This window comes from Cheilinus undulatus, linkage group 1, assembly GCF_018320785.1.
Source record: "Cheilinus undulatus linkage group 1, ASM1832078v1, whole genome shotgun sequence".
Lineage (NCBI taxonomy): Eukaryota > Metazoa > Chordata > Actinopteri > Labriformes > Labridae > Cheilinus > Cheilinus undulatus.
Window position 1 is genome coordinate 44,793,302 of NC_054865.1, and position 68,631 is coordinate 44,861,932.

The 68,631-nt window shown below is 39.0% G+C and overlaps 2 protein-coding genes across 2 annotated transcripts; one reads left to right on the forward strand and one right to left on the reverse strand.

Moving 5' to 3' along the window:
* Positions 1–1,279: 1,279 nt before the first annotated feature.
* Positions 1,280–32,914, reverse strand: rbms1a (RNA binding motif, single stranded interacting protein 1a). Its single transcript, XM_041789624.1, has 14 exons — positions 32,525–32,914; positions 27,402–27,544; positions 24,301–24,359; positions 20,208–20,299; positions 17,403–17,560; positions 15,734–15,813; positions 15,545–15,645; positions 13,251–13,300; positions 13,089–13,179; positions 6,611–6,661; positions 5,654–5,755; positions 4,243–4,311; positions 3,954–4,028; positions 1,280–3,336 (listed from the first exon to the last, which is right to left on the reverse strand). Exons 1-13 carry the CDS (start codon positions 32,573–32,575, stop codon positions 3,960–3,962), a joined length of 1,116 nt encoding a protein of 371 aa, XP_041645558.1. The 5' UTR covers positions 32,576–32,914; the 3' UTR covers positions 1,280–3,336; positions 3,954–3,959.
* A 7,605-nt stretch (positions 32,915–40,519) lies between these two features.
* Positions 40,520–45,054, forward strand: psmd14 (proteasome 26S subunit, non-ATPase 14). Its single transcript, XM_041788492.1, has 11 exons — positions 40,520–40,648; positions 41,338–41,393; positions 42,113–42,184; positions 42,316–42,435; positions 42,668–42,738; positions 43,010–43,160; positions 43,278–43,385; positions 43,503–43,577; positions 43,666–43,791; positions 44,548–44,610; positions 44,888–45,054. The coding sequence occupies exons 2-11, from the start codon at positions 41,346–41,348 to the stop codon at positions 44,984–44,986; spliced, it is 933 nt and encodes a 310-aa protein (XP_041644426.1). The 5' UTR covers positions 40,520–40,648; positions 41,338–41,345; the 3' UTR covers positions 44,987–45,054.
* The last annotated feature ends 23,577 nt before the right edge of the window (positions 45,055–68,631 follow it).

Consider the following 68,631-nt stretch of genomic DNA (forward strand, 5'->3'; position numbering starts at 1 on the left):
TTAATTTTGACTTACCACAAAAATCTTCCTTTTGAGTCCTGAAGGGTTCAGTCTGAGATGATGATTAGTGTTTTATCTTAAAAGTAGCAGATTGTTAATTCGAGGCAGTGGCACCTAATCTCACTCAACCACAGAGCCAAATGGTTGAAAAAATACCTTTGCAAGAGCCACAATCTAACCTGGGGGGTAAATATATAAATATGTATCTTGCATGTTCTCACTTGTGCACATCTGATGGAAATATACAGACAAAAAATAAGGTTAACAATTAAATATGTCTATTCAAGCCTACTGTATAAGTGTGGGAAACACTGGTTGATGTGACTTGGAATGGATCATTCATTCATTAGAATGTCCCTTTGTTAAGGTTTTCTGAGGTGTTCTGTTTCCAAGTAAGACTAAAAAAAGCTACAAGTTGTCACAAGAGAGCCACATGATTCAAAAAAGCTACACATTAAATATCGCTGATTTGAGGCATTTTAGTTAACAATCAGAAGAAGCAATGTGGTGTTTTCATATGATTCCCCCCCAAAAAAACATGGCAAACAAGAATAAATCTGGCCTGCAGAACTGAAAGCTAGTGCAGCCAATAGATTTTCAAAACATCTGCTTAATTGCAGGTTTTGCAACTAATTGCAGTTAATTGCATTTATTGCTAATATGAGAATGATTGCATCATAGATTGATTTAATAACAACAGTTATGAAAAAACTGTAAAATTCTTGCTTCTGGGTGTTTAAGAAATGTTTACAAGCTTTTTAAACAGCAACATAGATTTATCCATCCATCCACCCATTATTTACATCCTTTATCCCATCCAGGGTCATGAGGCTGGAGCTGATCCCAGCTGTCACTAGACAAAAGGTGGAGTACCCCCTGGACTGGTCACCAGTCAGTTACAGAGCTGACATGTGGAAGCAAACAAGCAGCCATCCTCACACTTACGGTGAATTTAGAGTCACCAATTGAGTGTTTTTGGACTGTGGATGGAAACCTACAGAAAAGACGTGTGATGTAGGGCAGATGTACAAGTCGATTTTAGGATGGATAAAAAAGAAGAAAACTAAGAGAACAGAAAAAATTTGTCATATGTTTTTATTACATTACATTTACATTAGGCTTATGTGGACTTTTGTGAGATAAGATTTTTTAGATTATTAATTAATCAGACTTACTTGAAATTTTTGAAAGCACCATTGAAAACACAGTGCTGCAAATGTGCAAGAGATGAAAAAATGTTGGAACCGACAAAGTCAATTAAAGAGACAGGAGTCTGATGTGAGAAAGAAGAGCCTTTTATTCAGCGCTGTTTTTTATTCCAATGTTTTCAAAGGAGAGAGAGCAAGGAGAAGATTGTTTGAGAATCAGTTGAAGGTGAAAGGGGAAGCAATGAGGATAACATGTACAAGAGTTTTTCTTTTTTTTTATAATCTTTCCCCCCCCCCGGCAGAATATGTTCAGAATGTGAAAGTACACCCAGTAAAAACATGATTACTGGTGCTTCTTGTATTTTCCTGTATTAAGCATTTACTGCAACAGTACTTTAAACTGGGAAAAGCACTGTGACCATACAGCTTTGACCATTTCTGTTGTCTCACATATTCAGTCGTTACATTTGAAATTGTCAAATTAAAGATAAAATTGCAAATCAAACAATAGAACTCACTTATTTTTCACTTTTGGCCCTGAAGGTTTATAATATACAAATCTTACTCTGGACTGCCAACTCCTGAAGCACATGCTGAGAGACTTGTGACTTCAACTTTCCAGAATCTTTCCAAATCTGATGAAATACTGCAGTTACTGAAGTACTTCATTCATGATTGTTGTATTTATATTGCAGGAGTTACTATAAAGTCTAAATTTTCCACTCATCTCACCATAAAGCCACTTTACAACCACATAACCAACTTTTTGCATTGCTTTTGGAGAGATTTACAGTAGCATTGTAACCCAACATAGTGACTTTTAGTCTTTTTTTAATAGAAAAAAAAAGAAATGGGTAGGAAAAGTGTTGTCATCTACAATCTGTCTAAAGGGCAAAGGCAGAAGAATGCACCAAATAAACACATGTAGCCTGTAATTATTTGTTTATAAACCAACTATTTCAAGGAGAAGCTAATAGTCAGAATGTCTAAAATTGATCCTATAAACTGAACAACACTCATCATGTGGAGAAAAAGAAACACCGGAACATAATGACAAATAAAGGTAAAGCAGAGTACAATGTGTCTTTGCAGATCAGGAAGAGAGACGCTGCATGTTGGAGACAAACGGCAGAAGTCCTATTTAGCCAGCTCCTGAGCTTGGCTTTTTTTTTGTTCTACTTCGTCCACTGTGGTGAAAAAAAAGGGGCTTTACCTGCAAACCCCACAACAAACACCAGTAGACTCCAGCAGAACCATGAGGTAGATCACTGGTCACACCGACCACAAGAGAAAAAAACCCTCCTAAAAGATGTACATTGGGTGTAAAACTTGTAATTTCATAAAAGTACGGCTCTATTTTCAATTTCACACCTTGAAGTTTAAAAAAGGAAAGAGAGAAAATAAGGATTTACCTTGCTTTGAGTTTGTCGCCGTTCTTTTTTCTCAGTATTGCCGTGGGACTCTCATTGTCTTTATTGCTACCAGAAGACTTGGATAGCCAAACACCCGATGGAAATCTCATGATTTCACTCACGCATTTGATCAGCCAGATAGAAATATGACTCCTGATCAAGTTCAATGAAAACATGTTGCAGAATGTTTTATGTGACGTAAGGAAGGCACCGTTTTCCAATGATAAATTCATTAATCCTAATGAAATGGTCATGTGTCATCTGTAGAGTGCAGTTGTACATGAATTAATTTTTTAAGCTATTGTACGGCAACTTTGAAAACCAAAAATGAAGTTTTCTGAATCTTTAAACCTCAGTGCAAACAAGGTTTTGCAAGGTTTTTCATACATCACAAATAAAGGAACTACAAAATCAAAGAAACTGTAAGGGGAGAGGGGGTCCTCATGCATTTTAATATCACATCATACTGGGGGCGTGGGGTTTGGGAGGTGAAGGGTGGGGGTGTCCTCTGGCTTTTTGTTTGAGAATCCTTGAAAAAGGAGAAAAAAAAGAGCATGTGGTTTCTTATCAAAATAAATCTTGTTTTTCTTTTGTTTTTCTGTGATCAGCCAACTGCTTGAGTCCATTTACACTGTCCACATTTTCCACCACAAATGTCAGGGCTGTGCAAAAAAAGTTCATAGATCTGGTCCAATCAGAAAAGGCGGTGACTGTCATCATGATGATGTCATCAGCAACTTCACACCTGCCCTCAGGCTTACGAAGCAGTAAAAAGCCTAAAATAAAAGACACAGACCGTAGAAGCGTTGATACAAAAACTTTACAAAAAATAAATCATTAATAGTGTAGTGCTAGTTCCCCTAAGTGTCAAAACATGTTGAACCTCAATGTTCAACCTTCACTGTACAGTATTAACTGTGTTTCAAGGTAGACAGTATAACATTTTCACATTTAATTGATGAAGAAGTTTCTTTAAGCGCATGCTAATTCTGGGTTTTCCAATGATCGCCAAAGAGATTGAATGTTAAGGCAACTGATTTTTAATTTTGCTGTCGGATTTGGCTCATAGAGCCACTACTTTATGACTTCTTTGGTTTTCCAACGATTTGGGTTTCATTTTTAAAAAACTGGACAAAGAGTTAGATCAATAAAAACAGCTGTTACTACATGCTTATTATATTCTTCCAACTCTTGGTTTCTCACTGATCAATAAAACCTAAAAGAAACAGAAATAGATTCAATAATCCACAAACCCCCAAAATTACAGCCTATTCCCTTGGAGCTTAATCAGAACATGGTACCATAATGATTTCAATGTTGCTGTATTCCTACTGAAATGAAGACTTTTCTGGTGCATAAATAACACAGTTAACAGTGAGAAACTGAAGCATACCTGTGATTACTTGCTGAGCTGACTGTAAGGAGACGAGTTGTTGGATGAATCCACTTGCTGCGGCGTGCCATTTTCCTGAAAAGCAGAGCAGCATCTCGCATTTAGAGGGAGATAATCACTATGTTCACCGTGTTTGCACTGCTAAGATAATTGATAGTTTCAGAGGTCCAATGCTTCAAAAACAACTGCAGGCTTTATGAATGAAAGTTGATTGAACTAAGTAAAAACAGATACTATAGACATATCACATTTAAAGGATCGATGAGTGTGCTCATGCTATGAAACTTACAGGTGGTGCCTGCATGGGAGGATACTGAGGCATGTACGCTCCCTGGACAGCGGGGTTGGCTGAAATATACTGCAATGGAAGAAAATACACATCTAAATCATACACTGTTACATTTTTCTTACCATGTACTTTTCTATTGATATGGTGCTTAATACACAAGTGATCTGATCCAAAGTACTTTAGAGGGAAATCTACAACATTATACATGCTTATGACATGAAAAGGAAAACAAGGAATAAGGAAGAGAATTTTCAAGTTAAAGGGCATCTATGGAGTAAAACCATGTCACCATGATAATTAATTAGGTCAAACAAACAGAACCATGCATATGTTTTAGGCATTGTTGGGACAAAAATTGAAGCTGCAGTAAGGCCTAGATGTGGTGAGTAAGCTGCCTGAAGGTGCCATCAGGCAGGAAGGAGGATCAATACAACCCAGGTAATGCTCTGGATTTCATATTACCAGGGGCACTGGAAAAGGTTTGTTGAAAAAATTACCAGGTTTACACCTTTAGAGTAGAGTAAGGGATGGATGTGGCAAGTAAGCACAGCCTAGGGTGCCATCCGGGTGTGTAGTTAGGGTTTCCACAAGCCCCTGGTTGTGATGTTGACGTCCCAAGGGCCTAAAACCACTGGCGGTCTACAGTCATATTAGCAGGTATGAAAAGGCTCGGATACAAGAGATGCCAGCGAGCTTGACTCTGGCTACCCTCCCTCTCCTCTCCAGTCCTACTTTGTGGCACAATGGGTCCATGATGATTCCTTAAAACCCTACATGCCTAAAACTTAGGCACATGACTGTATATAAGAGCTCAGTCCACTTTCACCTTTGAGGCATCTAGCATTGCTTTCAAATTTAAAAACCTGATCTGCATTATAAAAAACTCAAATACAAATGCACAATGCCCTTTCAAATCATTTTTATGAAACAAATTATTAGAAAGGGAGGATTTTATTTAGATATGGAGACCTTGAAATCATTAGTTAAAATGCAGTAAAACAGAAAAAACAACAGACATGTCTGTCGCTGTTGCTAATTCAGATCAATTTAACTGTAACTGTGACCAAAGAGACCTTGACTTTTTGCCAAATATGCTTCATATCAGATTGTTTAATGATGTTTGCATCACATGATCTAAATTTAGGTGTGTACCAAAACTCAGCAGACCAAAAGAAATTGATGCCTAGCAAGACTGAAGTAAATCAAATCTGATTGGGAAACAATTACTACTAATCCAGAGACATCAGTTCAGATGTTCCAAATTGAAGTCGTTCCGGTTCATATTATCAAATTCATTTTTCAATATCATGACACTACATGTATAACATTTGTGATTAATGTTTATTTAAACAAACTCTAATTTGAACATGCGTTATATGTGTGATGCAGGGTATCCCAGAATCCCACTCACCGCTCCACTGTTTCCCAGAGACAGCTGACCCATCTGCTGAGTAATCATGGCTGTAGGGTGCAGTGACATGGAGGGATCCACAGAGGGAGACATCACAGCCGCCTGGAATACAAGGCAGATGGGTTTATTTCACCATATGTCACATGATTATAACACAACAGCATATACAATATAAAATACCACATAGAAAATAACTCATAAAGGCTGCAAAAGCCCTGCCTAGGAGAATTGAGAATAAATATCGTGTGGTTTATTGGTTAAAATTGATGTATCGTTTTAAATCTGAGCAATCAGTTTATTAAAAAAGGCTAATTTGAAGTTTTGAGGTTTTAATATTTTTTTTACTGACACTTCTTTAGCATGTATTTGGCATTAATTCATAACTTTAAAGTATACACAAATTATTATTAGCCTCTGGGTTATATTAATGGGATTAAAATATGTGGAAGGTGTGACGTTGCCAGCTCTTTGCAGTTTTCAGGCCAGGCATATTCCTTTAAACATGACGCCTTCAGGGAATAAACCATTTCCTAGTAAAAAGTGGGGGAGGGGGCAGATCAGCAGAGACACTTGTTCCACTGGAAACCATCTGTTGGAAGAGTCAAAGAGTCACAAGACTGTCTCTGCTTCAGGCATTTCCTGCTGGATCCACAGAGAGGGAGGGAGGGGGCAGTGACTGAAAGTCTTTTAGTTGTTCCATTTCTCTTTCAAACACACACACACACGCACACACACTTACAAGATGTAAATACACAGAACCTTTTCCCAGAAGTCGCCTCAGCTCTGGGCCTCGTCGACATTTGGGGAAGTTTTTTTGGTTTGATTGTGTCAGCAGAGAGCCACACTAAGAGTTACTGTGAGCTCAAAGCTTTAGCTGCGCCACACACCCATTTCCTGTACCAGGAGGTGGTGAATCAGCATACAAAAAAAAAAAAGAAAATACTGTTGTTCTCTTACCGGGTGCTGCATGATATATGGTTGATGTGCCACCCAAGAATGACTCTGGACCTGAAAAGAGAGGCAGATCAAGGAGAAAGTTATTGTCATGTCCTGAATTATTATCTCTATTTCAAGTTAAACTTAGTAGTGCAGAAAGTAATGTTTTTAATACAGATGTGAAGTCAAGGTGTAAAAATAACAATCTTTATTTCCACTGCGTAACAGCAATAAAACAGTAAAGCATCTCCCTGAGAGACGTGATCAAAAAAACTGTGTTATGGCAGGAACACCTCAGTCTATGAAACAAACAAGCCGACAGACTGGCAACAATGCAAGTGTGATCCCGACTAATCATCAAATGTTTTCTTTGTGACATTATCTGCTGTCACAACTGTCCCCAAGTTTGTGTTTTGATGGGGAGGCAGGTCAAGACAGCTACAATAGAAGCGCACTGTAGCACAAAATCCCATCCCCCCTTTCCTCGCTTCCCTCCACTGGCTTCCTGTCACTTGTAGAATTGATTTTAATCACTTTTAAAGCTCTTGTAGGTCTTGCCGTGGATTATATCTCTGAGATGCTGACCCCATATGAGCCATCACACAGTATTAGATCCTCGGGCCAGGGGTTCCTGGTCGTTCCAAAGTCGATACTCAAATCTAAAGGAGACCAGGCGTTTGCTGTTAGAGCCCCTCAACTTTGGAACGACCTGCCACTCTTTTATTCATTTAGCTGCACTTACTCTATCTGCGTTTTTTTCCCCATGTTGCCTCTAAACACTCTGTTTTAACTTGCTCACTTGCTCTATCTCTCCTTTTTTTTCTCTTTTTAATCCTCCTATCCTTGTTTTATCTCTAATGATGTGATGTTGTCTTTTTATGCGTCTTTTCATGTGTTTCATGAGTTTTTAATGTAGTCATGTATTAGGCGTGGAAATCACTAAGGGCCCCACGATAAGATATTATCACAATACTTAGGTCACGATTCAATATTATTGTGATTTTAAACATTTTGCGATACCATATATTGCGATATATTGCAACCTATACCATTTTTTCAACTGTTTCGCTGTTTAACATTAGTCTTGCCCTCATGTTTGTTGTATTTCTGCAGTATTTTATTTTCATGTAGCAGTTCAAGCAAACCTCATTTGTCATGTCCATCTCATTCGTGCCCTGCTTGCATTCCTAATGTTCTTCCTCTGGTGCTACCACGTTTGTTCTACTAACTTTCTCCTGCTCTATGACTGTCACCTCTGCTAACCTCACCGGAAAAACAGTTGTACAAACAATTGCTTTTATTTTTCCATTATCATAGACATAGATAGCTTCATTTTAGCAATTAATTTGAAAAAAAAAAAAAAAAAAAATCGATACTTGGTGGATGAGAAAATACCATATATAACCAGACAAAATATTGCCATACTATGCTAGATCAGTTTTTTTCTCCCACCCTTATCATATATCATATCTTACTGTGTTAACTTTTTTGCTCGGGTTTGTTCAGATTATTTGCTTTACTTTCAAGACCTTCTCTATTTGGTTTAATTTTTACTGTATTTTATTAATAATCCCTGAGTTCATGCCTCTGCTTTGTCTGTTAAAGCACTTTGTAAACATCTTTTTCTAAAGGTGCTATATAAACAAAGTTATTACTGTTAATATTAAAAATTGTTATTTTTATAATTTGAAAAGAAGAACACTACAAAGAAAGGATTGTAGGCTCATCCTTATCGAGGAGAGGACAGTATGGGACAGGCTATCCTTCAAATAGAACTTAAGGTATGAATGTTAAAATTGTATGTCATGAAATTTATTCCAGTTAGCTTTGCTGTATGTACAGAAGGTCGTTCAGGGAAAATTAAAGGATTGGGTGTGGGGAACTGTACATTCTAACTTTGGTAAATGATAATTCAAAGAAATCTTGAATGGTGTTGTTTAGAGAGAAAATGTTAGCCTGTTTGTCAGCATCGGGTCATGGTGGGACACCAGACAGAAGCCGCAAGAAAATCTGACATGCCTGTCTTGTTGACTCAAGGGTCTGGGACATCCTGAACATACCTAGGTTATGAAACACTTGAGGATTTGTCATTCCCAATGTTCATGTTTGAGCCAAAAAGTTAATAACGGGCTGCAACAGTGCAGTCAGGCCACAATGTGTGTAGTCTGGTCTGGCCTTGAAATCATTGAGAAAGCAATAGTAAGGGCTAAACTATATATTGTTTTATAACCACAGTGGCAAAATGGGCATGGGCAACAGTCACATGCAGGACCTGCAATGTTTGTCACTTAACTTGAAGCATGTCATGTTGCCACATGTGTGCTGCTTGATAAGAGCCAAAACTATGTTTTCTTGTTTTTGTGACTAAAGTCTGTCTGATATCACCGCCAGCAGTCAGAGAACTAAGCATCACACATGCAGAGTCTGTTTGTTTGACGCTGTCGCTGTGGCAGTTACACCGGCATGATGCTCTAAGCAGATGCTCAGTTATTCAAGGCAGATCTTAAGTGAGTGTTTTGCCGCTGTTAGTAGCACCTCATCCTGGTACACACAGGTATACAGATTGTTCATGCCAAATAGGAAAAAGTGTAGTTGTTTCATCTAAAATGCAATTAATGTGCCTAAAATGCCACTGCATTTATCAGGTCTAATTTCCTTTTATATATGTAAAATAAATCAAAATATACTGCAGAAAGAAAAGATAATGGCGTTTTTTTTCCCACAATATCTTTCAGCCCTAGTATTAATGGATAAATAAAAAGAAGACAAACAATTCACTGGAGTAGAATAAAAATGTAAAGATTATATTAAAGATATAGTTGGCTGCAAACACACATTTAAAACACATCCATCCACACATTCATTTACTGGTTTAATGCCTCTTATCCTGCTCAAGGACCTCAGCCAACCATGCAAGCCAAAAAATATCTGCAGCCTTCATCTTTTTAGCTTTACCCCTCTATTGACATGGCACTAAGAAGCTTTTAAACCACCCCAGTATCATAAGCCATTAACATCAAATCTATGGGTTTCTGTCTAATTAGGCGCTAGTGAAATAAGCCCAAACCTCTCTACAACCTCAGCTGTGATGTTAGTTTTCCATAAAAACCTGTGCACACTGCTGTGCTAACTTAAACACTGCAAAAATGTAAGTGCTCAATGAGAAATACACAGATTTAACATTTAAAGATTCAAGGGTTTTACTGCCATTGAGAAATAAACAACAATTTAACATCTCCCGAGCCTTGTTGTGCAAATAGATTTAAAAACACTGGTGAAAAAGACAAAGGAAAAACTGCACCGAAATAGAATTAAAACAGAAAATGTACATGTTTGATCTTATATTTGGCTACATCTACACACATTAGGACTGTGTCCATTCATCCACTGCTGTCTTTAAGGCACTTGTACTGCCCAAGGACATTGGCTGACCATGACAGGCAAAAATATGTATTCACATCTCTGTCTTTTTTGCTTCCGCCCTCTGTTGCATAACACGAGAGAGCTTTACACTACCCCATTATCCCCACCCATTAACATCAACTCTAAGCTCTTAAAACCTCACAGTTCAGTCTCTTGTTTCTTATGCATCTCTGTCTAATTTGGAGTTAAACAATTTGAATCTAATTTCTGTACAATTTCATAATCCATAGGCTATTTATGTCACATCTGTTGTTGAGCTGTCAGAGGTTAGCCATTTACCAACACATCCCATATTTGGGATAATTTCAATGGGTGCAAAGTTTTTGGCTTCATCAGCTGAGCAAAACAACTCTAAAGCTTCTCTTTCTAGTTGTAAAGCTCTCATTTCTAATCATTTCAAACAGAAAGCTCTTTGCAAACCTGTGAACCACAGATTTTTGAAGGCACTTTCAACAAACCCTTAAAGCAAAAGGAATCATCTTTTGACAACTAAATGTCTAAGCAAGCTGAAAATGGCTGCAAAATTTGACATTAGAATGAGTAACAGAGGCATGAACAGAAAGTCCAGAAACCAACATTACATGGGTAGACTTCCCTTTAAGAGACAACAAATTCTGTAGAACTAAACATTCCCTTTTCTCCCACTTTCACTCACTAGTCAAACTCTCACTTCCTCCTAGCAGATGTCAAGTTGGATGTGCCTTTTGTATGGGTTTGTGTTACTAAATTATAGATGAAGTGGGTCTTTGAGAAAGCATCCACTACTCCACAATCTTCCTTAGACACTTGAGTGTTCAGATTGGTAATGAACAGGTCATCTGGAGGGGAGGACTTGAGAGGCACTGCCTCCTTCTTCAAATCAAATAATAATCCTAAATTGGATGTTTTAATTATATATGAACAAACAATATATTAAACATGGACATAGTCTGTGACGTCACTTATTCAATTCTGAAAAGGCATTATAAAGCCCAACCTTGCACAGCAGATGGAGTGGCAAGATTTGGTCTCTGTCATCAGGTGGCTCCATCTTGCAAAGCTTAAAGCTGAAACACTTGGCCACAGATGACCAGACCAATCAATGTCATTTGAGGTGAAAGAAGCTGTAGCTATGGGTGTGGTTTAGCTGTACAGAAAGTCTGTGTGTGGCAACTCCACAGAAACAGCAACTTTTTTTTTTTTTTGTAGAAATGTGAAGAGTTCACTGGACAGGAGTAATGTTATGGCGGCAGTGTTCCTTGATCTGAGGAAGGTGTTTGACACTGTCGACCACAACATCCTCTTATCAAAGCGGTCAGAATTTTAACTCTCCAAACAAGCTTTTGATTTGATGGCTTCTTCTTTGCAGTCATGAGAGCAATGTGTGAAGATTGACTCAAAAAGTCTGCTCTTGGACAGATAAAATGACTTTTACGTTTCTATTAATAGTCTGCCTGAAAGTTGTCAAAGGGCTGGATGTCAGCTCTATGCTGATGATACAGTCTTTTACATTTGGCAACTGTGAGATTATCATCATATATGAATGGGGTACATAAGCGGCTTAATCAAAACAGGCTCATTTTTAACATGAAAAAGTCAATCTCTGTGTGCTTTTCCATCAAAAAGCCCAATACAATAAGCAAAACACAGAGTAACAGGGGAGAAGAAATTGAGCTGGTCAATAAACTTTTAGGTCTTGTTCTGGACTCCACACTTAAATTTTACAAACATGTCAAAAAGATAAAAAAAAAAAACAGTAAGAAGAAATCTAAACTGCTACAAATTGATAAGGCACCATATACCAATCAAAGTGCCACAGCAGTGATTCTTTCACATCTTTAATCCACAGACAGGCTCAAGTGAAAGCGACAAATTGTGACGTTAGCTACATGTCCAGCTCCGTTAGGCACACCCTCTGCATTGTATGTTCTCTTGCTCTGACTGGCCCAGAGCCAATGTGAAAGACAGAATGTATGTCCAATATCAAAGGGGTTCTAACCCTGTTCAAATTGCAGTAGGATATACTGCAATTAAATCTAAATTTCAATACATTTCCCATCCTTAGTTCATGAATTCAATGGCAACAATGCTATCTCAATCTGACATTCAGTCAATCTAGAAAAAGGTAAAAAGATAAAGCAGAGGCAGAGCTTAAGCCAGCAGAACACCTTATTATGCAAATTCAGGCAAAACACTAGCCTCAATATAATACAAATGGATAAGTTATGAAAATATTTCACACCTGTGCAGTGTGACCCAGTAAATAAATGAGCTACTGGTACCAAATTCAGGGTTGTAAACATGTTAATTCCTGCTGTAGAAATGGCCATTATAATATTTCTGGGCTTTATCTTGCAGCCTGAAGGAATTGCAGTACTTTGCACTTCCACATTGGCCTCATTCTTCCACACCAAAGGTTGCCATTTGGTTATGAATTGTTAACAAGGAAGCTCATACTAAGTATTCAAAGCACCAGAGTTTTAATGCACCAGGCTGATTACTGACCTCCCCATATGACCTGATTGTTTACTTGACATGGCTGTATGAGCTAATGTGGGTTCATCTGAAGTACATCTAGAAAAGGAGGATATTCAATACCTCCTTTGTGTGATGCAATCCTGCACAACAAGACCCCTCTGATTCATCCACATATTTAAATTTATTTCATATGACTGATCTTGCAAGTGGTCGGAAGTTTTTTTGGTGCACAGAGTGTTATGAATTAAAATATCTGAGGAAATTATCAAGAAGCAGTGAGCAAAACCCCAATTCAGAGAAAGCATTACTCAGAGAAGATGACTGAGTCTGGCCTGCTTTACTTGTATGAACCACTAAGTTCACTTTCGTGTTATGTGGCTTCAGGGTGACCACAGTCTTTGAGCATTAAAACGAATTTAAAGATTTCACTGCCACATTGAGGAGCTGAAGTGTGAGGTGTCTGCAGGCTGTTTTAACTACTGTTCATGTAGCTATAGCACCTGTACAACCCACACACAAGCAGAAAACCACCGATAACCTCAAATGCAGCACTGAAAAAGAGGTGAGAAAACATTCAGTTATAGATGTTGGTTTTGGTTTGCATTATAATTTGCAGTACCTGGTAAGCAGATACTGGAGACATGTAGGGAGACATGGCTGGCTGTACGGTCATTATCCTATTGGTTACTGGATATGGAGAAGGATAGTACCTAGAAAAAAAGGACAGTACATTAAGATAAAGCTTAAGAGATTTGACAGCAGTCCAAATTTGTAAACTTACCCATTCTGTATAGCTGCTGAGGAGGGGTCATAGGTAAGAGTCATTGCTCCCTAAGATGAGGAATAGACAATAATGTGGAGTTATACATTTGCATCCTTGAACAGTTTCATAACAACAAGTTAAAAAATAATATGACCTTCAGTTAATATTCAAAATAACCACTGTTAGAGCTACCCTTCTCCATACAAAGAATACACACTTTTATTCTCTGCTTTTGGATAGAGCACTGACAACTGGAGAAAAGAGAGGAGATACCTGGCTCAGTATATTTACATGCAGTTAAAATAATGCCAATTTATTGTGTGTTGGCCTGACTAAAACTGGACTTTTAAATGCATGTTAACATCTAAGTCTGAAATCTTCCAAATTTAACTTCTCACCTAGACACACCTAGATAACACAGCTGAAGATTGATTTACTCTGGCATGTATACACCCCAGTCAGACCAGACTGCACAAGTTTTGACCTGGGAGTTGATAAGCATGAACACCAGCCATAGCAGAAGTTGCGTTTTTGTCTGCCCTCAGATATCAATGTAAGGTGAAGGGATAGGGTGTATTACATGTGTCCCAAAATAAAGCATAGAGCAGTATGAAATGTATGGAGCTGTAAAATTTGTCCTTGCTTTTGTAAATTAACATTCAAACAGCTTTCCACTTGCTATCTTGCAAGCTACTTGATGTTAACTTGTTAGCAAGGTTGACAGGAAAAGATCCATAGTAACTAACTGAAGGGATCACATCACTATCCACTGCAGAGGAGGTGGAAAACTCCTGTCAGTAATTCCCTCACTAACCAAATAAAAGAGGACAAGGACAGTACTCCATTTAATTTGCTTAATTTGTAAGCCATACCTGTGGCTCGACTTAACTGTGCATGTAAATGTACTGACTTTTAATTAGCAATCACTTTGTCAATCATCAAATTGTCTCATTTAAAATGTCATCACTACAGGGCAAGGTTACATTTCTTGACACAAACGCAAGTCTAGATGCTACCAATATTTCATTTAGTTTCAGGTTTACAGTGCATTCAGAAAGTATTCAGACCCCTTCACTTTCTAATTTTTATTATGTTGCTGCCTGATGCTACAGTCAAAAAAACATTTTTATTCTCATTAATTTACACCCAGTACCCAATCATGAGAAGGTGAACACAGAATTTTACAAATACACTTGGAATTTAGCTCAGGTGCCTTCTATTTCTCTCAGTCTTTGGCTGAGATGTTTCTAATCTTGGTTGGAGTCACCTGTGGTAAAATAAATTAATTGGACATGCTTTGGAAAGGCAATGCATATCAGAGGGCAAAGTTCCAGAAGGAACAAATATCTGCAGCACTCCAAAATACAGGAAAGCCTGCTTGGATTTGCAAATACCTCCATGTGAAAGCCAAGCTTCACAATCCAAGATCCTGTATTAATCCTTTGACCTCCTGGCCTTCTATGGAGGGATATGTGTCTTTCCAAATCATGTCCAGTCAATTAATTTTACCATGTGGATGCCAATAAAGGTGTAGAAACATGTCAGCAGAGATCCAGAGACATTGGAGACACCAGAGCTATAATTCAAAGTGTTTTTGCAAACGGGTCTGAATGTTTATGTCAATGTGGTATTTCTGTTTGTTTTTTTAATTAATTTGCAAAAAATCCTAAAATTCAGTTTTCACTTTATCGACCAGATCCTGAATTTAGATTAATCAGAAAAAATGTATTTTTTTCCAACTGTAGCATCAGGCTGCAGCATGAAAAAAAAAAAGTGATGGGGTCTGAATACTCTCTGAATGCACTGTAGCTTACTATTTTAGGAAAACATCTTTCATATTTACTTTACTCTGGTCAGAATCTCAAAGTAAGTTACATGTTGTCCTTAAAGTTTAAATGATGTTTGTTATTCACTGATGTGTGCACACAGTTTAGCAGACGTACTCTTACATGGAAATAATAATTACACTTATGAAATTAAGGGAAAAGATCATCATTTCTTTTACATTTCTTTTGTATTTTAACAAAAATTCTAAGGGTGAGCTCATTTTTATTAAAAATACTTTTGATGAATTTAAGTTGACATTTAAGTTAGCATTTACACTTTTTTTTTCCGAGCACTTTTTTTAGGAAAGTATGTAATTTTTAAAAATGCACACCCTGGAATCTGATTCTGGCTTAAATGAATGTATAATGTCAGGATAAAGGTGTTTTTATGAAATGATAATAACTTAGTCCAGTCATTCTCCTGACTTAGGGAGACATAGGGAGTAAAACATTACATCACATGTAGGATGATAGACAGACACGTACTAGTCTGAGATCTCCTGTCTGTCCATTGGGAATGAACCCGCTGTGAGCATGTTTCTTCCTCTGACTGTCTGCAAACTTACACAGCAAAGGCTGAGAGGGAGCTGGGGGCAAAACAGAAAAACGTTTATAAGTCACTCAACAATGAAACACTGGAGGGAAAATGTACAAAAAGATACACCTCTTTCTTACCCAGAGTTCCAGAAGCTATCTTAATAAACTTTCCATTAAAGTGAGAGATGACAGCATTGCACTGCTCCGTTGTGTCCATCCTGAGAAAAAGAGCCAACAACAGCGATGACTCAGCATTTTACCACACAGAGATACAGTAGCATTTCCTTAAACACAGAGTGGTGCCGTTAGTTATGACACATGTTGGGAATTCTGAACTCCTCTCCTCGTTTTAACTTTAGTTTCATGTGAGTAAAATAACAATTCAAATAACTTTATGAAAAATAAGAGATATGAGCTATACTTCAATGATACTTCAAGAGGAAGTTCAATTTTTCCAATCTGTTATTGGACATAATGCACAAATGCACAGGATCCCACGGCATGCTCTAATACAGAGATATCAGACTGAGGGGCTGCTGCAGCAAAGGCCAGAGCAGCTGGGGGTTCAGAGCCTTGTTAAAGGCAGCCTCAGCAGTATTCAGGAAGTCACCTGGCAGCTCTAAAGCTACCAGGCCAATTTCTAGACTTGGCCGCACCAGGACAAGTCTGGAAATTGGTCCGGCATAATGTGTGGGGTTAAGTATGAGTGGCAGCAGGAACTCATAAATAGATTTTCTATTTGTTTATTTTGGTTTCCCTTCAAAACAATAAGGGCTGTACAACAATTTCAGATTCAATGTGAAAAACACTTCAAAGATCATGGGCGGATCTCAAAAGTCAAAGAAAAGACTAAACACAAACACAACCTCCATTTTTCTTATGATTCACTGTCTGATACTACAAACAGACTGACAGCAGTGCACACAGAGGCAGGTCTTGAACAAACACAGGGCACATCTGAAATAACTTGAGTCTAGCTTAAGACACAAGTTCGACTGACGCTGTAGTTTCATGAAATTGCATTTAACGTGCAGTCATTTTATTTTATCATTTAAAGAAATAAATGAATAAAATTTTACCATGTAGCTTAGGTAGTGTAGGGGGTAATGAATACAAAGTAATCCATGAGAGTACTCAGATTACTTTTTTGTTGTAACAAGTAACTAACGTAATGGTTTTGCAATTAAAGTAATTCATTATTCAATCCTTTCTTTCATAAAAGTAATCTGTTACTGGTTAAGAGGAAAAAACTCCTATTTTCCTTTCTCTGCCACAAAACACCTCACTGAAGCCTCTGCACTGTTTCTGTTTCTCTCCTATGAGTTAACATGTTGATACATAGCTACGTGTCGTGGCTTCTAACATATTAAGTGAGTGAGACAGCAGAGCTCTGCACTGGAAAATTATCTCCCTAATGTTCAGTGTTTGGATGAAAGGGACAAGAATAACATCATGGTGAAATGTGATTTGATGCTTGTGTTTTCATTGAATCAGCTGTGCTGCCGTTCCAATGAGGGAAACAGTAGCCTTTTATGCACAGTCTTTGCATGATACTGTATTCTTCTGCCCAGTTACTTTTAAGACTGTGAGCATATTAAAGAGCTGTAAATGTTTTTACTTCTGTACTAACAGAAGTAAAAACATTTACAGCTCTTTAATGCAGAGAGACAGGCAACAGACTCTAAACTAGATAGACTGTTGAATGTTGAGAGTCGACACATTTAAAGGCAGACATACAGTCGGCTACAGGTGGAACAGACATACAGAAAGAGAAGTTTTGAGTTTTTATGTATCTTCTCTGACTGACCTAGCAAAGCCAACTCCTCGGCTGTTTCCACTGTAGTCTCTGAGGATCCGCGTGGAGACAACCTGGCCGAAGGGCTGCAGCATGTTCTCCAGCTCCTTCTCGTCCACAGACAGAGGCAGGTTAGAGATGTACAGATTTGTGGGGTCTTGTTCCTGTTGCTGCTCACATTAGAAAAGACAGAGAAGATACAGTGTAACGAATGCCATGTGATCATTAGTATTTTTGTATTTGAGTTTGGAGAGAGAGAAGAGCAATCATGCAAAATCTGCTAAGTGTTATATTTATCTGAATTTGTCACAACTGAATCATTATATTGCATTAGGCACATTGTTTAGTTTTAATCTTTAATCGTGACACATTCAGTATGTAGTCTTTATCATGTGAACATTTGCTGAATAAATTCAACAGCTCTCATTATTTTCTAATTTCAAAGTCATACATTTAACATATTTATTGATGAATTTTATTCTTTGACATTAAACTTTTGTAACTTTTTCTTTTTTAACTACTTTGATCATCATACATCAATAAATAAGGACTAATTCCCTGTACTTAAAGTAAATGAAGTAAATTTAAGAAGTGTTCAACCTGATACCTATCATTTTTTTCATTGCCATTACTGTTGTTAATGCTAGTATTGGTATGATCAGTTTACATGGTTGCTTCTGCAAATACCAAAATATTTTAACTGTTATTATAGACATCAATGGACTGCTGTTTTGAACTCACCCAGCTACAATTGCTTCAACTACCAACATCATCCTTAGACCTGTTAGCATTAAGAGAAATGTCAAAGGGAGTCTAAGAGCAGCTGTACTATAACGATTAGAATTACCATTATCAGTCTTCTCCTTTTAATTGTCACTTTAGCTGCCAAAAGTAATATAAGAGTGTGACTCTACTGCCCCTCTATCAAATATGGTTATTACTGCTAATTCTTCACGTTACCAGGGATGAGCAATTAACCATAATCAGGATTAAATCACAATAAGTCCTACTGCAATTCTCACATTTCAGAAGGCCCAATATTTCTTGAGCCTATAATGTGTCAAAATACCACTTTTATACTTTTTTTGAGGCAGAGACTTTGAGCTACAAGTTATGCAAATATTCAAGTGTCAATTTTTTCTAGAAGTGTGCAAAAATTCCCATTTTCCTCATTTTTGCATATTTTTGTCTTATTAAAAATGAGAAAGACTTAAAATCATTTCTTTCTAAACAACAGTGCATATTGAATTTGCAATATGAGTGAAATAATCACAGATATTTTTCAGAGTTTTCAGCCTTAGTTTAATCTACAGAATATTGCTTTTGTTAACACATAGGATGGTTTATTGGTTATTTTTGTGAGATAAATAAGACAAGGAACCTTAAAAAAATAATCACATATTAAACATGGAAGATGTTTATAGATGGATTATATTGGCTAGAACAGCCATACATTTCTTATTCATTGTTGCTGCTCTTTTTATTTTCTCACTTTCTGTTCTCCCTCTTCTCTTTTTCTTCACCTCGTTCTTCTATCTTTCTGCATCTTCTGCTTCTTTTTGTCTTTTACTCCCCTTTCTGTCTTCCTTTACTTGCCTCTGTCTTTCTTCATTTTCCTTTTCTTTCTGCTTTTTCCTCCATTCCTTCTTAAACCTCAGCACAGCTTCTTTAGATTGCTATCTAACATGAGCCTAGTTCTGTTAGACGTGCCACATTTACTTCACTATATGTTGATTAGTGGTAGATTAACGTTAGGTATTTTTTTAAAAATACAAAAAAAGGTAACAAAGATAACAAAATAAGCATACAATATGCAATTTGGCAGTAAAGATGACTTTGAATTTAATTGAACAATACATACAGTATAGGTAGCTCTTTATAATTTATTTACCCACAAAAAAAGATTGACAAAAATAATGACTGTCTGAATGAGGACTTGTCTGTGTGGATTAAAGCTCTTCTTAAATATGGTTTAGGGTCAGAGGAAAGTGTTTGGTTAGACAATCATTAATAAGCTCTCATACACACACATGGACCCACACTGTTCATTTGTGCTGTGCAGCAGCTTAGCGCCTCTCCAGTCTTCCCTGGAAACAGCAGGAGAGTAGCGTAGCCTAGCTACCACAACACATAAACTGTTTGTTCCAAACAGAGCAGCTACACCAAGTCTCAGGAGAGCAGCGCTTCATCACTGAACTCTCACCGTGGATTTAAGCTCAGAAACACATATATACACCAGACGGGGGGAAAGGAAGGCAGTGAAATAAATGAAATGATCCAGACAATTTCCTCTGCCCACTGCAGGACGAATCACAGACAAAATGCTGTGTTTGTCATCTAAAAATATGTCTGAAAAATGAAAACGGGTGTGCTTCCGTTTGAATTAGTCACAGAGGATCAAGAATGGCTCAAAGCAGCAGTTCAGTTGCTGTAGTGCTTCAGAGCATTGCAGCTCAGCCTCCATCAGTATGCATGAATGATAATTGTTAATACTCAGTGACATAGTAATAATTCTGGTAAAAATCTGCTCCGTCCACACAGTCCAACCTCAGCAGCATGGTGTGTGAGGGAGTGTGTGGGCTGGTGGTCCAGTGTTCAACGTGTCACGCTGACTGACAGGTTCTTTGGCAGACAGAGACGTGACATCTGGTTTCTACAGTGAAAGTAAATGGGGTCACGGGAAGAACAGCTTGTCAGCTGAGGTCATGTGACCAGTCTAATGTCATTCTCCAACACACACCAGAGACAGGCACACATACATGTTCCTAACACAGTCAAATATGCACACGCACATTCACAAACACACATCAAACTTACCTTGGCCATCTGGGCCTGTATGCCGCTGGTTTTCAGAGCATGAACTGCCTTCAAAGCAGCTGCAGGACTGTCAAAATCCACAAAGCCGTAACCTGGAGTGGGAAGGATACTGTTGTTTATTTAGAAAAAAACCTTTTTTGTAAATGTTATATTACTACCCTTGGAGTGACTGTTTATTTGTTTGCTATTACATTTCACAACATTTCAGTATATATATATGTATATATATATATATACATATATATATATATACACATATATATATGTATATATATATATATATATATGTATATATATATATATATATGTATATATATATATACACACACACACACACACACACACTGATATACTTTTGGAAATTTCTTTTACGAAAGTGTTAGAAGTGAGTAGTTCCCTTTATGTATGTCATTTATACCTCTAAAAACCCCTATACTCACAGCTTATACTCTAATTAAAGACATTCCAATAATTATGATGCCAGATGTGTTTTATGGAGCGCTTCATATAACCTCTGCCAATGCTTTAAAGAGGCCTGTCACATATAGGGCTATGTAAAAATGGATCAAATGCTGCTACATTTGACCCAGATTCCTAATAAGATGAGTTTAAAAAAGAGATTAAGGAAGCAATTATTAAAAATGAATTCAGTCTGGTCTACATGTGCCATTTTGTACATGCATGCAAATGATATTCAATTAACCTGGGGAAAGAAGCAAAGCTAATTAAACCTTTAGGTAAAGCACTGTAATGACCATTTTTTTTAATATCTGTATATAAATAAGTTCTTAGATTGCTTTAATTGTGTTTTTCTGTCTCTATCACTGCCGATGTTGCATATTGTTTCATCTTGGATGTTTTGTAGTGTTTTCTTTGTGAAACCCAGGAAGAGTAGTTTTTACCTCAGAAATAACTAGTGGGCAAGGCTGTTCATAAGGGGGGATAAAGGGGAGAGTTTTCTAGGGCCCAGCCAAATGGGGGGCCTATGGAGGTCTGTGAAATAATGGTCCACAGTACAGTTAATCTGTGATAACCATATCTTATATTAACCTGAATGATAGTTGGGTTTTGTTTTTTTTTGGTTTGTTTGTTTATTTTGCTATTGCAACAAAGTGTATGGGCACACTGACTAAACCATTTGGAAAGTAATGTCAGACTTCATAGCTAAGCCATGATCTGTACAAACATCATGGTGCCAGTGAATAAAGTAGGAGGAACTGTAATTACTTTAAGGGAGAAATAGCGATAAAATAGCGAAAAGAAAAAAGGCAAAATTGGGTTAAAAGAGGCAGAACTTAAGTAAAAGCTGAAAAAAGGGAAAAGGCAACAAAGGGCCAAAAATGGATGGGAAAATGGTGAAAAGTAGTTAAAAAGTGGCAAATTGGGTTAAATGTGGCAAACATGTATTAAATGTTGGTTAAACATTTGGCTAAAAGAGGCAAAAATGGGTTTAAAATGGAAAAAAATGGCAAATATTGGTCAAAGCAGTGATGAAAATAGATAAAAATGGCATGAATAAGTAATTTGAACATCAGAACCCAGAAATAGGTTGATACACTTTTCAGCTTCAAAATGTAGTAACTGTTAGCCAGGATGCTAGCACTAATGCTACTGATCCAACATACATGCATTGACATGATCAATAAATCACAGCTTGGGAGGGACTATTCACTGGGGTTTCAGGGGCCAAGCCAATTCTGTGAGCAGACCTAATGCATGCTGATGTAAATAAATAAATAAATCTTTCATGTCTGTGGGGTAAATATTTAGCTGAAACCGGTATATTAGCTAGTTTAGCTTAGCATAATCAGTGGAAACAGTAAAGAAGGAAGCTGCAAGCTTGGAACTCACAAGTGTACAAATATGAAAGCCTGCACTTTGAAGCTCTCATTCTAAGACAGTAAACCTATTAGTTCATCAGACATAAACAAAGGGTATCAATTATATTATGCATTTATTCACAGTGTACACACTAACCAATCACTTTTAGGACCTTTTCATCTTGTCAAATATGCAAATATCCAATCAGCCAGTGAATATGGCAGCAACCGATGCATGCAGGCATGCTGATATGGTCAAGATCCATATCAACCATACCATGGTCCGGATCCATGGTTGGGGTTGCAGGAGATTTTTTTTAGGATCGCCAAGTGAGTTTTTAAATTTTTTTTTCTTGAGCATTAAATGTGATATTTATGTCTGCAGTACGCATTAAATCCACATGGCAGGCTCCACCCTATAATATTCAATCTCTCCACGATAATAAAACACAAACTCTGCCAGCTACTGGATGGCAAAAGAGCTACAATCATAGTATTAAAGCTTGGCTGATAATAAAAGAAACAAGAAGAAAGCCTATGTGATGGAGGTGAAGTGGCTTCTTCCTAGCTTGTAAAACAGAAGGCACCAGGTCAGAACCAGAGTGGGTCTAGAATTAACATTGCCCAAGCTAGCAGCAGCCATTAGCTCAACCAACCAGTTGAGGACAGCACAGGAGGCAGACTGGATAAGTAATAATGCATGAAAAATGAAGTTGTTAGGTTGGAATGGCTTGTACCTTGTAAAAAGTGGGTCACCAGTGAAAAAGTTTGGGAAACACTGGCAAGATGATCTGCTGAAGTTTAAACCAAGCATTTGGGTGGGGGAGAAAGGTGACTTAAATGACTTTTAGTATAAAGAGGTTGTTGGTGCTACACAGGTTGATCTGAGTATTTTACTGTGATTTTAATGCACAAACACCTCTGGGATTAAATAGAAAAGTCCAAAGCAGAGAAAATCCAGAGAGCATTAGTCCTCTCGGGCAGCGGTTTTCACACTCTTTTTACCCAAGGCACACCTAAAATCAGGCCAAAATCTCAAGGCATACAATGTTCTTATCCATGCAAGATAGTCTCTAAAACACACATTACAGTATCTTTAGTTGATGTATTGTTTTAGTATGAAATGTGGTTGTAGAAATTCCCATGGCACACCTAAAATTGCCCCAAGGCACACCAGTGTACCTTGCCCCATCATTTGAGAACCATTGCTCTAGGGCATAATGCCTTGTTAATGGCAGAGGTCAGAGGAATGACCAGGCTGGTTGGAGCTTAAAGAAAGGCAACAATAACTCCACTCATTATGAGTGAGGACGATCATCTCTGAATGCACATTGCCTTGAAGCAGATAGGTTACAGCTGGGTGCCACTCCTGTCAGCTAAGAACGGGAAACTGAGGCTTTTATTCAAACAGGCACCGGAACTGGACAAAAAAAGATAGGAAGAACACTGTCTGGTCTGATGAGTCTAGATTTTCTTTTGAATGGTGGGGTCAGAATGTAGTGTAAACAACATGAAAGCCTGCCAGACCACAAACAACCATGACACGTTCAAAGTCACTTAAACCACCTCTCTTGCTCATCCCAGTGCTCTGTTTGTACTTCGGCAGATAGTGTTGACCATGTCTACATGCCTGAATGAATCAAGTGCTGCCATGTGATTGGCTGATTAGATATTTGCATTAATCCAAGTATGAACAGGTGTATCCATGATGTGTTGAGTGTATTTACCCCTTTGACTTCAGTGATTCTCTGGACTCTTCATCTCAAAGGTCTTAAAATGTCTAACTATCCCTTCGAGGACCAGGCTGATGTTTATGTCTGTCTGAACACAAAGACTTCACGTACCTGTTCACCATTTTTCAGAACAAATCATCATGTTTGATGTTTTCCTTTCTTCTAGTCACTCACTGGTTTCCATTCATTTCCATTTTTTTAAGAAACTCTACACCAGTCTGATGCAGTATATCATACTCTGCATTTGTTTTGTCAAACTTGTGTTTCCATTGTACAGTAAAGTACTGCAGACAAATTTGATGTCACACATTTATAGTTATGGTTTACCAAACCCAAGCAAAAGAAGTGGAAAATTCATTTTTCAAAGTTTTACTCATAAGCACATCAGCTGAAAAAGTGACTTTGATCCCCCCATAAAACTGTTTTCAAACTACATACTCAAATTGCCTATGCATTACCTTAATACCAAAAACCTCAATACACTTGTTTATCCTAAATCATAAAGCCTTAATGGGTGATTGGCTAAATATCCTTACTGACCTTTACATTTGTTGGTCGTCTTGTCCAGGATTGCCTTTGCTGACTGAATCTTGCCATACCTGTGCACAAAAACATGTGAATTACAGTCAAATGTCTCACAAAAAAGGGCACACAAGTAACAGAATCTTATTGAAATGTGTCCCAACAGTACACTCATTGTTACACTACATATTATGAAGCCTTAGTCAATGTAGTATGCATGAATTTGAATAAGATTGTAAAGAGGATGTTTTCACTGGTTTTTAGGGTGTCACAATACCCCAAACTTAAGTTTAATATGTAGAAAAATCTAATTATGTCAAAGCCAGTGCTTTAACACATTTGCAGTGTTTCAGTATGGAAACATTACCATTGTATTTTATGTATTGTTAAAAGAGTGTTTCACACTTTGATCTCCCTACTTGTTATATTTTGATGTTTGATTAATTTTGGTTGTACACCTTTCCAAAGAAGTTTTTAGAAACAGTTTTACTCCTGATTGTTAAGTGAGACAACACATGCATACATAAGAACAAGTTATGACAATATTAAAAACCTGTGTAATTAAGTTGTGTTACTAAAGTGACACCTGTGATTTCAGGGTTACAAACTGCATATTATCACTCTGCTTTTTCACTCTGTTTCCAAACATTTGAATCCAATTCAAATGCTTTGCGCTTTGTTTTATTGCTGACTTTAAGTTGAACTGCGGCACAAGCTGCTATCTGAGAGCACACACCAAACGCACTGAATGCCGAGCTTACATCTCCATTCAGACCTTGTTGCTATGAAAAGCGCTTTCATTTCTGCTTTGTGCTGGCAAACACCATTGGGAACATGAACAAAACACAAGCAAACAGGACACAAACAGCTGCTGCTGCTGCTGCTTACATGGGTGAATGCCTCTCTCCATATGCTTGTGATTCAGAGGGAAAGAGAGGAGACAAAACTCCGCTAATTATGGTATCCACCACTAACCGCTCGGCCTGATGCCCATAGTATCAAGTATCCTACATGTTCACTTGGCTGGTTCGCATGACTGTTTCATTTCTTTTTTAGAAAACAATCACTTTTACCAGCCTGCTGCACATACCACAGTTGAGCTACAGTATGACTTTTCCATGTGTCTGTTTATAGAGGTTGGAGCTTTTTATGCATGCGTGTACACTATGGTTAAACCAGTGCACACTTTAAAGTACCAGTGTTTATGTTTTTGCCTAAAAACTGAATTTTTTGCACATATTTTTTTATTTTTTTTAATTAAAACCATATAAATATCTAATATCCTTTTATAACACGAAATAATGAAAATTCTTATAAATGAAAAATAATAACACCACAATATGTTGAGTTGCTCCAGCAAATATAATGAAAGATTTGACATTAACAAATGCCCAAACAACTGTTTTGGGAAATACCCTTTCATGTTTTCTTGCCAAAGGTGAGATATGAAGACTGATACTACTTTCATATCTATAGGGTAAATACGAAGTTAACCACAGCAGCTATTAGCTGAGCACAAAGACATGAAAGAGTTGGAGATTGCTGGCACCACTCAGTTGAATGTTAACCAAGTAGGTTACCAGTTTCACCTCTAAAAAAGACAAAAGCAGATGAGGAAAATGGCATGTAGACGCTCTACATGTTTCCCAATTTCCAGTCTTTATGTTAAAGGCTATAGCGAGCAATGCCCTGGCTTCATTTAGCCTACGGGCACAAAAAACAAAAAAATTAATCCTGTCCTTGTAAAGAGAACAAATAAGGGGATATCCCAAAATGCACAAGTCAACCAAACAGTCAGCACACAGAAATGTCTTTATAGCGGTGACAAAAAGCTACAGGCTGAAACACGTTTGTTGTGTTTTGTACGCTGCCACTGCCTTGAATTAAAGACACTAAATGGACATTTCTGTGTGCTGACTGTTCAGTTTCTTTTCTATTCTGTATTTTTTATTTCATTTGGAATCACATATAATAGACATTAATACAGTGACCACTGAAATGGCTTCCAGCATGATCTTTTAAATTTTAACATCAGTTTGAATCATATCTTTAAAATTTGAAGTAATTTCAAGAAACAATTTTAAATGAAAAAAGGAAAATATACACAAAAAGAAGGAAAAAAAGTTAAAATTAACAGAAGAGTCTGAGGTGCCTCACTTATTGTATAACAGAGGAAAATGTTTTATACAATCGTCCATAATGTATATATGGTAGCGGAGGATGCAGATTTTCAGTTTTTCCCATAATTGTTGAAATAAGCTTGAAACGCATTGAACTCAATTGTTACATCGTTCCCAGCTCCAACATTTGACTTCTGAGGTAAATGGAGTACAGCAGAAGTCCCTGAATGATGACTCAGAGCCACATGTTGGGATTTCATAGAAAATCTGTAAATTGCTGATTTTATGGCACCAGTTTCGAACCAGTAAACCCTAAGAAGTCTTTTGAAAGTTATGAACGACTATTAGGGGAACAAGCTAGGCAGACAGACAGACAGGCAGGGCACCAGTTATAGAAGTAAGATTTGTTCTTCTGATGTCGCAATGGAAAGGTGATTCATTCTGTTACATAGATTTCATAATTCACGTCAGACCAGTCTTCTATAGTTGGAGCTGTTGGCTTAAGTCAGGCTGGAAAAGTTCTCAGTATTGTTGACAGGAACTCAGTTTCCTTATTTATAGATGCCAATAAGATTTCAACAAAGAGCAGTTCCAAGTTAGAAGTAAAGTTTGTCCTGAACATATTTGTTAATTCTTTGTGGATATCACACCAGAACCTGCTGACTTTAGGACAGATGGTAGTGATTGGCTTCTTGGGAACCACAGTTCCTCCAACAGCTGGAAAAGCCAGAATAATGAACTTTCCAAAAAGGTGTGATAAAATATCTAAGAGTCTTCAATATTTTTGAGATGCAAAAATATGAAATGAATTATATCATTCAGATATTCTGAAAACGTACTTAAACATAGAAGGTGTCATAGAACAAACTGATACATGGCATGAACTGCTCTTTTTTTCCACATTTTTTATCCCAAAATGCCAAATATATTCCATGTGTTTATTTACATAAACGGTACAATTTCTTTAAAGCCCATAAATGTATTTAAGTGCATACTCACTGGTGACAGAGTTTGACCAGGTCCAGGTCTGTAGTCGCGGGAGGCAGGCCACGAATATACAGGTTGGTTTTACTGAGCTGCTCCAGGCCTGTGCTGCTGCTGTTGCTGCTGCTGCTGGGACTGGACGGAGTCATGGGGTACGACTGCAGACAGGAAAGCCACTGTTAGGAAGTTTATGGAAGCTAGATAATCTAATTTAAACTCAGGTCAACAGAGATCACAAGAGAGCCTCTTCCATGTGAAATGAAACCCCAGACAAACACAGAGCGCACAGTCTGGCTTTATTATTTCATGTACATGCTACTTTAAGAGTCATTAGGGCTTTTCCTAAGATGATAAACTCTGCTCATCACTGAGCCACAAAGACGTCTGAACGGTGAAAAGTCCAAATGCTACAAGGCTTCAGTGTTTGAAGTACTGATGTTATCTACACTAGCGCAGTTTTGCTGAAGTTGTTTTATGAGTATTTGAATCATCTGTAGCTTTAAATCCATTAATTTAAATGCTAATGATAGCTTTACAGGTTAAAATCTGAAATAAATAGGAAGATAAGAAATAATAAGCGTCTGTGCTGGTAGCCTAGTGGTTATATGCCGTTAAACCCCATGCACAGAGGCTGTAGTCCTTCAAGCAGTTGACTAGGGTTCATATCTAACCTGTAGCTCTTTACAATTCATCGCCCATTTTTGCTTTCCCCAATGCTATCCATATCCACCAACCTACCTCTACAATATAAAGAAAGAGAAGCTTAAAAATAAGTCCTAAAAATAATTATAATAAGTGATGCACTCCTTTGACTCTCTCAGCCCTCTGCATATCTAGGCTGTGGTATCAGCCAGCTCCAACAGCAAACTGATACCACGAATGTATGCCAAGTATGTGGAAGAATCCAAGGTCATTTTTAAGTGTTGATTCCTTAACTTTGTGAGAAAAAACTAACACATTACAGATCTTGCAAGAAGCTGGTGAACTTGTAGGCGTTAAAGTGTGAAACAATTGACTTTGCATGCGTTCCAATCTGGCTGTTCAGGCTGAAATTAAGTCTGAAAGATATGACATGTACCTGATTAAGGACGACATATGGAAGTGGTCCAAATTTGATTAGGAAAGATTGAATTCAAAGTGACCTATGCTGTTGAAACGTCATAAAAACACATATCTGAGTCATATATCAGCAAAAGAACCAGATTCTGGTCTCTCTTCCTGTAGACTGAATGCAGCCTTTATCTTCTGATAGGTGGGTGGGGTATTTCTCTCTTTTTTCCTGAGATCATAATGGTCACTCAGCCACACGCTGACATGCCATAATATCTTTAGGTAGACATTAAGCATAAAATTGATTTATTCAGATCAGCCCATCTGAGACCAATCACAATCTGAGTCAGTATCAGTCTGATAGCCAACATCAAGATTGGTTAAGTGCATCACTGTACATCATTAAGTGCTTCAATAATGGATTACCCAGGAACACGCCTGAAATTTGCAAGCAAATAGCAAATACATCAAACAGATCTACAGTAACTGTATCCATTAATGTCAATCATCAACTATGTAATAATGGTGTCCCTGCTTCATGAAAACTTTGGGGTTTTTTTGTTGATAATGCTTGTATGTTAAAAAATGTTGTAATATTGAATGTTAATCTGCAAATAATTTGACACTAAATATTAGATCAAGAAAGCTGAGGTGATTCATCTAGTTTACAATCTTATACTTTGCAGCAGAAGTCTTTCTTGTATAATAGCTGTTGAAATAAACTATAAGAGTTCTTTCACACAAAGTCTTACCAAAGTAAAACTTTCAAGATTCAGTAACAGGCTTCAGTTGTTGTATTTAGGAATCACATGAAAGTGTGAAAAGTTTCAATCACAGGGTTAAGAAATAGGATTTAAAAATATATGCTGATAACTAGCACTCTAATGGCATCACACAACCAGATAAAGTAGCTTTTTATAATTTAAGGGATAAAATCCATATTTTACAGATTACACCACCCTAGAGAGACTAGCAAGTGGACAGTCTGTCCTTGGTCTCCTTTTCTCCTGTTTCAAAAGCTATGACAAAGTTTTGATGCCATTCAGAAACATGTCCTATCTGATTTTTTTGTTACTACTATTATTAAATCTACCAGTAATGCAATCCCTCTCAAATTACCAACATGTGCAATTAATTGTGAATAATTAATTGACAGTACTACATGTAAGGCATCTGCTGGAAATACAATTTATGGAACAAAGACAAAGGTTCACTTCTTTAACCGATGTCAGTGCCTGGATTAAGGCTGTCATAATACCTGAATGTTCTTCTTTGTATGATTCTAGTAAAAACCAAACAATATCTATTTCTTTTTGATTCCACAGAAGCAACACTCAGAGTTTGGTGGAGGCTACCACCGCCTATTACCTTACCCCCACCAGCAGCCCTCATCAGAGATGAACTTGTTATTATGGAGAATATCATCTTCTAAGGGCAGCAGATGAATCTGACATTTCTAACTGCAGTAATCCATGTGAGGTGGCGGCACATTCGATTAAAACGTCACAAGATGTTCCCTTAGGCCTGAGGAAGACATTGTTGATTTTAACATTGCCTTTTGTAAAACAAAGTTGGTCATGTACGCTTTTTTACAGTTGGTGATTTTCTTGTCCTGCATCAGTATACATTTTTTTACTAGATGTGGGAATTAGGGGTTGACTGTTGATTGGCTACTACTTATGTGACATCAAATCAATCACATTGTATTGTATACTGGCCTATACTTTGTTGAGACTGTGGACAGTGAAAATAAAGCCAGAGGGGAAGACACACTTTGCAGTGAAATCACATCAGCAGACTTTTTGATTAATTAACTTAAGTGATTATCTGCGAAATAAAATGCTGATACAGATAATCAGCCAAATGCTAAATTTCAGCCTCAATAACCAGTCTACCCCTAGTATTCACTACAGACTAGCAGTCTTCTCTCAGTTACACAATTATTACAATCCTAAAAGCACTTTCTGAAGTATTTCATTGAGCCATATAGCACATACACGGTACCACCAAGATTTCCTCCACTGAAACATAGCAAAAATGTTACTGGAATTTAGTGAAAGTAAACTGATTATTGAGGCTGGTGTTTGACATTTTGCCAATTACCTGTATCTGCATTTATTTACAATATTTAATTTATCAGTACTCAACTGCTTTGGCTCCACTCCAAGGTGTGTCTTCTTCTCTGGCTCGTTTTTTAAAATCTCTCCACAGTTTCACCAAAATGTCCAAATCTTATTGGCTAGTTGTCAAATTAGTAGCAGCCGATCAACACTGTAGCCTGGGTGCCAATGGCACATTAAGCGTATGGAATCACTTCCTGTTTTCCTGCTTCCTGTTGCTTGGTGCAGTTTGTCATGCTGACAAAGCAAGGGCTCAATTGTTTATTTTCCTTCATTTTTTGATCATTTTGCTTTGCCAAATTAAGTACATTTTGTATATCATAATAAATACATACCGGTTCAAAAAATTGGTTATCGGTCTCATGAATTACTAATACTCAGTATATGAAAACCTAATATTGGTCAGACTGCTGGAGTTTGCTTACATATTTAATGGACTTATTTCTCTCTGATGTGCCAAAACGCTGCAATTTTTTATGCTCCCTTGATATTATCAGTTTAAAATAATCAAAATTATACAATTTCAAAACACTTGGTATCAAAAAGTGTAAGAAATTCTAACAATCCTACTCTGAGTGACCAATTATGTTGCAAAAGAGCATTTTTATCCCATGACTGTATCAACTGTTTTGTTAAATATACCTATGTTTGTATGTGGGCCTTGAAATCCATGTCCTACATCCTGCCGTAGTGTTTATCAGAAAACTGTTTTCTTCATACTTGTGAGCCAAACCACCCCGCATTACTGCCCTGCAAAGCATTTCCTTCCCCTTACTCATTCATTAAAATAGCTCCCAGCCACCCCAAACGCTCTCTAGATCAGATCAAAGACAAAGCGTGGCAGAATCACACCATCTGTCCATAACCAAAGGACAATCCACTCCATCAGAGCCGGAGCCATGCATGCACACAACCATGCCAACAAGAATCACTGACATATTCATCCCCCATAATGTGATGGGTACATGCTCATAGCAGCTATTTTCCTTTTCACTTTTGATCGCTGTGGCAGGAACATCTGTTAGGCCTGTGCAAGTAGAGGCCTTACATTTTTGTAGGTATGCAATTACTGTGCAGACTTTGAGACCACCAAGGGTTCACATAAGGCCTCTGAGATTTTACGCCTACTCCATTAGAGGGCAGCTATAGGTTGGTACATTTCACAGAGGCATCATCACACCTTAGAGCTGATTAAACCTGCATTACACCTACACTGAAAACTCATCCAGGGACCCATATGTGGCTGGTTTCAGATTTCTATCCTCGATAATAACATACAGTACAATCTGATGAATAAATATTGCACTTCTATATGAAATGTGAGGGCTGTGACTCAAAACTAAACCCATGATCTTTTTCTTTGACAGATTTCGATCAAGAGAGGTTTCATTGTCAGCTGTCTCAGCCTGCTTTCCATTCTCATCTCCCACCTAAATCGAAAGGTGTGATGGAAAAGCAAAGATCCACGGCCTTCAATTACCTTTTTTGTTCACCTGAGAGGTCAAAATGAAGGATGTAGGCAGGCAGCACAGTTCACTCCAGCACACTGACACACATTACATTTAACTGAGCCCTCCTCTTTTGCATTAATCCATAAAATGGACTACAATAACCAGCATGCTTATTGACCAGAGTGGGCGAGTGGTTGGGCAAACAAGGTTATATGGACGTAATAATTAAAGTCTCGTTGATAGAGCGACAGATCGGGTCAGCAGCTGGTTTTATCTCCCCATGTAGCTTATCATAGCATCAGCTTCCCCTTAGATAAGTCGATTGAGGCTAGTGAAAGCATTTTCACGGAATTTAACTCATTTGATGGTTAAAATGATGCGATACTGATGCATATTAGCTAGAAAGGGCTTTCCAATGTCATTTGTGGCTGCTTATATCTAGCCTGGTTAGTCAGAAAAGACAAGAAGGCAGACATAATTGTATATTTAAAGAATTTGTTTGAGTTTTTCGGCCTACCTGTTTACGATTGGCTGTCTTCAGCGGGTTGCCTGTGTTTGCAAAGATCATCCTGGAGGTTACTGATATTTTATTTCCCCCTCCAAAAGATTCGCAGCGATGAGCCAGTTTAAAGAGACGGAATCCGAGCGGTGTGAGGAGCCTATAAAATCACCGGTCGTTTTAAAGCATCCGCATGCTGAACGGGCTTGTTATTAACAGTATAAAAGCCTCGGTTCTGCATAGGTATACTGACACATCTATACAGTCAGATGCTCACCAGGCGATGGACCAACCCTCCGGTCCGGTTCATTGATCTACGACGTCCTGCTGCAGACCGCTCGGCAGTCCCACCTACTACAGACCAAACCATCTCCGCCTCTGCAGGGTGGTTCACATCAAATAAACTGCGTGGCCACAGCGTGAAAACTCGCAATGGTGGTTTGGTTTCTTATCACACAAGATTTTGGAGTTGGCTAGAGCTCGTGGTTTAATTTAAAATGCGTCACAAAGTGCGTTTAGGTTTGATTTGCACGCGCACAAGCAGTTAGGCTGAACACTCGCCGCCTTTCATGTTGTTGAAATCCGCACATACCAAGCATTCTTCACCCCCACCTCCACCAACCACACACACACACACACACACACACACCCTCTTCCTCTTCCTACCCTTCCCCCCATCCAACTACATGTCAGAGAATCAGGATGCAATGAAATATAAGCAGGGGCTGGCCTGGGCTGGAGGTCACAGTCTCCCTATAAACCTAACTATAAGAGAGAGTGGGTCCACACTGAACAGAACAAAAATAATACACTTAAGATAAAACCCTCGCCCTTATATGATATATAATATTTCTGTAAATGCTGCCTCTTCCATATAGGCTCCATAGATTACTATATGTTGATCATGTGACATTAAAGATAAAACTGAAGCATTAACATGAATCCTTAAAAATCAAAAGAACCATTAATATCTTCACTTGATTGATTTACTTACATGCAGTTTGTAAAAGTGTGAACTAAGCTTTTTACATATGGTGCTGAAATAACTTACAGCACTGGATGATGGTGAAAGAGGAACTGTAGCTTTTTTAGTCGTAAAGACATCCACTGCTATCCGTGATGTATCATGATGCTTTAGAATAAGCTGGTCTCTTACTAGGTCTCTGATCTCCTGCATTTGACCTCTGAGACCTTTTAGGTTCATCAGACATGGGCTTAAATAAAGCCTCAAGTTGTTGTATCCAGACTGAAGACCTGCCCCCCTCATTACAACACATTCAAGCCCTCAATGGTGTCAATCAAGTGGTATTTAAAAGCAGTGTTATTCTCTATATCCAGCTAGTGAGCAGGTTTGCGTTGTGTAGCTCTTTATGCACAGTAATGCTGATAAAATCTGAAGCTGTGGCAACAATGTAGCACACAGAGGTTATGTATTTTGACTTTTTTCCACTCTAGAAAGTGGGTTTTGGTAACTTGAGATGCCAGATAGATGGTTTCACATGTCCATGGAATGGACAATACTTCACACCCATCTGTAACACCCCTTAGATGGTGTTTGGGAAGGAAAGAAGATAATAAAAAAGGACAGTCATTGATCCAACTTTCTGTCTGTCAAATGCATTACAGAGATATCAGGGCAGCCAAACTTATGACCTCGTTGGCAATTGTAGGAACACCTATATACACATATATACACACAAATATATATACAGACATGTAAGATTATACATATACATATCATTTATTGCACAGGGATTATTTGGAGCAGTTTTTTGTTGTGGAGCCTAACAGCTGCAGGAAAGACCTGTGATACCTCTCCTTCACACACTTCGGGTGGAGCATCCTGTCACTAATAGAGCTCCTTAGTGCAGTGAGTGTGTGTGTGTTGGAGGGGGTGGCAGTCTTTACAGTTCCTCCAAGGAATTCTGAGGTGCTCCCTGGCTAGTAGGGATATATAATCCCCCCAACAAGTTCTGGGTCTGCCCTCAGATCCTCACAGTAGGATGTGCCCAGAAGACCTCCACAGGGAGGCAATCAGGAGGCATCCTGATCAGATGCCCAAATCACCTCAACGGATTCCTTTCGGTGTAAGAGAGCATTGGCTCTACTGCGAGGTCCCTCCAAATGTCCAAGCTCCTTACCTTATCTCTAAGGCTGAGCCTTACCACCCTCCTGAGGAATCTTATTTTTACAGCTTTAACCAACTATATCATTCTTTTGGTCATTACCCAAAGCTCATGACCGTAGGTGAGGGCTGGAACATAGATCGACCAGTAAATCAAAGGCTTTGCCTTCCAGTTCAGCTCCCTCTTCACCAAAATAGTTCGGTACAGAACCTTCAACACTGCTGACGCTGCACCAATCCGCCATTCATTCTGATGGTCCTCCCCACCTGCACTCATGAACAAGACCCTGAAATACTTGAACTCCTTCACTTGGGGTGAAGACTCACTCCCCACCCAGTGGGAGCCATTTTTCAGCAGAGGAGCTTGGCCTCAGACTTGGATGTGCTTATTCTCACACCAACCGCTTTGCCCTCCACACAAACCTCCCCAGTGCCTGCTGGAGTTCCCCAGCTGAGGAAGCCAACAGAACCACATCATCTGCAAACAGCAGAAATGAAATTCTGAGGTCCTCAAACCGGATACCAAGTTTTTCTTTTAAGCAATGACAACCAAATTATAGTTTTAACCTAAATACTTGCCATTTATAGGAGCAGCAAAACACAGTTTTATCTTTTATCTATCTGTGTTGCAATAAAATTATAGCCTGTTCCAAAATGAAAGAAAAAAAATCATATTTGCAAGTCTAATTTTGACAACCTCAGTGTAGACAAAGCCACAACCAAGAATCAGTGACTCAACCTAAGGACCAGAGATCACTACCCAAATATCTGAAGATTATAACCATTCAAATTCATTTAATACTTTTTTAATGTTGGATGTTAGATTAAACAAAACTTGAGTGAACAAATAAATGGGACAAAACAAACATGCTGAAAAAGCACATCATCGTGGAACCCCTCGGAGGCAGTTGTTTATCATGTTGCTGTGCAATAGCCAGGGCTGGAGGCACCAGGTTTTTAGGTTGTCAGTCAGTCAGGGCCATTCTTCTGAATGTGCTATCTCAAGAATGCTTTGAGGGATTTTCTTCAAACTTTTGTTTGAGGGAAAATTGTGCAGAAATGGTGTACATGCCTTGCAAAATGTTATCTTTGACCAAATTGTATTGTTCTAAAAATCTTAGTTTTTAATTTTTCTCCTGCTGTACATGTTAAGGCTTTGATAGTGAGCGGGAACAGACTGCCCCAGAAAAGTATGTGAAACTCAAGGATGCTTTATTGTCATTCCACACATGTGACTATGTGAGAGGGAATGAAACTAAGTGCTGAGGTCCTGATAAAATCAACTGCAAACAGAGCTACAAAACTGTGGCAAACTTAAGCTAAAAACATGCATAACCATATCATCACATATATACCTTCATCCACACAGACACTTGCGTACGCGGGAAAACACAATCATACCCCATACACACAATTTAAAACTGTGAAATGTAAGTTAAGAACATACAAGAGACAGGCATATTCTGAATATTACCATTTAAAGTGAAACTGTGGTACAATAAAGGAGACACAAAGTATATTTTAATATTTTTACCCAATAGCATGGAAAAACACTGTTTTGACTGTGAGAGGTCTATAACAATAACATTGTCCTTGTGTGCTCTTTTACCTTTTATACACAAGGCCTACTGCCTTCACTTTTCTGCAGACTGCACATGTATAATCCATGTAAAAGCTGTCTACTTATGTTAAAGTGGACGCTGTAAAGAAAACAAAACAGAATGAGTGATGGGGGAGTTTTATGGTAGAAGGGTATCCGTCCATAAATTTTGTCTGAATGTATTTTATGTAGACTTGCATGATCAAAGAGTTAAATCTGGATGTATTGCTAGAGATTTAACTTGGAAAGTTAAATTTCAAGAAACTTATACATGTATAGACTCCACAAGTCTATGTGGCTTCATATTTGCCTGCACACAGATGTGGGTCCTGCTGGAGATTTATAAAGCAAAGCCAAATCCAAATCCCATCAGGGTGCAAGGAAGCTCTTAAAGCATCAAATTTCCCTCCCTTATTTCCTCTGCTGGTAGGATTAAGGTTTCATGCTGGTGTCGAGTTACAAGCTACTTCTGATGTTCCTCACAAAGTCCATTCATTGCTATCTCAATGATCAACCGCTGCAGCGTTTGTACGGCTGATTTCCTGTTCCAGTTTGGTGGTTTATTCATGTGAATCCCATAATATTTAATGTGCTGTAAAATATCCTTTAAGTGACGGGTGAGCTATCATTAAGGTTTTAGATGTAAATTAATTAGATTTCACAGTTTAAGGCTGTTGGTGTTAAATCTTCACCTGCTCTCTTTGAAAGGAATCAGATGCTCAATAGGTCAATTGATCCGCTGCCCTTATCTCATTTATCCTCCTATCTATTGTTTGTCGAGGTAATTTATCAGAAAGCTTCAGTTTCTATGTTTGGAGCAACAGGATGAATAGATTTCAGATCTGACCAATGGAAAGCTGTTGACCAATCACACAGAGTTTAACTCAATGGGATGACCCTGTCAGCAATAACAATTCAGAGACCATTTAACCGTGTCCACTCTGTATGAGGAATAACTGTGGTTTACTTCTTTATTGTGTTGACTCTCATCAAGTTATTGCTTACGTCCACTCATTATTGTTTGCCATTGTGACATGAATTGATTTTATATGTTGGTAGAAAATTTCTGACAAATGAGATACAAATACAGAAGTCAATGACTTCTGACCTTTTGGGAACAACAGGGATTTTTTTCTCTTTATTTTGGTGAATGATGACAGAATTGAAGTATTTAGAGGGGAGAAAGAGTAAGCATGAAAAAAAAAGAAAAAAAGTAAGTGAAAATAATTAATTTTATCACTAAATATTATCACTGAAGACCAGTATTACATGACTGAAAATTCCTGGAATACATGAAACGAAGCATGTGCAGTTAAGGTTTGTGTTAATGTAACAGACTACTTCTGATATCAGAGACATCATTAATAATGTATAATATATGACTAATGTAGCCCCACTCAGTCTGAAAAGGCTGTTAAGCCCATTATAAGGATGCACATCCTGGTTTGGACTGCTGGGTGTCTTGATTTGTGTCGAGGTAGTGAGAGGTCCTGTGGGTGTGGGGAGGGAGGGACTGAGGAATGTGGATAACTGTGTCCTCCTCATCCACTGAAGAATTAGGGAATTTCTAAATTCCTGTTGAAGTCTCCAGCGTGCAGGCTGACCGGGGCAGTGCTCCCTCTGGTATCTGCTGGGTGAGACTGTAACAACATGTTCTTCTGGATCTGCAGCAGGAACACACAAAACCAAACAGAGGAGTTTTCTCACAAACCCAGTGATGGTGTGGTTTGGCTCAGAGTTTGTGGCTCCTTGGGGAATAATGAAATGCTTGCAAGCTGAAATATGAGAACTACACACATTACAGCCACTTTCATTCATTCATGTTAGTCTGCAAAATGAAACTGTCAGTATGATTGTAAGATAGCCTTTTATTTGCTCTGAATTTAATTACAACACACAACCAATCAACATACAGTTCTTTATTAAGATACCCCAGGATGAGGGCTGTCAAACCATGTACATTTTACATTTAAATTAATATTGGAAATTTCGGTAGTTATTGTTAGTTAGTGCTTAGTCTCCCCAGTTTTAAATTCCACTTTTTGAATTTATTGCACTTTCGGTTCATTTGGGATGTCTTTTACTGTCTTAAGCTTAGGGCAATTGATCTCCTGTAAGGACACAGACCTGCTTTTATTTTGAAAGAATGTAATGAGCCCTGTGTAGATTGATGACCGACATGAACTTAACCTCAAAAAAGAACTTGTTATGGACCGGAAAAGAAATGAGGGAATGTTAAAAAGGTAATTGTTTGATAACACAAGGTGCAGATGACTTTTGACTTGTCCACTGAGCTGTCTTAGAGTTTTTCAAGTGAAATGAGACATTAAGGAGCAGGGGTTGACTTATTTTACATCACTATGCTGTGTTGCGACCAATGTCTACCTAAAAGTACAATAAAGTATGCGATTTAAAAAGAATATATGCACCAATTATGAGCATTAATTAATCACGATTAATGCAGGCTACTCTTACAGCCCTACTGAAGATCCATTATAAATATACTTGTTTTCCCCGTACAGCTTAATAAACAGACATTGTGCTATAATTAAATCAAGAAGCATATCATATAGTTACAAATATGTTTAAGTACTTTGTATAATAAAGACTTAGATCTGTCCAATATAAATTAAGCAGCTACAGTTTTTTATGTGGCATCCTGATACTACAGTGGGAAAAAAACATTTTTATTCTCATTAATCTACACTGGGTACCCAATGATGGAAAAGTGAAAACAGAATTTTTGAAAATTTGGCAATTTATGAAAAATTAAAAAACTAAAATATCACATAAACATAAATATTCAGACCCTTTAAACACTTTAAATTTTGCTCTCAAGTCTTTTTGAATATGATGCAACAATCTTTACACACCTGGATTGGGGGATTTTCTGCCATTCTTCTTAACAAATCCTGTCAAGCTCAGTGGACAGCCATTTTAGGTCTCTCCAGAGATGTTTGATAGGGTTCAAGTCAGGGTTCTGGCTGGGTCACTCTAGGACAGTCAGAGTTGTCCCTCCTGTATTGCCTCAGCTATGCGCTTATGGTCATTGTCACAGTGGAGGGTGAACTTCAGGCCCAGTCGGAGGTCTTGAGAGCTGCTGAACAGGTTTTCACTGAGGATATCTCTGCTACATTCAGCTTTCCCTCAACCCTGACCAGTCTCCCAGTCCCTGCTGCTGAAAAACACCCCCACAGCTTGATGCTGCCAACACCATGCTTCACTGTTTGGATTGAGATTGGGCTTGTGATGAACAGTGCCTGATTTCCTCCAGACATAACATTTAGAATTGAGAGCATACAGTTCAATGTTGTTTTCATCGACCAGAGAATCTTGTATCTCACTGTCTGAGAGTCCTACAGGTCATTTATTGCAAACTTCAAGTGGGTATTCATGTGTTTTGCGCTGAGGAGAAGCTTCTGTCTAGCTACTCTGCCTTAAATCCTAGACTGGTGTAGTGCTGCAGTAATGGATGTCCTACTGGAACTTTGTCCCATCCCCACACAGGATCTCTGGAGCTTAGTCAGAATGACCATAGGAAACAGCACAGTATTCTGTTTATTGACAGGGTACTCATTACTAAACTCCCTCGGCCTATAAAGATCTCAACCCATGAAATCACCAAGGTTGAATGGGGTAAGACTGTTTTTAGAGTTGCCGCACCCAATTTGTGAAATAACTTCAAAATGATCGCTGCCCACTTTGTATCCTACAACCTTTTAAAATAATTTGTGTCTGAAATGCCTAAAGAAAGTGGTTTCAACTGCTTTAAAATGTGATGTCCACATAAAGCATGGGATAACATGAATGGGTACATGTCTTTGAATGTACGTGTAATTGTTTATTCTGTATTTTTGTGTTCTTTTGTTTATTGTACTGCTGCAGGTCACCCCTGGAAAAGAGACTTTGGTCTTATTGGGTTCTCTCTGATAAAATAAGGGTTAGATAAGAATTAATGAAACATTGCTAGGTAGAGTGAAGATTATGATCAGCATTCAGTTCTATTTACAAATGCTTAGAAAGGGCCAATGTGAGACAAACAATTTAGGAAGTCTTTCTAGTGTTTGAAGTAGCCTCTTGAGCTCAATAAATGAAATTTGATTTAAATATTGTATTAGAGGCTTTTCCAATGCAAAGAAAAAACCTTGATATTCATTGGACTAGTAGTAGAGACCGTGGTAGTTTGTCGTGGGTTATTGTGATAAAGGTAGTCCAGGGGAGGCAGTATTGTTGTGAATTTTAGCGCCTCCTCGTGTCCTGTTGACGCTGTTACCACCAAGGCTACAACCGAGGACGTCATCAACGCGACGGAAGTTGTTTAGAAAGAAGACGATTCTGGCTGATTCATTGTAGGCAGTGGGTTCGATACGACTACACAGACACACATCCATTAAATTAATCTATTAATTTACTACAGGTAAGATCATTAACAGCGTTAAAATAGTTAAATGTTTTTTAAAACATGGAAGCGGATTTAGCGGTAGAAATTAGTGTCGTTAATGATGGAGATGTCAGGCTAAGCATGAGTAAGCTAGTAGCAGTCCGCTAACGCTTTTAGAAATGTTGATTCTTGTCATTAAATGAAGAAAGGTATTTTGGTTTTTTAAACACTCAAATGTTTAACTCTTTCTACCCCCGAGCGCGATGTTTTGAGTTATTTGTTAGTTTTTTTGTTGGTATTTTAATGCACTGCTGACTTGAATACGGGCTATTTAGCAAACGGAAGCTAACTAGCGGTTAGGTGCTAATTTCAATATATTTAAGTAATTCCCCGGTAAATTTTCAAGTTATGTTACAAATACAGCGCCTGTCATTTAACAGCTTTCTTAAGGAGCGTAAAATCATGGAAATGACAACCTCTTCAGGTGTCTTCTTTCGTCGGAAACAGCTATATATCAGTGGCTTTGTTTGTTGATAAAAGTTCATGTACCGTTCAAGCATCCAAAGATGACCTGACCTAAATGTCAGCAGCTGAACCAAGTACCAAGTATTTTGGATTTCGGTTAAGTTTTTGTTGAGTTTTTTCAATACATGTCTTGGAATTCTCTGTGGAAAATTAAACAGACCACAGACAAAGTAATGACATCCTTGCGCCTGTCTCCACAGATCTTGGTATGGACCGGCTGCTTAGGCTTGGCGGGGGAATGCCAGGGCTTGGCCAGGTAATACATATTTTAAATTTTTCATCTGTAAGGAACATAAAACATGGTTTGTGGTGCTGCCTACGATATATAAAGGCAGAAATAAAAATCCTTCAAAATTCTCTACTGTTGACTTTTACAGATCTAGTGTCATAATGGGAGTTTTGTTGGGATGCATGATATTATGGGCATGATATCTATATTAGCTTAAAAGTGAATTATCAGTGCCAGCAGATATGAAAATTTCTGCTGATTTTTTCAAAGGGTATTTTGGCTAAAATCTGCCTATATCAGCTGTTAATATTGTTGGTATGAACAAATAAGTCAGTGGCGTTCTAGGTTGGAACACAAACCAACATCAGCTGAACACTTTTTCTGTTTTATCATTATTTTTTACATTTAAGTGTTTTTAAAGGACTGGAATTTGTTGATCCTCAGCCTTTAAATTGTGTGATTTAAGGACCTAAGTTTTAGGTCTATCCTACACTTAGATATCAATATCAGTATCAACTTAAATTTATTCGTAAATATCAGCATATCAGACATCAGCACAAATCCAATATTATGCATCCCTAGAGTTTAGCATTCTACCATATAAAAGAATGCAAAGTTATTACTAGTCACACATGAAGTATAATATGTCCAACTTTTAACGTTAAATAGATTTTAGAGAATAAACAGGTTAAATACTGTGGTTGAATATCCTGAACTGATCAGTTAACTCTGCTTGGGCTCCTCAGGGCCCTCCAACAGATGCACCAGCTGTTGACACAGCTGAGCAGGTGTACATATCATCTCTGGCCCTGCTCAAGGTAAGCTCATAGCATCTGAACAAAAAAGTCCCTCTAAGTTTTGGACATTTTTTTTGTTATTTGATAAAATATAAAGGATTTTATTATTATTGAAAAAAAAGTAACACTCACACACGTTTGCTCTTCATCAGATGTTGAAACACGGCCGTGCTGGTGTACCAATGGAAGTCATGGGACTGATGTTGGGAGAATTTGTTGACGACTACACAGTGCGAGTGATTGATGTGTTTGCCATGCCTCAGTCAGGAACCGTATGTACTTACTTACTGTCTTTACTTATTAAGATAATATGTAATAGAAATAATGATTCCTAAGTCTTCTTTTAGCAGATCAGTTAGTAGGAGTCATTCATTTCTGGTTTTCTTAATAAGTTAGGTATGAAATGGATGTTTTTTTTTGTAATTGTTTGGGGGGGGGGGGAGGCACCGTTAATGTACTTTTTCCTGGCTCATCATTACTAGTTGATGTTTTTCCATCCTACAGGGTGTGAGTGTTGAAGCAGTGGACCCTGTGTTCCAGGCCAAGATGTTGGACATGTTGAAGCAGACTGGCAGGTAAAATATCAACAGGCATTAATAGTTCAGAATTAGGAAAAGTTCTTGATCTTTTTTCATACATTGATTAAAATGTTTTGGAACCTTGTGTATTAAAAAATAAGTCTTCAGATGTTCGTTATCCCTAACCATGTCAATGGAAATCCATACATACATGTTTTTATTGGACTGCATTTCCATAACGTGTTAGCACATATTTTGGCAAATTCTTTTAAAATCTTTTTGATATCCTCTTAATATGTTTTCTGTCCTTCATCATCCTGTCCATCAGACCAGAGATGGTGGTAGGTTGGTACCACAGTCACCCTGGTTTTGGCTGTTGGTTGTCTGGTGTGGACATAAACACACAGCAGAGCTTCGAGGCTCTGTCAGAGCGCGCCGTCGCTGTGGTGGTTGATCCCATTCAGAGTGTCAAAGGAAAGGTAAAGATTTTTGGCTGCTGTCTGTAGGTGCACTTATACAGTACAAGATGTCATTTGAAGTAAAAGCTCAAAGTGAATTAGAAATAACTTTTGTCGTGTGCTGTCTGTTTTCTGCAGGTTGTTATTGATGCCTTCAGATTGATCAATGCCAACATGATGGTTTTGGGTCATGAGCCAAGGCAAACCACATCCAACCTGGGTCATCTGAACAAGCCCTCAATCCAGGTAACACACTCCACACTGCACCATCAGCATTGATTGAGATAATTCTCTGACAAGTATAGCATGTTAATTCTGTTGTTATATCTTGTTCTTAATTTTTTTTTTTTGTAATGTTTCCAGGCTCTTATTCATGGACTTAACAGACACTACTACTCCATCACCATCAATTACAGGAAAAATGAGCTGGAGCAAAAGGTTTGTGCAGAAACATTTTCAAATGATATGTTTACTGATATGTATTATTTTGTACTCAATCATGAAAACAAACCTTGTTATTTTTTAGATGCTGTTGAACCTTCATAAGAAGAGCTGGATGGAAGGTCTAACCCTGCAGGACTACAGTGAACACTGCAAGCTCAATGAGACTATTGTTAAGGAAATGCTGGAGCTGGCTAAGAACTACAATAAGGTAAAAATTCAGACAAACATTTGCTTTGACTCTGGAAAGTAGAGTTTATTAACTCTAGAGACTGGAAATAGTTCCAGAGCAGTATGAAAGGGAACAAAGGTTGTATGATGCAAGTAAAGTACTGATAATTTAAATGTTGGCCAGATTAAGGAAGTGTTCGGATAAAACATATTTAAGGATTGATAGTTTGGAATAAAGTGATAATACATAGGAAGAGTAAGCTACTTAACCCAGATACACCCAATTCAATTAATTGCAACTGGGTAACCTTTAATACTGACAGAAAGTTACTGTCAAAATGCTTAACAGCCTTTCAGACTGGGTGCATGTTGACTGCATATTGACTGTCTGTTCAGACATGCACCATTGCAGCTTTTACTCAAGTCATGTGTGATGTGTGTGACTTCACTCATTGTATAACTGAGCTGGAGAAAATTCTATTTTGTTCCATCTATTTGACATTTTACTGAGTAAAAGTAGGCAAGCCTTTTATTCTCTAGATAATAAGTGCAAGTGACACGATGCTTCTGCGCTTATGCTGAAACCTCTGACTTGTTAACAAGTACAGCGAAATGAAAATCAAGCATCAAACAGCTGCTGGTATGCAGCTGCATGCGTAAACATACATGCTGTCTAAAGCTCTACAGGATGTTCACTGTCTTGCATGGGCCACAACTTGCTGAAAGTGTTGCATGCATGCAAACATGCATTGAGAATATGCTTGTGATACCTCTACTGAATGTTTTCTCACATCAGGCTGTTGAAGAGGAAGACAAAATGACTCCTGAGCAGCTTGCCATCAAGAACGTTGGAAAACAGGTAACAGGAAATTCTAACTTTAGTAAAAAAAAAAAAAAAGTTTTATAGTTATTGAAATTAGTTTTAATTATGACATTTTTTTTCAACATTTAGGTCATTGTTTGTGGTTGTTATTAAGCACATTGGTTACAGTTGAACTAATCATAAGAGTCCAGAGACCTGGTGGCTTTGTTAATATTTGTAGTAAGCACATGCCTGTTTCAACAGATACTGCATCTGTTTAAAGACATCGTCACACATTTTCCCTTTCTTTTATACATTTCTGTCCTTCTTGCAGGATCCCAAGAGGCACTTGGAGGAGCATGTTGACGTTTTAATGACATCCAACATTGTTCAGTGCTTAGCTGCCATGTTGGATACTGTAGTTTTCCAGTGATGGCTCTGTGTGTATATATTGCAACCCTTGTTTTCTTTTATATAAAATAAATGTATGTATGAAATGGAGACCCTGGCATTGTTGGTACATTATTTTTACCTTGCAAAAAGCAACTCGCCCATTTCTGACGGAGCAAATTAAGTCTTTTTTTTTCATTTTTACTTAATAGAATCTGATTATTCTCTTCTTTTGACAAATGTTTCAGACAAAGGCCTTATAGGCTGGGAAATCTATAAGATTTTTTACTCATCTAAGAATAAATGCCACATCAAGATATCTCTTTAGCAATGCATCCACAGTGGCATCTAATAACTTGAAAGATTTAAATTCAGCTACAGTAGAAAAATCTGTGAGAGCTAGGAATACCTGGAGCCTTGCTGATGAAAACCTGAAAATGCTTACCTTTGCTGCAGGTGGCTTGTCATGGTCAAGCAAGCTTTGATTTATCAGGATCCTGACATGCTACAAGTATTTGTTTTGTACCAAACAAAATCCTTGGCAAAAAATGGCATTGTCCATTTTATTGCCTTAACACAACCAGATTTTGCAAAAATAAATATTTCTGGATGCATGTAAATTATAAGGTATCATTGTAGGTATATTTCAAAACATATTTGCCATGGTAAATATTTAACTGTTTACTGCCAACACCTCTTGTGATATTGATGTAATACCCCTTCAAACCACTGGATGGTGCAAGAGTCAAGTAACACGGAAGCATCTCACGCAGGCTCGATTATTTCGGTTTAGTGGCGTCACTGAAAGATTTTTGTGCAACATTTTATTTCAGTTAAACGTCCAGAATTGGTGCATCAAAGTTTAATAGACTAAGGGATTTTTTGGCAGCTCTGTGAAGTTTTTAGTAATAGTTGGCAAATCATACTTCATAGAGGGAAATTGCTCTGCCTCTTCCTCAAAATATAAAAGAACAAACTTAATAATCTCATAAGTGTCCACTGTAAAATCAGACTGCTCCACTTTAGAAGTTCTGCTCACTGACACTGTTGCTGCTTCATTTCATCGACTCTGTTTCAGAGTTTAAGTTACAATACTTCCTTCTTTAGGTTTTGGCACAAAAATCCATTGAGAGGCAAATGATGAAAGCCTCGTGACCTGTTGGCCTTTCGTCATCTTAGTTTTGCTGAAGTTTGCATCTCTGATGTACAGTAGACAGACATCAACTTCAGACATGAGTAATCAACTGCTAGGACAAACAAAGAGGAGTTTATTTTAAACAGTTTCTGCTGAATTGCAGCTTTGGCATTTTTTCCCTTTTATTAAGTAAAATAAATCAGATGGTAAAAGCATTAGTTAAAAACAAAACATTTGATCTGCAAATGTGAGGATGACTTTAAATAGAAGATTATTTGAGAAAGCTCATCTGAAGGAAAAGCAGTCCTCCCATCTGAGACTTTAAAGAAGCATGTCTAAATCATAAACCGTAGTTTATCCTAAAGTTTTTTTTTTTTTTCCAATGAAAGGAGTCATGTTCTCTAACTTGGAGGTGAACCAAACAGCTGATATTCTTATTAGTTAATCACAGTCCAGGAGGAGAAGTCTCCACACCCCAGATCACAGGATGTCGATCAGAAGTGCAGCTCATACTGCAGTAACCACCAGAACATGAAGCATATGGTCTTTCTCAGTATAAACTAACTGGACAGAGAGTTATGGCAGACATGGGGCCAAGCCATTAAATCGACCTTAAAGATCTTTGGGTTACATCATTTTCGGTTCCTGCGAGGGGTCTGTGCAACTCTCAGGGGAAGGACTTGGCTGTCTTTAAGCACATTCTGAAAAATGTGAAATGTGGAGTTGTCAAATGAAACACCTTTCCTCAGGCCATTTGGGAGACATCAGAGTTGTACTGGGATCAAAGAATGGCCCGAGCATATGCAGTGGGCTGGCTCTGTTTCTTTTTAAAACCAACACATCAAGACAAAGATTAAAGTTTTAATAGTATTTCTATGTTAAGAGCAGCAAATTAGTAAAATGTTTATATTTGGTTCACTTCATAGATGTTAATGATAAAAAAAGAGATTCAACAAAAATACAAAAACATGTAAATAGTTTGATTTATGGTTCAAGCTCCTTTGCCCTTTCTGTAAAGATATGATAGAGGGCTTTTACTTTGAAAAGTAACACATCAAAATTTAAGCTTTTGTTTATCTGTCCTTTAACAAAAGAGCTTGAACTTCATTTTTTAGTATTGCATTTCCCCAGGTTTTTAATCGACTGGATAATGAGCCATTCTAAATGGCCCATAGTTGGGCAGCCCTTCTGGAACTTGCCCATATTCAGGCTTATCTTAGTTTTTAGTCATGATTCATTATGTCAGGCTCAATGACTGACCTCAGTTAATTTCCAAGTGACTTAAGCCAAAGCTATTTTAAATAGATGTGCACAAACAGCACCGGTGGATGCCCCTTTGACCTCCTGTTTTTGGAGAAATGCTGCAAATATGCCTAACGGGAGATACAATATGTAGCTTTTTTTTCAATATCGACTAAATGTGCAAGAAAACGTGCGCTTACAGGAGAAACAATGAGATTCAGCCTCTTGAAGTGCCTATTAAAAATCACTCCCCTTGGATGTTTTACCTTTTTATTGATTTTATAAACCAGTGGCATCAATCCAGAGGGGTGAATACTTTTTCTAGGCACTGCAGATGCTGCTCTAGTTGCTTAAATGTTTAGTGTTATTTTAAAATCCTAAAGTAGGCCTATACGAGGGATACTTTTAATTGCAAGCACACAACAGCTTCTATCATTTACTTCTAATTGCTTTGACATAAATTAATGACAATTTTTTGGGCTGGTGCCCAACATATGCTATTGGTGCCCCCTCTTTTCACCCCTATCCCAAGAGGCTCAGTAATGAATTCTTTTTTTTTTTTTTACATTTTATAAATGTATCAGAGTTTATTATCCTTTTCTTTTTTTGGTAAGCCCTGAAGGCCCAACACATAATAAACTTGCACACACACATGAATTTGTGTACTCACGTGTTAACTCCATTTTAGGGGCTGAATCATCACACAGCGTTTTGATTCCAGCCAGCTGAAATCATGGAGACGTATTCAGACATGGTCTATCCTGTTCTAAATGTTAGCGATGTCTCACTGAGATTATAGGGCCAGATACAACCAGCATGCGGCCTGAACCCAAGCCATGTGATTCAGCAAGAACCAAGAAACAATGTTATCTCCCTCAGGCCGTGATAAGAGACTTCCCCCTCAGAAAACTTCATTGTAGCGAAAGTCTGAGCCAGCTCTTTTGTTCTCCATGTGAAAGCAAAATAAGGAAAGCCTTAGCCATGCTTTCATCTCCTTCTACGTCTCATGGCTCATATGTAACAAGTTAACACTTTTTCAGTGATGCTAAAATCCTGGTCAGACATTTTACCTCCTCTGCAAACATCTACCAACATTTTCTACTCTTCATGGACCTTCAAATGTGAACTAACACATGAACATGCTCCTTTCCAAACCAATGTTTTGCCTCCTTCTACCACGAGATGTGGCGAACCACTTCCAAGCGGAAGAGTTAAAGGGGGAGGCTGTAAACATGACAGGGGCTTTAATAAACCCTGATCCTGTTTGGTGTGGTTTAGGAGGATGGATCACTCCCATGAGACCTCAGCCAAGTACACAACAGTCTACCCCGCCTCAGTCGACAGGAGCCAAATGATGAGGGAGTTAAGGATTTTTTAGTGTGTTCTAGCACAAACCAAGAGAGAAGAGATGTAAAATGTAAACAACCATAACACAGAGATACAGAAAAGCACATGTTGGAGCTGGAAAATACTTCAAATGCTTTAAGCTGGTAAAGTATGCTTTCAAAACCTACAGCAAATCATCTTTTAAAAAAACAGTATTTTTGACAATTGAAAACTGCTGCTGATAAAATACATGACGAGCTGTAAGAGATTACATTAGCCATCACTTTACAGTGGCATCTACCTGTCCAGATAGGATATGTTGGGCTGAAAGTAAACTTTTTGACCCAAAGTGTGTGTTGGAAGCGACACACACTTTGGGTCAAAGTGTGTGTTGGAAGCAAACAAAAAAAAAATTGGAAATGCATGTGTTAGGATGTCTCAAAGCATCTCAAAACCTGCAGCTCCAGGAGGAGCCCCTGGTCAAGAGTGGTCAGTACCTCACAAGTAGTCTAAGGAAGGAAAACTGGTGAATTAGCTGCAGGGTCAAGGGAGGCCAAGGCTGACTGATGCATGTGGGTGAAGAAGGGTAGCCCTTCAGAGGAGCTACTGTGGGTTAGGGTTAGTGAAAGCACACAGTGCCTTGACAAGTCAGAGCTCCTATGGCGGTAAACACAATGTTGGACAAGCTCCACTGTAATGCCATGACTTATGCAACACTAGCGTCTTTGCTCTTAGGATGGTAATCAATCGGTCTACCAGATTTTCACACATTTAATGAGACAGAGGGCTGTGATTGGATGACAGCTTGGGCTTGATCATTGCAGTCTACTGGCTGTGTGAAAGAGTTGTCTTACATGGGACAATTGGTGTCCTACTGAGGATAATCCATTTTATTAAAAAAAAAAAGGAAAAAGAAATTCCTGGCTGTATTTCACATTCATCTGAAAAAGCTTCGCATACAAAGCATTTGGAAAGAGCAGAGGGAATCCCCGGAGATTCTCTGAGGTTCAGGTCCAGACAATTGGCTGGCTAATCAACCACAGTAATACCATAGTCAGCAAACCAGTTTCTGGTAGTTTTGGCTTCACTGTGGGCAGGTGCCAAGTCCTGCTGGAAAAGGAAATCAGTATCTCCGTAAAGACCCTCAGCAGATGGAAGCGTGAAGTGCTCTAAAATCTCCTGGTAGATGTCTGACAGCGTTGACTCTGGACTTGATAAAGCACAGTGGACCAACATCAGCGGTTGACATGACACCCCAAACCATCACTGATTGTGGAAACAAAAAACACTGGACATTACGCACCTTCAAAATTTAGTTTCATCTGAAAACAAGAATTTTGACCACAACAGCCCAATCCTTTTTCTCCTTAGCCCAGGTGAGACTCAGATAGTCCATTTTTAGTCCATTTCCTGGACCCATCTGTGTGGTGGCTCTCGATCCACTGACTCTAGCCTCAGTCTTCTCCTTGTAAAGCTCCCCTAAGTTCTTAAATCTGCTTTGTTTTACCATCTACTAAAGGCTGAGCTCACCACTGAAACTTGTGCTTCTTTTCTTACCACACTTCTCACTTCCAGTCAACTTTCCATGAAAATGCTTGGATTCAGCTTTTGAGAACGTCCTGTACTTTCAGCAGTGACCTTCTGTGGCTTACCCCCTTTGTGGGCATCAGTCTTTGTCTTCTGGACATTTGTCAAGTCAGCAGTTTTCCCTATGATTGTGGTTGTATGTACTGAACCAGTGTGAGAATGAAGGCTCAGGAAACCTTTACAAATTGGACTTTTTCCACAATATGCTGATATTTTGAGATAGTGGATTTTAGATTTTGGTGAGCTGTAATCATCAAGATTAAAACCAAAAAGTCTTGAAATGTTTCATTTTTTATAAAAGGACTGTAGAATTTATGGAAATTTATATTTTCTAAGTAAATCACAGGAAAATTGAACATTTATATGATATCCAAACTTATTGAGATGCCTCTGTGTTGTAGTATATTATTGATACTTACAGTATGATATTATTTTTATCTATGGTAGTATAAAAACTATACCAGGTAGGTTGTTTTGTATCCTTCTCTCGTTGTTTTCATGGTTTGAAGGAATGTGCATACTTGCCTGCATATTGTATGTGAGAAAGTGTATGTCCTGTATTACTGCTTGTTCATCTTTCACATGTATGTGACTTTCTGCACATCTGGACCAGCATCCCTTTAGGCTCATAAACACCCACCCAACAACCCAGAAGTGCTTTCACACACACTCCATGAAGTGCTTTCCTTTTCCCCTAACTGTTTTTTTTTTTTTTTTACCTTCCCTCCTCTTTCCATTAAATATGACCAGGCAGACTTAATGTGAAGCATTGGGGCAGTTTAGTGTAATTTAATCTGTCAAACAGCTGCGTTATATCAACTCAGCGCTGCAGTCAGAGTGCCCCAAACCTGCACAGATCAGTCTCTCAACACATCTGTCCAGCCAAGACATAAACAGATCTACGCTCTCTGTTTGGTTCTGAGCCGGGCTGCAGGGTTTTCCGACAAATAGTGATGTATACAGGATGTGAAAAATGGTGCTTGCTACTGTTAGAGGGGGCATGGCGTCTGTGTTTGGTGGAATGTGGCCTGTGTTAGTATTTATCTCTGAATCAAACTCAAAACCAGACAGGAGACTTGGATCATAGTTTGAACAATCAGTAATAGTCTGCAGAGCAAGCCAGCTATGTAATACAGCCTCACTGAAAGCATGAATGACCGGCAGAGAGGACAACATAGCCATGCCATGCTACCTCCATCATTCCACTTTGACCAAACTGTTGCTCAGGAATGTTTCCTATATGGATGTTGTTTGCTTTTTCAGAGGAAAGAATGATAGTAAGTGGATTTACCGGAGCTCTGTGACCAGGCAGATTGTATAAAGTGAATGTAAGACGGTTGATAAAAAACAAACTTAGATTATGAAATATTTAACCATTTTGTGCTGTTATACTGTAGAAAAATGTTTCTTAATGTTCATGCCAAAAAAAGCATTAAAGCTTGAAACATGAGGGTGTGGTGGTACACAAAGGTTAAAAACACCTCCCCAAGAAAACAGAGAACAATTAAAGATTTTTGCATCAACTCACAGAAGTTGGAAAATTTCCCTCAGTCCTTTTCCTCAACACAAACAAGTTACAGAGGCCTTTAATGTCCATTGATTGAAGCGGAGTTTGATAACAATAGACCGTTTCCTTTACCAAGAGGGTAAATGTCACAGTGCAGCTTGTATGTGCATGTTTGCAAGTGTGCAAGTGGGCTGGTCTCTCGTGTTTTTTTTTAGAGCAGGGGCCTGTTGATTCCCACGCATCAGTGCAAAAATATTCCATACAAGTTTGCAGCTATACTTCAGCAGAAAAATTATTAATTATCTGTACAATCTGTCCAAAGTTTAGTGTCTCTGCAGTTGCATTCAGAAAGAAATGTCTCATCTGGAATAGAAATACATAAAATAACCCCATCAGAACTTTCTTGTCATTAAATGTAAAAATCAAAATTGTAAACACACAATCCAAGAGTTAAAACTTCTAAACAAAACTAAAAAAATTGAATTGGATGAGCCTCAGAAACATGAATGACTTGGCTAATTCTAAGAGTCGTATTGTTGTTAAGATCAAAACTGAATCTCCAAATTTGTTTCATGTTTTGCTTTGAGTTGTGACTCCCATCAGCATTCTGTGGAACCTGTCAATTAATCTTTGACTTACAGCCCATAACTTTCTCATGCTTATACATAGCAGTAATACTGCAACCACAGCATATATTGGATCTACATGAACAAAAGCAGCAAGTTTGTTTCATGGGTACAATTCCAAAATAAAGGATAAAAACATTGCATTTGCATTTGCACAGCATTTCCTGCTCTGGTAATCAGCTGGTATGGGCGTCTACTCACTTAAGCTCTGAGCCAATCCCGTTTTGCCACAACCTCTCTCGATCCAATCATTCTGCTGTTGTCATATTTCAAAATCTGTACTCCTCCCCTCCGCGGTCAGTCTGTTGTTTCAGAGAGACTGCTGCAACCCTCCTCCACCCCAGCCACCTCCATTACATCTCATCCAGGTCCTGCTCGTCTGTGCTGTCATCTCATCTTATCCTACTCCTTCCATCACCAGTGTCTAGACTTTATGATAAATTATTAATTCATGTTAAGTCTCTCCTGATGAATACAGTGTTGTTTTTGAGTTGTTGAAGAAGATTTTAAAGCATTGATTGTAACAGATACATTCAAAAGGCCTGCTTTGCAGAAGCAAACAAAAAAAGTTCATATGCTTATTCACTTTACACATTTCTGCATTATTTTTATGTGGTTATTATTATTTAAAAATACTTGTAAGCCCTTGCTCTCGTCCACGCTGTTTGCGCTGTGGTTTGAGAGCGCCTTGACAAAATAAAGAACTAACTGTAGGTCATGTGAACTGAATCGTGCTCGGCATATGTGTGTCTAAGGTGGCGGTGATGATTGGGAAGCCTTTGTCCTCCGGGTCTTGCCAAACTGTGGTAAACTGCTGATCCCTGGGAAAAGGAAACTCTGACTAAGACTCCATTTGTTTTCAAGCATGTGCAAAAGAGCTTGGTTTTCTGCAGGGAGGGCCTGCGGCCAAAATTTCAAAGCGGAGAGTCTACCATCTTAACTTTTCTTATGATTATGTGAAGTCATCTCTCCCCATGTTACTGCTCCTTGTCTGTGTTATGTAATGAAGCCATATGCTTCTAGTCCACTGGAGAGAGTCCTGAGCAAATAAGCCGAAGAATTTACCAGAACCTCTTATCTTCTAAACAGAGATAAACAAAGCAGGGAATAGCCTACCCCCCTCAGAGTGTTTGTTTAAGGTTGGCTTCTTAAACATCAGTGAGACAAATGATTGAAGGGAGTGAGAACACAAAGACCATCCAGGCCGTCCAGAACAATTCATTAAAGCATCTGGGATGATCCACTCCTTCATGTTGTTATCATGAAGCAAGACTTCTGAGAATAATGAGCTCACTTTGACTCCCAGAGAGATGTTTTTGCTCTTTTCTTTGTCTGTTTGTGTCTTGATGAACACACATGTTTCGCCCGCAGCCTTCGCCTCCATGGTTGTGGTACCATAATGAGACAGTAACACCGAGCCTTGGTGTTGTGATGATACTCGTTGCCAAGGACATTTCCACTCATCCCCGTAATGTCACTCCGTGGTCTCAGGATGATGATGTCACCGTCCGCAGTTTCCACCACAGCAGAGAGCCTGCTGAGATGAAGATGAGATGAGTGGGTGTGGTACATGCAGTCAGACCAGCTGCGTTTGCACAGGGACGAGGGTCCAGTGGAACAGGACCACAAATGAGAGAGGGGCTGTTTTCACTGGTCTAGTCCTAAGGTACTCACCGTCTGGGCCTGTGTTGTTTAAGTCAATAAGGAACAAAAATTCTCCTACACATGCACAAACATGTAGCAGCTCTCCATTTCTCAGTGTATTTACTCTTCCTCTATTCAACCGTAATTACATAACACATTGGCCCTCTCAGAGTGGCTGTAATAAGATATAAGTTGTGGTTTGCATACAGGAAATGGGAAAACTGGATAACAATTTTTATATTCCGTGTTATTTCAGCTGGAATTCACAGTTTAAGTTAACTTAGGAGAGGCTGAATATTATAGAGTAATGTTGGTGGGAAGTGAAGTCAAACTGACTTTCTGGTCTGTCTCCACCTCTTTTTTTTTACTGTAAAGCAGACGGCTGGAAAAGATATTTCAAATACAATCACTAGAGAAATTACTTTTCTTATATTTCTGCCAGATGGTGTTGTAGAATCAGAGTCAGTGGCTAAGTTGGATAATTAGAAAAGAAAGGTGTCTTTAATTTTACATAAACCATTCGGAGGAGAAAACTCTCAAGACAACTTTAATTGAGAAAAAGTTAACGACTCTTTAATGTCAAAGTGAAAACAGATTTCAGCAAAGTAATGTCAATTAAATTAAAAAAATGTCATGTAAAACTGATTTCATAAGTTTTTACTCTTTTAAAGTGACTGAACTAATTCAGCAGAGGTCAATTAGTGCTAATAGTCTCACAACTAGTGGAATGGAGATTACCTGAGTGCAGTGAATGCATCTCAAGTGATTGTAGTATAAAGTGTCTGGACAGTCCAGTCACTGGTTAATCAGTACTCCTGGCTACCATTACACCATGAAGACAAAAGAACACTCCAGGTAAATCAGAGAAAAGTAAGTTAAAAGTGGAAGAAAGTCCTTTGGTGTGATGAAATCAAAATAGTACTTTTTGGCCATCAGAGAAGACGTTAGGTTTAACACATCATCCTCACTATAGAGCATGGCGGTGGCAGCGTCATGCTGTGGGGATGCTTCTCAGCAGTCAGCCCTGGAAGGCTTGTAAAGGTAGAGGGGAAAATGAATGCCACAAAATATAGAAAAATCATGGACGACAAGTCTGCAAGAGTGCTACGGCTTGGAAGAAGATTTATTTTGCAGCGAGACAATGGCCCAAAGCTGCACAGCAATAGTTTAAAGACAACAAGGTGAATGTTCTGGAGTGGCCGAGTCAAAGCCCAGATCTCAATCAATCTAGAATTTGTGGCTTGAATTGAAAAGGACTGTTTGGGCCTGTTCCTGTGCAACCTGACAGAGCTTGTACAAGTCTGATTGAGACCTATCCACACAGACTCAGTGATGTGATTGCATCCGAAGGTGCATCTACTAAATACTAACTTGAAGGGGTTGAATATTTTCTGCATTGTTTTTGTCAACATAGTGTATACATTTCAACATTTTTCCCTTGAAATCCAAAAAATGACACTTTTACTTCTTGTTTTTAGGGAAAGTTACACAATTTCTTAACAGATTTGGCAACATGACCCCTACTCTGTGGCCTCTCCTCAGAAACCTCCAGACTTCCTCTTTGGTTTAAGACAGTCGTCACGGATGCATCTCCACAACAAACACAAACTTTCATAACAACTGTCCATGTCATCGTCACATCTGCAACAGCACAACTTATATATAGATTGTACTGTATACCAACAAAATACTTCTCTGTCTGGAGGAGCTGCAATCCATTTCTCAACATTCAGTTCAGCTGTAGTTCACCCTGATAGGCTGTATCAGCATAAATATGTTTTCTATATAGGCAGGCATTCAGATGTGGTTAATTGCTGATATATCACTTCCTTTACCTGTATGCACACCTCTTGCTACCTGTTGCATAACAGCATTCAGTGAGTCAGATGAGCAGCACGTCAACCAGGCCTTTAAATGTGTGAATGTTCAGACATCTCAAGTAACCAGCATGTGGTCTGTCAGTGTCGTCTGCTGTATGTCCTCAGGGGAGACTGAGCTGTATAATTATAGGTGAAGAGAGAACACATAAACATGCACAAGCACACACATGAAGACTCATAGGCACACAGATGAGGTCATACTTGTGAGAATCTAGTCTACTGAGCAGGAATCAATAATGCAGGATTAGACTGATCAAACTGAGTTCTACATTTAAATTTGGCTTGAAAATAATCCCAAAGTCAGCCAAGGTGCACGTGAGGCAGAGGGAGACTCTTGGCAGAAGAGTTTTTTGCCTCTGTTCCTTTTAGATATTTGCGGCTTGAATGTCCTTTGTTACTTTTCCTGGTAAACACCACACAGATTAGAACATTCACTTACTGGCAAAACTGAGTAATGAAGAAAACAAGTCATACTCTAAAATAATCTGGCTTCGTTAAAAGATAGTTTTGTTTCCATGAGCATGATGGTGTTTTAATTAGCTTGTAACTCTAATTGCAGTGGTGAGCTACAATTGTGTGCTAACTTAGAGGTTTAACAGGAGAAGCTCTGGGAAACTCCTTTCACTTCACTCTCAATGTTTTCTCCATCCAGACATGTGTTCTGCTGGGAAGTAATGTAATAAGTTCTGTCAGTGTGCCCGTCCACAGACTGTGAGTAATCCTGTCACAGAGTTTCATCCAACCTTGACGGAGCATGTTATTAAACGTAGAACTACTGCTTGGCAGTTGTACACCTCCATGAGGAATACTGACAGACGGTGAAAGAACAGTGGTGGGTCAGGGAGAAGGGCTGGAGTGGTTTCTGTGGAAAGGGATGCACATGGGGCCCAATTAACATTCAACCTAATCAGTTCATCCTGGAGTCACAGAGGACATTTGCAAAGTTTTTACAACATCCTTCAAAGCATTCTTGAGTTATTCTGCTCGCAAGCAAGGGCTGGACTAGAGACCTTGACCTATGACCTTAAAATTTAAATGAGCTGATCCTTGAGACAAAATGGATGTCTGTGCAAAGTTTCAAGTATTTCAGAGTTATCATGCTGATGAACATGAGGTCCAATACCATGATCCCTGACCTCCAGAATCTAACCAGTTCATCCTTGACTCAGAGTGGACATCCCTGTGGAAAATCCCTAAAAGATTTCTTGAAATATTGCACTGACATACAGGGGATGAAGATCAGTCCCACTGACCCTGACCTTCAAAATCTAATTGGTTCATCCTTGAGTTAGAGCAGACATTTTTACTAAGTTTCAAAAAACCCTCGGAGAGTTCTGGTGATATTGTGTTGGCATGCAAGGGATAGCCAAAACACCTTAACTCTGACCCCCAAAAATTTGAAAACAGTTCATCCTTGACTCAGAGTGGACATTTGCATTTTATTTATTTATATTTTACAAAAAAGCAGATATCCTGGTATAAACATTAGGCCAAGTGACCTTTTACCTTTGACATATTACCTCCAAAATTATATGAGTTTATCCTTTGATACCAAATTGACATCTGTGCAAAGTTTGAAGAAATTCCTTTCTAGTATTTTTGAGTAGTCATGTTGGTAGGAAAGGGATGAACATCAGGCCCAGTACCTTGATCTTTGATCTCCAACGTTCATCTTTGAGTTACAGTGGAACGAAGTTGGAAGAAACCCCTAAAAGAGTTTTTGTTGAAATTTTGTTCACAAGCAAAGGATGAACCAAAGGCCAAATGGCCTTAACCTTGACTCAAAATTCTAACAGTTCATTATTGGATCAGAGAGGACGATTGTGCAAATCTTGTAGTGATTTCTCAAGATATTGTTTTTATAAGCAAGGGAGGAAGATGAAGTCCATCACCTTCACACATGATCTTTGACTTCCAAATTCTAAATATGTAATGAATGAGTGAGGGTAATCATTCATGCAACATTTTTAGACAATCCCTCTGAGCAAAGTCCTTGAAAGACTTCTTGTGATATCAAGGGGTGAACATCAGACTCACAGAACTCTGAAATTTAATGAGTTCATCTTTGACTCAGAGCTGCGGTCATGCAAAGTTTGAAAGAAATCCCTTAAAGAGCTCTTGAGATCCATGTTCACCACTAAAGGATAAACATGAGTTCCAGCAGTACCTAGACCTTTGACCTTTAAAATCTAACCAGAAAATCCCCCAAAGATCTCTGCTGATATTGTGTTCACAAGCAAGGGATGGGCATGAGGCCCAGTGACCTTGGCTTTTGACCAGTTCAAACTTGAGTCAAAATAAACAATTGTGCAAAATTTAAAGAAAATGCCTCAGGGTTCTTAGAATATCCTGTTGATAACCAGTGAGGCCCAACTCCTTCACATTCGACTTCTGACTTTTAAACTCTGAATAGTTCACGCGTGAGTCAGAGTGAAGTCTCTCAGTGGGTTGTACAGTCTAGGAATGTCCAACAGGCCCAATGACTTGACCTTGGAGCTAACACCTTTAACATGAAAGGAGTTCATCATTTAGTCAAATTGGACAACTGTGCAGAGTTGGAAGAAATCCTTTCAAGTATTCCTGAATTATCACACTGTTAAGAAAGGGATGAGCAGGAGGTCCGATATCTTGACTTTTTACTTCAATAAATCTAATCAGTTCATCCTTGACTCAGAATGGAAATTTTTGCACTTCAGCCTCTCCACAGGTGGATGTTTCAATGGATACTTTCACACAAGACAATCCAAAGAAGAAGCTGGAGCACACAACCACTTTCATGCAACTCAATCAGGTGCAGAGGACTGAAGTTTCAATGCATACTGCGTTGTGTTGAAGCTGATAAAGATGCAGCGTGCATCGATATGTTTGTCGTCTGCACCTGATTAAATTGTATAAAAGTGAAAATGCTGATATTGTGCTGACATGCAAGGAGTGAAAATAAGACCCAATGACCTAGCCTTTAACTTGAGTACACAATTGCAAAGCCTAAAAAAAATCCTTAAAAGTGATCTTGAGATATTGCATCCACAAGAAAGACCCAGGCAGAGGAGTGTGCTATGGACAACCGAAAACGTGATACCTCTAGCCTTAACTACCACTTTCATGGAGGCGTAGTAACATTGTTTCATTCATCCGTCAGTCTGAGTTGTAATGAAATCACTCTACTTAATCTTTTACAGCAGCCACACAGCAGGAGAAAAGTGTCTGGCTCTAGTTTTTGGCTTTCTTTGGCACATTCAGCCAAACATTTCCCTGAGAGTGAGGAGGGCTGCTGTCAGCCTCATGTGGAGCCAAATGGACAGACGTTTTCAGACTGAGACCAAAAAAGGAAAAGAAAGCAGAGAAGGCGATGTTAAGAAGGGAAAAAAACAAGACCAAAGGGAATGATATGCCTACTAGAATAACTAGATTGGTTTATGAATGATATGTCTTTACGTAGTTTTCTTGCAAAGACTGTGCCATTGTTTTTTCCTGCTAATTAGCATACATTGTGGTTGATATTTCACCAAATCCCAAATGCATTTCAGTGTCTAGGATGTACAAGATACTTAAAAAAAGATTTGTCTATAAAGTTTCAGTCAGGTGTCTCAGTAATGTGTCACCTATGTGTGGAAAACCTATAAAGCTCTAAGAGTGTGGGAACTTGCCCCCTCCCTGTTACAGTAAATCCAGTTTTATTTGACTAAGTGTCTCTGGATAACAAGAAGCTTGCAGGAACTTGTAACATGCTAGATCATTCCAATAAATAATAAATCTCTGGTACTGTTTATCTAATTTTTTTAGTTTTTTGCATGGTAAGGTATTACAATGTGACAGTATGTCATTAGATGAGAGCACATGTATTTCAGAAAACATGGGGTGGTAGTTGGGCACATTCTTGGGTCATCAGGTATTTCAGGTCTTTTTAACATCATACACCCTCACCTACATGAGCTGACTGTGTTCGATCAGGCCCCAGCCACCCTCTTTACCAGAGCCATCTAAATGCTTTCTCAGCTGGGTTGCAGCTAATAGCTCTTCATCTCTTTTCATGATGCCAAGCTCCATAAAATTTTTCCAGAGTGGCTGGACCGCAAAGTCCCGACACCAAACCTCCACAGGCCAACACTTGGCTCTCCAGCCTCTTCCTTGGCAGGTATCCCTCAGTCCTTCAAACTTGGCTGTATTGGGCTCATAGGCCTCCTCCATCCGTTCTTCCCATTACTCAGTGAGCTCAAGTATGAGAACATGCTTTGATGAGTCTGACCAGAGCATGATGTTTGGCTGCTGGGTCAATAACCATTTAGCCCTTTAGTATTTTACAGTTTTTGGCCTTATTTTTTTACATACAATAAAATATACTGTAAATGCTTAATGAAAGTTGTCCAAGGATGGAGCCCTGGGGAACTCCACTCACAACACCACTACTATGGGAATGGCAGCTGGGATTTTACAGGCACCTTGTGCACTTTCCCTGAACCTGATCAAGCTCATAGCATACTGGGTGCCCAGGACCCCGTGGGCTGGTCCAGATGCCGGGGGCAAACAGGTGCAACACAGAGAGGGCAGCTGGGAGGACAGTAAACAAAGTGGTTTAGTGTGATTCTACAAATATTAATGTATCAGTAACAAATATAAACAAAGGTATATAAAATGGACTAAGTAAAAAAAGGTGCATTAGCACAAACAAAGGAAATTTAACAGCAGTAACTGTTGAGTGGTCATCTGTAAACACTGAATGGTCAACAGGGTAACTGTGACTGTTGAGTGGCCATCAGAGTGACTTTGTGACTGTTTATTGGCCATCAGAGGGACACTGGATTGTTGACTCCTGCATACTTCTTAATGTGTACCAGTGCTACACTGTGTTTTATGGAATAAGCACCTTGAAGCTGTAACAGTGTAGCAGTTCAGGACTCATTTAAAAAGCAAGCTAAAAGTCAACATCATAAAGGAAATCTCTTTGCATGCATTCCATGGAGCCCTGTATCCCTTTAAAATTAAACTCAAATTGGATGACTCAACACTTCAAAATTATGTTGAATTCCCACTGGCAGTTCCGTATCAGAAAAGGAAGTCCAACTTTTGTGAAGCCAGGCAGAAAAAAAGAGGGGTGAAGGCTCAGGAGGATAGAGTGGCATGTCAGCCTGGAGACTGAATTTTCTATTCATTTTATAACTTGCAAACAGTAATCATGATCTTTTACTGTTTTTGACAGAGTTGTAGCTGAATAGTTTAGCTATAGTTACATCAAATAAAGTCCAACTTATTTCCCATTTTTTAGCTGGGTATTTCAACTTTGTTTTTTTTCAGATCTGTGCTCTAACATTGCTTATAATAATATACAGCAGTTTCTTGTCTTTGCAGAAGAGATGACACTTTACAGTCCCAGCTTCATCACTGTCCTACCATGCTGTGAAATGCTATTATATCCCTCCTGTTAGCCACTGTAAGAATCACTGTCTGGGTGTGAACTGTGACCCAAGCTTCACTCAGCAGCAGCAGACGGCTCATCCACAGCTGCTCTGTCTTTCCTTCAACACCCTCACCCCATCCCAGCGTCTCTCATCCTCTGAATCAAGCTCCCCCTGCCCTGCTGTGCTCATGCTGGCACGGCTGATTGGTAGACCTCTGTATCATTTCTAATAGTGGTGTCAGAACAGAATCCTAACACAACCATGTCTGCAAAGAAGAGGACAGAGAGGGATGGGTTTTGTAAGGACTACAGTGAAGCTCTTTTTCTTTTCATGTTTTGATGGGAAACTGTGTGCAGTGCATAAATTAGATGAAAGGAAAAATTGGTGTGTTTTGCTGACTTTTTGTTTCACATATGCACAAAATTCTGGAAAATTTATTGAAATTCAGATAAAGGTGCATGTGTGAACTCCAAATGCAAGTTTTTACCCAACTTTACCCTGACTTTTTCCTGTTAGCCTCCTTGTGAAATTTCTGCTTGAAGTATGGGAGAGGTGATTTGAAGATGCTGCAAGAAATATTGAGGGGGCAAGGGGGCAGGGGTAATGATATCCATATCACCTTACTGATATGCAAGTAGTGTGATCATTGTGCTCATAATAAAACAGCTCGATTCTCTTTCCTACTCACTGGTGTGTTCTTAATCATTTTGTGATTCTGTAAATTCCCCTTAGGGTAGGAGACTATCCCTGCCTTGGATGAAGCAACATCTTCTCATACTTTGATAGCAGTGTTTGCCTTTATATCAATGCTACATGTAGTTTGACATTTTCACTGTCGAGAATTGACATAATCCAGGTTGCGCTCTGGATGCTCTTGCATGTTACCAGGGGCATGGGAAAATAATCTGTTGATAAATAACAAAGCCCACACCTTTAGGGTGGCATATGGGGTGGATGTGGCAAGTAAGCATGGCCTATGGTACCGTCCCAGTGGATAGTAGGGTAGATGTTCAAAGGGTCAGAAAAATGCCGCTGGTCTCCAGCAGTATCACCAGGGGTGAAAAGGTTCAGACAAAAGAAATGCTGCTGAATTTGACCTTGGCTGCAGACCAACAAACGTGTATGTCATGTGTTGAGCTTGACTTAGGCCGCCCTCTCCCCTCTCTCCAGCCCTGGGTTTGGCCCGTGATAAATCCTTAGTACCCTGCATGCCTAAAACATATGTACCTGCCTGTATTTGGGAGTTTTGTCCATATTTTTTCATGTATTCAAGCCAGGTGAGGGCTGAGAATAAAAATGGACTTGCTTTGCAGGCCTTGTTTGCAGAGGCTTCTATGTTTATCTGTGCCTGCTCATGTTTGTGGAGGTGTCTAACTGAGAGTGAGTTGAGAGGACTGTAGTGGCCAACATTTAAACCATGCAGCCTTCTTTAAACCTCTCTCCAGTAATGGCGATGCAAACCTCACTGTAGCTCCAATGCTTGAACCTCTATTATGGGGGGTTGTTTTCTTTCTGTCCACACAAACATCCACCACCCTCTTCAGTCTAATTGTAACACTTGGGTTTGTCATTCATTTCCCAAAACAGCCTCACTCTACCTGCTTCAGGACAGGTTAGCCTCCTCCTCTATGCAACTTCAGGTGAGCTGTTGTTGTCTAGACAGGAATGAGTGAGTAATGGTGATGCTACAGCGGAGTACACATTTAATGATATTTCCCCTCATGGGTTTGGAAAGTTTGCGTGCATCATCAGGGCTCAGTTGCTCAAAATATTCAGCGGTGATGTTCTATGAAAAGTGAGTATTTGTAATTTTGTGTGGTTGTGGTTTTGACGGACTTTTGCTACTTTTGCAGGGAAATAATCTACGAGTTCACTGGTGAAAGACAATGTGCAGACAATGAGGGAAACATACAGCAGAAAGAAAACGAGACTGTTAGTTACATTTTTGTATGTGTGATGGACTCTTAAACCCTGATTGTTCTTCCATGCAGAGTAGGAAAAGTCTAGGTCTGCTTTGAGAGGGCATTAGAGCTTCTGGAGCTCCATCAGATCCAGTGTGAAATCATCCAGCTGATGTCTGCCCTATATTCTTGGGTGAGGCAGGAGTGCGTCTTAGCTCCTATATTCTTCAGTACCTGTATGGACTGGATAATGGTTTGGTTAGCAGGGGCAACAAACTGTAGAGTGTCATTTAGCAATGTCCAGATCACTGATCAGGACTTTGCTGATGATGTTGTGATCCTTGCAGAGACTGTAGATGTCCTTGTAGGGGAACTTAACTTGCTGAGTGAGGAGACTGAAATGTTGGGAATGCATGTCTCCTGGGCCAAAACAGAGACCCAGGCATTTGGGGATGCCTTGGATGCATCCATCGAATCTGTGTCTGTGAAAAGTGAGAGTGTGGAAGTTGTAGAGCACCTTGACATCATAATCCATCGATCCACTGGTTGAGTGGCTGAGTACAACTGCAGACTTGGACTTGCACATGGGGCAAGGGGTTTGCCGAGCAAGACTGTGTAACATGCCCAGTATCTGAGCATCTAGACGAAAGTCAGAGTCATTTGGTCCTTGGTCCTCCTGGTTTTACTATACTGTGAGGCCTGGACATTGACTAATGGCCTTTTTGACTACCTCTCTTTGGCACATCTTTGGGTATCAATGGCAAAACTGTGTGTCTAATGTAGACATGCTCAGGGGAGTGGGGATGGTAAAAGTCAGCTGCTTGATACGGGAACAGCAGCTGCTCACCTGGTGCACTGATCCAGCTCACCACATTCTGGATGCCCAGGACTTGGTTGGCTGGTCCAGACACTTGTGTGCATTGTGGAGGGGGCAGCTGGGAAGGTACCTGAGGAGATAGGGCATGGGCCTGGCACAGGCCTGGATAATGGCCATAAGGAGGCCAGAGCAGTACAGGACCAGGGTTGATGTGACTAACCGACATATGCTCCCATACCAGACCTAAGGATCTTGAATATACACACGTGGACAAAATTGTTGGCACCCCTCTGTTAATGAAAGAAAAACCCACAATGGTCACAGAAATAACTTGAATCTGACAAAAGTGATAATAAATAAAAAATCAATGAAAATTAACAAGTGAAAATTAGACATTGCTTTTGAATTGTGGCTCAATAAACTCATGAAATAGGCCTGGGAAAAAATGATGGTACCCTTAACTTAATATCTTGTTGCACAACCTTTTGAGGCAATCACTGCAATCAAACGATTTCTGTAACTTTCAATGAGACTTCTGCACCTCTCAGCAGGTATTTTGGCCCACTCCTCATGAACAAACTGCTCCAGTTGTCTCAGGTTTGAAGGGTGCCTTCTCCAGAAGGCATGTTTCAGCTCCTTCCACAGATGTTCAATAGGATTTAGATCAGGGCTCATAGAAGGCCACTTCTGAATAGTCCAATGTTTTGCTCTTAGCCATTCTTGGGTGTTTTTAGCTGTGTGTTTTGGGTCATTATCCTGTTGCAAGACCAATGACCTGTGACTGAGACAAAGTTTTCTGACACTGGGCTGCACATTTCTTTCTAGAATACCTTGATGGTCTTGAGATTTCATTGTACCCTGCACAGATTCAAGACACCCTGTGCCAGATGCAGCAAAGCAGCCCCAGAACATAACAGAGCCTCCTCCATGTTTCACAGTAGGGACAGTATTCTTTTCTTGGTATGCTTCATTTTTGCATCTGTGAACATAGAGCTGATGTGCCTTGCCAAAAAGTTCCAGTTTTGTCTCGTCTGTCCATAGGACATTCTCCCAGAAGCTTTGTGGCTTGGCAAATTCCAGTCTGGCTTTTTTATGATTTGTTTTCAGCAGTGGTGTCCTCCTTGGTCGTCTCCCATGAAGTCCACTCTTGCTCAAACAACGACGGATGATGCGATCTGACACTGATGTACCTTGACCTTGGAGTTCACCTTTAATGTCTTTGGAGGTTGTTCTGGGCTCTTTTGTTACTATTCGTATTATCCATCTCTTCGATTTGTCACCAATTTTCCTCCTGCGGCCACGTCCAGGGAGGTTGGCTACAGTCCCGTGGATCTTAAATTTCTGAATAATATGTGCAACTGTAGTCAAAGGAACATTAAGCTGCTTGGAGATGGTCTTATAGCCTTTACCTTTAACATGCTTGTCTATAATTTTCTTTCTAATCTCAGAGACAACTCTCTCCTTCGCTTCCTCTGGTCCATGTTTAGTGTGGTACACACCATGTCACCAAACAGCACAGTGACTACTTGTCACCCTTTAAATAGGCTGACTGACTGATTACAAGTTTGTAGACACCTGTGATGCTAATTAGAGGACACACCTTGGTTGAACATGTCCCTATGGTCACATCATTTTCAATCTTTTCTAGGGGTACCATCATTTTTGTCCAGGCCTATTTCATGAGTTTATTGAGCCACAATTCAAAAGCAATGTCTAATTTTCACTGGTTAATTTTCATTGATTTTTTATTATCACTTTGGTCAGATTCAAGTTATTTCTGTGACCATTGTGGGTTTTTCTTTCATTAACAGAGGGGTGCCAACAATTTTGTCCACGTGTGTACGCTGCTCTGTCGTAATCCAGACACAACACCCAATTGTCTCATAAAATAGATTGAACCAGTATTATGGGAATGACCCAGTCATTAAGGCTTAATGTTTAAAATGACATGGAAAAATACCACAAATAAACAGACTGGGATTGCATCCATATTGACTCAGCATTTTGGGCACAAACAGCTTTTTCTTTGGAGAGAATTTGATGAATTTAGTCATTAACTTGAACAACATCTTTGTGTTTTCTTGTGTGTGTTTTTGTCTGACTCTTGGCTGGCTTGTTTAAATCTGCCTCCTCCAATGTCCAGTAAAATTTTTGCCCACTCAAAGCCTCTCTTTGTCTCCTCCTGCCAGCAGCTCCTGAGGACAACCTGCTTCGTCACAGATGATGAGGCCAGCAGGTTTGGGAGGGGTTGGGGGTGTGTGGGGGGGGCACTGTACAAACACAGATCGCAGACACGCACCAGCCGTGTGAGTAACAGGACTGACCGAGGTCAGGGCGGAATGGTTCTCTACCTCACCGCCTGTGGAGCTTCCTGTAAGTCGGTTGGAAATGTGCCTGGTCTGCGCGAATATCATCACCTCTGGCTTTGTCTAATCATTAATGCATTAGTGTGATGAAGCGTAGTCTCTGTTTCAGAAGATAATCAGTCTAAGTTGGGATGACAACAGGAAAAGAGTGAGACGCTTTCACATGGATCCCAAATTCTGTGCTTGTCTGCGAAGCTCATTTTGCAACTCTAACAGCATGGGTATTATTTTATTACTACAGCCAAACACGATGCAGACTTGTTTCCTCTATTCTTCCCATTAGCCCATTTAAAACACAGAAAGTCTGGGAAATAAACCCAACTGGTGAGCTAAGCTTCTTGTTTTTACATTGACCAACTTCCATTGTGAACTCTGCCAAAAGTTAAGGAAGACTCCTAGAAGCACAGTTTTCCCCTTCATCAAATAATTTCCTGTACTCTCTCCTTCTTCTTCTCTTGTAAGATTCACTGCAGAAATAGAAGCACACGTGTGTTACCCTGTTAAGGTCATGCTTGCTTACACCTGATGTCATAGTGTGAAAACACAGACGAGGTCTTCCTGTTGCTGCTCGACAGAGGTTTTCTAAGCAGGCCGACATCCAGGAAATGTTCGCAAAGCTAACCTGAGGTTTGACTGGAGGAGGTATAAACTGTGACTGAACTGAGGGTGCTGTCTGCAGAGGTGGAGGGTCTGAGTCTCTAAGACAGAGGGGAAATGTTCATGTTCTGCAAGGACAAAGTTCTTGTTAAAGTGAAGATTTGTGCATCATGGTTCCTAGTAAAAACCCCATTTTGCAACCCACACAGTCCTTGAAACTTCTTAAAACCATTTAAAGTGTCTTGGTTGTTTTTATATGGTACAAAAAGAATCCTTTGAACTTTACTGTCTTCAACTTTAACCATTAGTCCACCTCTAATGCAGTAAGAAACAGATAAATTATGGTTACCGTCTGACTTAAACTGCAAAAATTGCATCATCATCTGCCTTTAGCATAAGCACAGTGGTATAGCAGTGCAGGGTATACCCAGGTATACAGAGCATACCCACTTATTTTGCAGGCTCCAGACAGTATTTACACTTCAAAATGACCTCTTCTAGGATGGCAAAGGTAACAAAAAGGTAATCAGAATACACTTGTGAGTTGCACTGTAATGTATTATGCCCCATACTGCTGAGGAAAATGGAAGAGTGCACTCAAAGTGCAAAATCACATTCAGTGCATTCAGAAAGTATTCAATCACCCCTCACTTTTTCACTTTTGTTATGCTGCAGCTAGATGCAACAGTCAAAAATATTCATTTGATTCTCATTAATCCACAATTAGCACCCCATTAGTGCAAAATGCAAACAGAAATTTTGCAATTTATTAAAAATTGAGAACTGAAATATCATGTTTACATCAGTATTGAGACCCTTTGCAAAAACACTTAGCTTAGTTTAACTCAGGTTTCTCACAACTTTCTTGATCTGTACTGAAATGTTTCTACACACTGATTGGAGTCTGTGGTAGAAAAAACTTGATTTGGCATGATATGGAGAGGCACACACCTCTCTGTAGAGCAAAAACCAAGCCATGAGATCAAAGGAACTACCTGCAGAGACAGGATTGTTGCAAGGCACAGCTCTGGGAAGGCTACAAACATGGTTCCCAAGAGCACAGTGACCTCCATACCAGCCAAACTAAGCAACCAGGGGAGAAGGACCGAAGTACGAGAGGTGACCAAGAACCTGATGGTCACTCTGACTGAGCTCCAGAGATCCTGTGTGACAACCATTGCTGCATCCCTCCACCAATCTGGGCTTACAGAAGAGTGACAAGACAGAAGCCTCTCCTCAGAGAAAAACACATGAAAGCCTGCTTATATGTGTTGCCTTTTCAAATGATGTCCAGTCAATGTAATTTACCACAGGTGGACTCTAATCAAGATGTAGAAACATCTTAACAACAATCAAGAGAAATGGGAGGAACCTGAGCTCAATTCCACGTGTTGTTGCAAAGGGTCTGAACACTTCTGTCAATGGGATATTTCAGTTTTACAAATTTTTAATACATCTGCAAAGTTTGGTGAAATTCTGTTTTCACTTCGTCATGATGGAGAACTGAGTGTAGAACAATGAGAATAAAATGTTTTTTTTTTTCCTGTAGCACCAGGCTGCAACATGAGAAAACTGAAAAAGTAAATAAGTTTCTTATAGTTTTAGAATGCACTGTTGTTGCCTCAGCCTACAGTATGTGGGTTGGTAATGATTTCACAATCTTC

Coding starts and splice junctions, on each gene's coding strand:
- rbms1a (XM_041789624.1), bottom strand. CDS start 32,575: ATGATCTTTGCAAACACAGGCAACCCGCTGAAGACAGCCAATCGTAAA. Junction 27,545..32,524: donor AGACAGCCAATCGTAAACAG/GTAGGCCGAAAA, acceptor TCCTGTCTGCAG/TCGTACCCCATGACTCCGTC. Junction 4,312..5,653: donor CTCTGGGAAACAGTGGAGCG/GTGAGTGGGATT, acceptor CTTCCATTGCAG/TATATTTCAGCCAACCCCGC.
- psmd14 (XM_041788492.1), top strand. CDS start 41,346: ATGGACCGGCTGCTTAGGCTTGGCGGGGGAATGCCAGGGCTTGGCCAG. Junction 43,578..43,665: donor AAAATGAGCTGGAGCAAAAG/GTTTGTGCAGAA, acceptor GTTATTTTTTAG/ATGCTGTTGAACCTTCATAA. Junction 43,792..44,547: donor TGGCTAAGAACTACAATAAG/GTAAAAATTCAG, acceptor TTCTCACATCAG/GCTGTTGAAGAGGAAGACAA.